General features: G+C 39.7%; 3 protein-coding genes across 3 annotated transcripts; all 3 read right to left on the reverse strand.

The window, feature by feature from the left end:
• Nucleotides 1-1,524: 1,524 nt before the first annotated feature.
• Nucleotides 1,525-2,283, reverse strand: LOC109179038 (uncharacterized mitochondrial protein AtMg00810-like). Its single transcript, XM_019328609.1, has one exon. The coding sequence runs from the start codon at nt 2,281-2,283 to the stop codon at nt 1,525-1,527; it is 759 nt and encodes a 252-aa protein (XP_019184154.1).
• A 29,266-nt stretch (nt 2,284-31,549) lies between these two features.
• Nucleotides 31,550-36,846, reverse strand: LOC109179110 (VHS domain-containing protein At3g16270). The gene is made up of 5 exons (XM_019328676.1): nt 36,478-36,846; nt 34,322-35,071; nt 33,967-34,122; nt 32,759-33,724; nt 31,550-31,929 (listed from the first exon to the last, which is right to left on the reverse strand). The coding sequence occupies exons 1-5, from the start codon at nt 36,682-36,684 to the stop codon at nt 31,888-31,890; spliced, it is 2,121 nt and encodes a 706-aa protein (XP_019184221.1). The 5' UTR covers nt 36,685-36,846; the 3' UTR covers nt 31,550-31,887.
• An 18,795-nt stretch (nt 36,847-55,641) lies between these two features.
• Nucleotides 55,642-58,282, reverse strand: LOC109179039 (protein FAR1-RELATED SEQUENCE 5-like). Its single transcript, XM_019328610.1, has 2 exons — nt 57,489-58,282; nt 55,642-57,019 (listed from the first exon to the last, which is right to left on the reverse strand). Exons 1-2 carry the CDS (start codon nt 58,280-58,282, stop codon nt 55,642-55,644), a joined length of 2,172 nt encoding a protein of 723 aa, XP_019184155.1.
• Nucleotides 58,283-72,089: the final 13,807 nt, after the last annotated feature.

A 72,089-nucleotide genomic window follows, 5' to 3' on the forward strand; every position in this document is an offset into this window, starting at 1 on the left:
TCCCAAAAAATTTAACATTTAACAATTTTAATAATTGTGGACTGATTATTAAGTATGTTGAGACTATACCATGCATATATATTAAATTAAAAATGTAGTGATTATTGTTGCGGATGCATGGATTTTGGTATTTTATAATCTACCATACTAATAATAAGAAGAGTCAATAAAATAAAATTAAGTCCGTGACACTAAAAAAAAATATTATATCATTTACTTTTTATAACGAAATATTCTATTAACTATTTATTATTCACATAAGGAAGGTCTTAGGTTCAAAGACACCCCCAATCAAAATATACATTGGCTGGGCATCGGACTATTCTATTTTTGCAATGAGCGTGTGATAATTAGTATAATAATAACATATTTGAATCTGAAAAAGATTTCCACAGCCAAAATTTAATGTGCCTTAGAAATCTTTAAAAATAAAAATAAAAATAAAAAAACAAAGAATTTTTTTCCTTTGCCTTTTTCTTTTTAAAAATATGAAGGGTCGTCCTACAAGTATTGAATTGAAGTTAGTATAGTTGCAGAACGATGAAACCCAAAGAGGAAAAAAAAAAAGATGAAAAAAGCGTCATCCCTTGACGTGCAAAAGAATATAATGTGTTGTACCTCGATCAGTCGGTGTGCCTCCTCCGTCCGACGCAGCAGAGCCATTTCCTGCCGGTACGAGACTTCCCCAGGTAGAGGAAGTGGGCAGCGGGAGTGTTTGACGATGGGGAGGAGTTGTTGTTGGGACGGTCCTTCCTTGTGGGGGAGTCGAGCTGGTCACGGCGGGTGGTGGTGGTGCGAGATGGTGGCCGGGCGCCATCCCTCTTGGCGTGGCGTGCCTTGTCAAAGATGACGGAGAAATCATTGGAGGCAGCCGGATTCTTTTCGTCCCAGTCTCCGAATTTAGGCAGCGGAGCGTTTTTTTCAGCCATTTCTTCGATCTTTTTGGATTCCGATCCGATCCGATCAAATGGGAAGAGCCGAGAGAAAAGGGAAGTGTGATTCTCTCTCTCCTCCTCCCGTTCCTCTTCTCCCTTTCAAACACTCCCCCAGCCCCCTTTTTTTAGTTTGTGTTGATCTCATAAAATGTGGGTTCCTATCTGATTGAGGAGGGGAGCTGAGAATGCGGGAAGCAATCTTGGGCGGTTCCTATCTTGGTGGTCTTTTTGTTTCGGGCAAACCTGGTTCTTATAAATGTATGCATGTTATGAGATGATAGCCGCTATTTGCGCTCACCGCTCGCTTCCTGTAGGATCCTGGATCCTGGATCCACCAATATTGTATTCACCACTCCACCCTCCATCTAATATATACACCCCCATTATTATTATATATATGCATGTGATGTGCTTCATCTTATGCCACGCATATTATAGTGCATGTGATGAATGTAGAAACGTGATAATTGTATTCAGTAAGACAGTAACAAACAACGATAAAGACATTACAAATTAAATATACAACAAATAGACATATAGATGAAATATAACTCTAAGATAAAATAAGTCCTAATAAGCCCCCACAAACTCATGGTGGCAAGGACACAACATTGAGTTTGTCATGTAAAAAGTAAAACCGAGAAGAGCCGAGGGCCTTCGTCGTAAAGATATCCGCTAACTGATCCTTAGTAGAAATGAACTGTACCGCCAAATCCCTGGAAGCCACCTTATTCCTCACGAAATGGTAGTCAATCTCCACATGTTTTGTCCTAGCATGGAACACCAGGTTCACGCATAGATAAGTGGCGCCCAAATTATCACACCACAACCGAGGAGGGGAGGGTAGCCAAACACCCATCTCGGCCAGCAAAGAAACCAGCCAAGTCGCATCAGCCGAAGCATCCACAAGGCCCTTGTACTCAGCCTCGGTGGACAACCGCGCTAATGTCTTCTGCTTGCGACAAACCCAAGAAATCATATTGTTACCAAGATAAACGGCAAAGCCACTCGTAGACTTTCGATCAACCAGGCAACCACCCCAATCCGAGTCCAAAAAAGCATGAACAACAAGAGAGTCTGACTTAGAGATATGAAGGCCAAACTGTAAAGTACCCTTCACAAAGCGCAACACACGCTTCAAATCAGTCCAATGAGTAGTCGTGGAAGCATGCATCGACTGACACAACATGTTAACTGCATACGACAAGTCGGGACGAGTAATAGTAAGATACTTAAGAGCGCCCGAAAGTTTGCGAAATGAAATAAGATCCGGCAACGGGTCAGGCTCACTAGGAGACCCCGACTTCGAAGTAGAAACAAGAGTAAGGATGGGCTTACAGTCCTCCATGCACGACGCAGTATATCAGTCATATAACGACGTTGAGACAACACCAACGCACTATCAACGTCCACAATCTCAATACCCAAGAAAAACCGTGGAGTACCCAAGTCCCGAATTTTAAAAGCATCAGCGAGACGGTTAAACAATACAGACACAAGCATAGAATCACTATCCATGATAAGAATGTAGTCCACATGGATAAGCAAGTACACACGACAATCAGACTTAGCATAAATAAACAGGGAGGCATCGGTCTTGGACGACTGAAAACCAATCAGGTGGTTGTTTTTTCCCGAGTGGCGGGCTACTATGGACCAAACGCCAAGTTTCATTATGCAAAAGGACATTGAACTCTAGGTCCATAGCAGCTCCACAGTCGGTTTGTCCCCGACCGGGTACCACTCAGGAACTCAATCGAGCGACCAGGCTCCGCAGTCGGAGTGTCCTCGCCCGTGTGCCATGGCCCCTCAGGACACCGCCTTGGCAATCGGACGTCCCCGGTTGGGTGCGCATCCAGAGGCGGTTACTGGCAGATTTCACGGAGACTTCCTTATTTAATTTAAGTAACTTCATTTGTTAGCTTAGACAGTTATGGTACGAAGTAGGCCGGATTCCATATCCGAATTGGCTCTACGTCAGGCCTACTTCCCATATAGAGTTTGTTAGGAATAAAGTGTAATGGTTTTGATATGCCAAATATGTATTTGTAGATCCCCCAAGTTTTATTTCTTAGGTCTAGTAGAGTCTTAGACCATGATCAGGAAATTATTTAAGTTGGAAAAGAGAAAAACAGAGGAAGATGCATGAAAATAGAAGAAGAAGATATAAAGCCTAAAATCAAGAATTTGTCTGGAGAAAATGACAAATTGAAGAAGAAGATGAATGATACAATATTCACGTCGCTACTACTTAAAGAAATATCCCAGAAGAATTTTTGTGAAAGAAAATTAAGTTTGGAAGAATGCATGAAATTGACTTGGAGATCAAGCATCTATGGAAAGAAAGAAGTACATCAAAGAAGATTGGAGATTTAATCAATAGTCGTACGAACGAAGTGGATGATGTTTGATATGTTATGTGAAATGGCTCAAGTTTGAAACTCATTATCAACAATTTTACAAGGTAAAATTTGAGAAGCCAAAATTAATTAAATCTGATGAAGTTCACTTGGGTGGCAATTAAGATGCAATTGCACTTGGGAGCCAATTCAAAGGAATTGGGGGCCGATTTCATATCAATTGAAATTGGGAGCTAGTTTCAGAGAAATTGAAATCAATTGAAATTGTGAGCCAATGTAGAATTGAAATTGGGAGCCAATTGAAGTTGTATGGGATGCAAATTCAAGTTGGGGACCGATTCAAAAAAGACATGGAGATCAAATTGAATTGATGGGAGCCAATTTCGAAGTCAAAGTCAACAATTGTCAAAGTCAATTCAAATTGGGAAGCAATTGAAAGCACCAGGAGAAGTTTGGGAGCCAATTGCAAGTCAAAGTCAATTGGGAGCCAATTACAATGGAGAAATTCAAATTGGGTGCCAATTACAAGCCAATTGTAATTGGGTGTCAATTGCAAAAGAGAAATTCAAATTGGGTGGAAGTTCAAAACCAATTTGAAGTCTGAGAACACCCAGACGTGAGAATGAAGAAGAAGAAGAAGAACTTACAGTAAGAATATTCTCACAAGAAAAAATACTAGTCTAACTAGTATGGGATTAAATTAATGAATATTTTTAAATCCCAAAGATACAAGGACCACTTCAGAGCTAATCAGAGAAGCCGTTCTACACCCAGATATTCCCACTCAACGTTAAACCAGAGGAATATCAAATGAAGTTTGAAAGCTCATTTACATGGAGATGAAGATCCATCAAACGGCTAGCTTATCCTTTCTGACATTTTTGCAAAAGATAAGATAAGATCTCTGACAAAAAGATACAAGATTTCAAAAATGAGAGCGTCTCTTTCCAACGGACAGATTCTCATTACCAGCTATAAAATGATGAAGATATGAAGACTTGAAGAAAACGAACTTGAAAAGAGCAGTAGAGCAGATCACGAACAAGAGAGCAGAAAATTCGTACTCATCAAGGAGATCGAATAAAGCAATTAAGCTTAAAAGAGCATAGAGCAAAAATCTCATTTTGGTACAGAGCATATCAAAAATCTTTAAGTGAGAAGTGAGAAAAGAAAAAGAACTCAGAGAGCTTCAAAAGAGAAATATTCTGAGAGTTCTTAAACACAGCAAAACAGAGCAAAAATATCAAGTGCTTTACTTGATATATTCAAAGAGTGAAAACACTCAGAGCTATCAAGAGAAATCATTCCAGAGTGTTTATCTTCATCGAAGAGACCTGCGCATCATTGAAGATCATCTACAGAGTCTCAGAAGTTGGAAGCAAGACAACACTTGTTTTGGACCAAAACAAGATAAGGGAGGAAAGTAGCACGGAGCTGTGAAATCCTGGATTGTCACACGGAGCTGTGAGATCCGAAGCAACAGTGTCGGAGGCACTAGGCGTGATTAGTGCCGGCTTTGTGATCAAAGCACTAGATCACGGGATACGTTTCTACCGGAGTGTGGAAGACGGGGGGAAAGTAACGCGGAGTCGTGAAATCCTGGGATAGTAGCGCGGCGACGTGAAACCCGAAGCAGCAGTGTGGTGTCACTGGGCGTGATTAGTGCGGGCTTTGTGATCAAAGCACTAGATCACGGAAATTCATTGTATCTTGGAACCAAGGAGTGGTAGATATAGTGAATTGCTCTTGGAGATAAGAGCAAGTGGAGTAGGAGGATTACACCACCTCGCGAACCACTATAATTGTCTTATGTTCTTTACTGCTTTCTTTACTTACCGCTCTTTACATATTCGCTCTACACGAGATATACTGCTCACACAATCTCACACACACTTTATGTTTATTTAATTCCGTTGTGCACCATACTCTAACAATCTAGTTAAGAGTTTTGGTTTATCTCTGGCTTAGCAACTGTTGTGCTGTGCGAAAAAGTTAGAAAGTCTATTCACCCCCCCCCCCCTCTCTAGACTTTCTCCTTACCTCTTTTGGGACCAACAATTGGTATCAGAGCAGACTGTCTATTTAGGCCGATTTGCTATCTAAGCACGTGCCTAACTGGGTCAACCGTTTCTGACTGCTAGACAGATCCATTCTACAAAGTGTGTGAATTGGATTAATCTTTCATATCTCTCGTGATGATGATGAAGAAAGATTTAGCTCAAAATCTATTATTCTCTCTTGATAAATTTGATGATTGGAAAGTTCGTATGCAGGTACACTTATCGGCTTTACACGATGAAATGTGGGAAGTTATTTCCACTGGCCCTATAGAAATATTAAAAGTCAGTACGGCGTTTGTTATATCCCCGGATGCTCCACAGTACGTACAAAAGCCAAAATCGGAATGGACATTGGACGATAGAACGCGGAATAATCTTGACAATATTGCCAAGGATATTCTATTCAAAGCCGTTGATGATACAATATTTTGGAAGATCCGAAAGTGTGCCACTGCCAAAGAAATATGGGAAACTCTCATCAAGATTGGCGAAGGAGATGAACAAGAAAAAGACAATAAGCTCACAATCGCCATGAAGAAGTTTGAAGATTTCATAATGCTCTCAAATGAAAGTATTGCAGACATGGAAGCTTGAATGATTAAAGTTCTTGGAGAGATTAGTGATCTTGGCAAAAATATTAGCCAAAAAGAAATTAATCTCAAAATCCTACGAGGCTTGCCATCTGCATGGGATATGAAGGTTACGGCTATGCGCGATCACCGAGATCTAAGAATGTTGTCAACAGACAAATTATTTAGTGATCTAAAAGCATATGAGTTCGAAATGAAGGCCAAAGATGATGATGTTCATGAAGCTTGAAATTCTGCTCTAATGGCCGAACAACCGTCAACCTCCAGGTCAGTAGAAAATAATGTTGATTATATGACTGACGAACAGTTTGCTCTTTTTGTGAAAAGATTTAAAAGGTTTATGCGAAAAGGAGACAACAAAAATTCTGCTCGTGGAAAATTCATCTCTCGCATAACGCAAGAAGAAAAAGTCGAAGAAAATAAGGATTTATGCTACAATTGCCGCAAACCCGGATATTTTAAAATAAATTGTCCACATCCGATCGTTAGCAAGTATCAAGGCAAGAATGTTGAATCTACACCGAATAAATCCGAAAGCAAAAGGTTCAAGCGCGACAAAAGGAAAGCTCTCGTTAGCAACGAACCGAATGAAAATGGTGATTCGGAGGAATCATCATCAAGCGATGAAAGTTCAAGTTCGGATGATGATACGGTGCTGATATGCAAGCTAATTGAGTTGAGTACAATTGAAGATTGTCTTATGGCTCTTGAAGCAGATGAAGAAGAGGTAACATCTAATTCTTTCAATTCTGTTAATTCTTCTTTTTCTCGTGAATCTATTGACAATCTAATGCGAGAATGTCAAGAGATTATGCTCACTCATCCTCAACTCAAGGAGCACAATAATATTCTAATTCTTGAAAAAAAAAGAAATGAATAAAAAATTGCAAGATGCTTTACTTGAAGTGAGTAAATTGAATGATGAAAATATTCATCTTCAAGAAGAGTGTAAAGCAAGAGAGGTTAGAGAACATAATCTTAGAGCTACTATTGCTACGTTCACTAATTCGTCTAAAATAATAGATAAAATGGTGAGCATGCAAAAGCCATCAGGAGATAGAACCGGAATGACTCCACATGTTCTCAAACCCCTCAAAATCTGACTAATTCTACTAGTACTTTAAATAATAAAGTTCAAGTGGTAAAATTTGTTAAAAGTCAGAATAGCACAATGAGACAAGGACTTGGCTATCAAACAAATGCAAAGATGAATGTTGAAAGGCCGAAACAAGTTTATACTACGGCAAAGCAACAAAAATTCTACAAGCAAAGATATGCCAAAGAGTCAAGTGCAAAAAGATTTCATAGAAAAGATGGAAGCTTTTCTAGAAATAAAGTTGGGAGATTTTATCCCACTCAAAAGGATTGGTTGTGCAATAGATGTAATGCTTTTTATAGACCAAAGCAACCATTCTCTTCCCAGGTGCCAAAATATAAAAATAATTTTCAAAACCCGGCGCCAAAAATGTTTTCTAAAGTGAGTTATGATTATCGTGTCTCTAATGGTTACAAATCGCCTCATCTTAATTCAATAAGATCTAGGTGGGTTTGGTTACCAAAGTTCACTAACAGTAAAGGACCCAAGCAAGTATGGGTACCTAAATTTAATTAATCTTTTTTGCAGGATGTTTGGTACATCGATAGTGGTTGCTCACGCCACATGACTAGAAATAAATCATATCTAGTGAATTTCAAAGAAATCGATGGACCAAAAGTTATATTCGGTGGAAATCAAAATTATGGAATTACAAAAGGAGTTGGCACGATCAAGAAAAATGGATTGAAGATTGAAGATGTTTCTTTCGTTGAAGGATTAAAATTTAATTTGTTGAGCACTAGTCAATTTTGTGATAAAGGCTTTTGTAGAATTTTCTAAAGATAATGTCTAATAAAAAATGAGCTCACAAATGAGATTGTTCTATCTGGAAAAAGGAGAAAGAACATGTATGTTGTTGATTGGAGTACAAGCAAAGATTCAGTGTGCTTAATGGCCAGAAATTCGAATGAAGCTAATTGGGAATGACACAGAAAGCTCAACCACTTAAACTTCAACACTATCAATCAGCTTGCAAAGAAGAATCTAGTAGAAGGATTGCCAGATATTATCTTCAAGAAGGACCAAGTGTGTGATGCATGTCAACGCGAAAAACAAATCAAATCATCATTCAAATCAAAGACACACGAGTCAACATCAATACCGCTAAGCTTACTATTACATATGGACTTATTTGGACCGGTTGATCCAATAAGTGTAAGTGGTAAGAAATATACTCTCGTTGTTGTTGATGATTTTTCCAGGTATACTTGGACCGTGTTTCTCAAGAAGAAAAATGAAGTTGAGCAAGTTCTACCGAAGCTGTTGAAGCAACTACAAAATGAGAAAGAATTGCAAATATAAAAAATACGAACGGATCGCGGAACCGAGTTCGTGAATGGAGTTATACAAGCCTTTTGCAATTCACATGAAATTTCTCATCAATTATTTGCCGCAAGAACACCGCAACAAAACGGTGTTGCCGAAAGAAAAAACCGGACGCTCAAAGAAGCCGCACGAGTGATGATTAGTGCTGCCGGTCTCTCGAAACGCTATTGGGCGGAAGCTATCAACACTGCTTGTTACACGCAAAATCGTAGCATGATCCATAAGCAGTACAAGAAGACGCCATACGAGCTATATAAAGGGAGAAAACCAAATATTGGTTAGTTTCATATTTTTGGATGCAAATGTTTTATTCATATTAATCATAAATTGCATCTAAAAGCTTTTGATGAGCGTGCAGATGAAGGAATTTTTCTAGGATATTCGACTACCAGCAAGGCGTACAGAGTTTTGAATAAAAGATCAATGGTGGTTGAAGAATCCATACACGTGGTATTTGATGAAAAATCACAGATCAAAAATGATGCACTGGACGAAGAAATTGCACAAAATGGTAACAAGTGTCATATTGATTTTTGTGATACTAATGATACGTGTGAAGATGATGTTTTGCAGGGAATGGATGAGTTGGAAATTAATTCTCTAGAAAATCCCATCCCTCATCTAGAAGAAGTTGGAAATTCTTTTAATAATAATTTTGGTGGTGATGCCTCAAGTGGGAATGAGGATGCAGTACGGGTTCCAGTTTGTGATCAAGTTGCATGTGAAGTTGGTAATCAATTTCAAGAAGAATTAAATAATGAAATTCGAACCAACATTGGCAGTTCACAACAAATGGATTCACCCAGTACCATGCACCCATTTGAACCAGATTTAAGATGGCTCAAAAATCACCCTCCAGAATTAATTATTGGGAATATTCATGAAGGCGTGAAAACGAGATCATCTACCATGGAAGCATTATTCACGTGTTATCTATCTCAGATTGAACCAAAAGAAGTTGACGAAGCTCTTAGTGATCCGGATTGGATAAATGCTATGTAAGAGGAGCTCGATCAATTCAAAAGAAATGATGTTTGGGAACTTGTTCCAAGACCGGCGAACCACAATGTTGTAGGAACCAAATGGGTCTTCCGGAACAAAGCAAACGAAGAAGGCGTGATTGTTAGGAATAAAGCAAGGCTCGTTGCAAAAGGATACTCTCAAGAAGAAGGAATAGATTTTGATGAAACTTTTGCACCGGTGGCCCGACTTGAAGCAATCAGAATTTTCCTAGCCTACGCCGCACACAAAGATTTCACTGTTTATCAAATGGACGTGAAAAGCGCATTCTTGAATGGTCTACTCGAAGTAGAAGTTTATGTCGAACAACCCCTAGGTTTTGAGGTAAAAGGCGAAGGTGATAAAGTCTACAAACTTAAAAAGGCATTGTATGGGTTGAAACAAGCACCTAGAGCTTGGTATGATACTTTGTCAATGTTCTTGATAAGCTGTGGATTCACCAAAGGCCTTGTTGACAAAACTCTATTTAGAATTCAAGATGGTGATCATATTTTATTAGTGCAAATATATGTTGATGATATTATTTTTGGAAGCACTAACAATTCTTTGTGTGAGAAATTTTCGAAGCTTATGTAGAATAAATTCGAAATGAGCATGATGGGTGAATTGAATTACTTCTTGGGCTTACAAGTCAAACAACTGAAAGAAGGAGTATTCATCAATCGAGCAAAGTACACCCGCGACTTGATAAAGAAGTTTGGCCTTGATGGAAAATCATCGATCAAAATTCCAATGAGCACATCAATAAGGCTAGACAAAGATGAAGATGGAAAGGATGTCGATCAAACAAAATATAGAGGAATGATTGGTTCTCTTCTATATCTTACTGCAAGCAGGCCGGACATCTCTTATGCTGTGGGAGTGTGTGCAAGATTCCAAGCAAATCCAAAAGAAAGCCACCTCACCGCAACAAAGAAGATCATACGATATTTGAAAGGCACAATCAATGTTGGATTATGGTATCCAAAAGGTACAGATTTTACACTAACGGGTTTTTCAGATGCGGATTTTGCAGGTTGCAAAATAGACAGAAAAAGCACTTCCGGGACATGCCAGTTCTTGGGGGGAAGGCTTGTTTCTTGGTTCAGCAAAAAGCAAAATTCCATCGCAACTAGTACTGCCGAGGCCGAATATATTGCTGCAGGAAGTTGTTGTGCGCAAATTTTGTGGATGAAGCAACAATTGAAGGATTACGAAGTTAATTGTGATGACGTTAGTATTTATTGTGATAATACTAGTGCAATCGCTATAACTCACAATCCGGTGCTTCACTCAAGAACCAAACATATCGACATTCGACATCACCTCATAAGGGATCACGTTGAAAAGAAAAATCTGAAGATCGAATATATCCCTACGGAAAACCAAGTTGCTGATATTCTTACAAAGCCTTTATGCGAAACGAGATTTTCTACCTTAAGGCACGAGTTGGGAATGATCGAAATGAGCTAAGTATCACTGAACTTAATCTCTCTATTTAAATTGATACTTGTGCTCAAAATAAATTGTTTTATGTGAATAAATTGTTTTACGTATTTGCATGTATGTTTTTATTCGAAATTTTTATGTGATAAAATTGCAGTATGTGTTAGGAAGTTATTTGTGTATTTGCATGTGTTATTTAACGTGAGATCATATGCCATGCATATTAATTTGATGAAATGTGCAATTCGTGATTTATTTGATAAGTTGTTTAAAATTGCATGTTTTAATGTGCTAATCAGTTTTTGAGTATGTGTTCATGTTTCTGTAAACTAACTAACTTGTTTGCATGAACAATTTGCTCTAAAAAGTGATTTACCGTAGTGTTTGTTTAATAATATATATGTGTTATGTGCAAAATGTGATTTAAAGTGTTAATTGTATATGTGTTTCGTATATATGCAGTATATGTGATATAATTTACAATACAATGTTTTAGAAATCTAGAAGTTAATATTTTTGTTAGTTTCTAAAATATTTTGGAATCTGATTTGTGTGCTAATTATAAAGATGTTTCTAAATGTTAATTTGGAATATGAATGTTAATTTTGTTAGTTTCCAAAATGTGTTTAATTTTTGATTGGAAATTACCGTGTATGAGTTTAATATAATTGGTATGTGTGATTAATCATTTGTGGAGTAATTTTTTTTGCTACTAACGAGATGTTTGAGTGTTATTATGTTTGTGGTACACGAATTTGAGAAGGAAATCAGGAGATAAATGAGGAAAATCAGAGTTTAATTGGGCATCAAACCTCCACCCATAAACTCCTACCCTTTCTAAACCTCCACCAAACCTAAACCTCCCCCCATAATCCTCTCCTAAATCAAATCTTTCCAAACAGATTTACCCTCTCTCTTAATCGACACCCCCACAATCAATGAGAATTTGGAGTGCAATGAACAACTCGTGGGATCCAATGAAGCCGAAGTGTCAGTACGAGAAGAAGAAAGAGAACAAATGTCAGAAGAAAGAAGAAGAGATATACCAGTGGAAGTTGCAGTAGAAGTTGCTACTGAGAGTAGACTGCAAATCACAGAGGATTTATCCAGTGTATTGCCAGTACACCATACCGAGTCTACCATGCCTACCATGGACCCTGTTCTAGAAAATGAAGAATTATTTGCAGACAACTACACAAGAACAGAAGTCCTAGAAGAATAAATTGGTGATCTCAATCAAGAAACCGAATCACCTGAAGAAGAAGGGATGCAACTTATTGATACAGTTGTTCTCACAGATCCGAATAGAAGTTCATTCGGATCCCCTCAAAACTTTGTGCAGATGAATGATCAAGATGATGGCATATTTTCATCTCTATTTGCAAAAGTGGCCGAATCCAGTGATGTTGTTTGTCAAACAATTGTAGAAAAATTGGTTGAACAAAACCAAAAGCTAGAGCAACAACACACGGATACACGAGTCAATCTGAAAGAATTAATGGAGCATCAAAATATTTTGAAGACCCAGATTGACAAAGCAGAAAGAATCTTGAAAGGAGAATTGACAAAAGGCTTACCTGAAGTGATTCAGCTCATGAAGAAAGAACGAGAAGCAGCTGAAAAGATTAACAATGAACGCCACTTGCGACAAGTCAAGGCAATTCAAGATCAAGAAAGCCTGATACTGCTAATTCTACGTAAGCAATATAAAATAAAGCCGAGACCAATTAAAGCAAGTAAAAATCTTTATTGATCACGGTAAAGGCCCTAAGTACAATCTACTTGGTTGCTCTGAGTGCCGACTGACTGCGGTCGGGATTCTCTAGTAACAACCTATCGATCGTCCAAAAGTCCTCTACACTGTAGCTACTGTGGGTATTTATAGCCGCTGTGCCGGGGACAAGAATCCGGTCGTTCGGCATGTTCTCCACGTAGCCACCACGTGTCATCCTCCCGGGTTCCCTGTCTGTCGTCGTAAAGAGTTGTCATGTGTCCTTTGTCAGCTCTCTCGCCAAAGGGCTACCGCTCGGTGGTCGACACTACTGCTCGGGTTCTTCACATGAAGCCCAACCTGTTACCTGCAAAAACAAAGAGAAAAAAAACAAAGGCAAGTTGGTCGGGGTAAAGCTTATGTCGGTCGGGATATTCCCTACCAAAAGCCCCCCAGCCCGGGCCTTTTTGACCGTCCGGGAAAAAACGGGACGGGATGAAGAAGCCCAAACGTCGGCCATCAAACCGACCGGCCAGCTGTCATTCCTTCCCTCGCCACGTGTCGGCCACTGCCGGCCTCTGCGACTGCAACGGTCGCCTCGGAATCAGCGCTGGTCGTGTCACGCAAGTGGATTGGTTTCCCGCCCAAATGCTCTCCTATAAATAGGCCCTCGAGGCCTTCAAAAGAACTTTCCTCAATCTTCTGATCCAATCGGCACCCTCTAAGAGTCCCGAGCGAGCTACTCAGCAGATCAACCGAGCAACTTATCTACCAACTTCAGCCAAGTTTATCCAATCGGTAAACTCTCTATTCTTTAGCTTTTACTTTGCTTTTAGCTTTGCGTAGGAGTAGGATAGAACTAACTTCGAACAAACTTCCCGAACCCTGTACTAACCCCGACCGACCTTTAGGTAGAAAACATGTCGGATTCGGATAGCCAGAACGCCTCGATCGCAGACTACGACAACACGATCGAGCACAGCAGCGAGGAGGTGGACATCATGTCCTATTCTCCAGAGGTCGAGCAACGACCACAACACATACCCGACCGAGCCCCCGAGCAAAAAGGGTCATCGAGTTCGTCGGGGACATCGGGGTCGAGCTCCAGCAGGTCGGGGAGCGACGAAACGTCCGCGAGCGGACGAAACTCCCCGGATGAAGGCGTTAAGGAAACGCCGACGAGGGTAATAGGGGATTACCCTCAGGTCGAGCCCGAGGAAGGACATCGGGCAAACGAAACCGAAGTGGACGAGGAAGACCCGGCCAGGCCGGCATCGCCGAGCGGGGACGGGTTTGAGTTCCTCAATAGCGAGAGCGTCGAAGGCCAGACGAGCTTGCTGACAAAAGGAGAAGCAAGCAGAATCGCGGCAACTCTCGCTGGTCGGGTCGAGTTCGACACCAGCAGGCAGCTCGGGAATATCATCGAGCGGCATCAGGGGAAGTGGATCGGGATGCATTACGATTCGTTAATGGACCCGATCACGTTCCCCTTCTCCAGCCTCCTCACCGCATTCCTGGGCTACTACCAGGTTATGCCCGGGCAGATTTGCCCGAACGCGCACCGTATGATCGCGTGTTTCCCCCAGATCTGCAGTCGGCACAACTTAGCCTGCACCATGGAGCTCTTCAACTTCGTCTACCAAGTGAAGGTGCTGGCGGCCGCGTACGGGGGTGGATTTTTGATGACCTAGTCCCGAGCGGATAAATGCTCGATTGAGGGGCTGCCCGGGAACAACCGGGGGTGGAAGAACCAGATCTTTTCTGTAAAGTACAATCCGTGGATCCTCCCGGTCGAGAGGGTCTGGAGTCAACGCTTTCGAAAGCAAGTCATCCCAATCGAGACCCAGGCCCTCATAGATGCTGTGACCAAGATCTCGAGCGAGATTTATGAATATCGCATCTTCAAATCGCCCGAGTGCTACGAAGCGGCCCGGCTGCCCGAGCCGGTCTACGATCTGACCGAGAAATACAAACCCGAGCCGGCGGGTGTAACAATTGCACGGATGCCCGCTCGGGGCAAAAGGAAGGGTAAGGGTTTGAGGCCAACCCTATTCCGGACCCTTAACATCCCGATCACTCTTAACTCGACCTAACCCACTTTGTTTTTGTTTGCAAAGATGGCCGGTTTCGGAGACGAGGACGTTCCTCTACGCCCGGTGACCAAGATTTCCCTTGGCAAGAAGAAGGCCCAGGCCAAGCCGGCCGGGGAAAAAGAGATTCCTGTTGCCCAACCCATAGGGGCATCGACCGTCACCACGACTGAAGGCTACGTGGTGGACGCCTCGGAGGTCCTGGTCGCCCGAGTGGCGGTCGGGAAGGGAAAAGAGAAGATGACGGAGAAGACCGCCTCGGAGACCGGGGCCCTAAAACGGCGCCGTGAGCAGCACAGCCCGACGCCCTCAGGCGGCAGCAGCAAAGGTGGTTCTTTGATCCTCACCCGGATCGGGAATGCCGGGTCGGCTAAGGAGGACATCTCTAAGCTGACCCCGAGCCAGGTAGCCGAGAAAATCGGTCAAGACTTGGCTGAGGTAAGCATATTTTCTTCTTTCAAGTTTTCTCTTAAGTAAGTTCACTCGGCTAACTTGATCGTTTGTGCACTGTAGATCTCCCGAGCGGCCCAGTTTCTTCAACAGCGGGCGTTACAGGCCAACGAAGCTGAGGCCTTGAAGAAAGTCGCCAACCGGCGATTACAGGAGATCCTGGACCTGGAGGCTGAGCTCAAAAAAGCTAAGGCCGAGCGAGATCTCTCAGAGCAGGTCGCCCAGCAGGCGATCGGGGAAGCAGCCGAGTTAAAGGCTCGTCAGAATGACCCGGACAAGCTCGCCCAACATCTTTTCCAGGACACCGAATCGGGCGCTCGTTTTCTCCAGTCCGTTCGGGGTACAGAGGTCGGGGAGAAACTGGTGTGGACGTTTGGCCGGTGGGCGTACAAAGCCGGTCAACGAAAAATGCGCGACCAGACAAAGAAGATTATGGAGCAAGCCCTTGAAGGGGATGATCTCCAGTTGGTCTTAACTACACTCCCCGACGACGCAGCCGACCCGGGGCCAGCACCTTTTGATCGGAAGGATCGGACCAAGGCGAGCGGAGCTGGGGCCGCCCCGAGCGGAGAGGCACTGCCGAAGAAGGGTGATGCTGAGACCACGAAGAAGTAGGATAGGTTTAAATTCTGCTTCCTTGTGTAAGTGATGCTAATTGGGAGCCCGGTCCCGAGTTGTACCGGGCACGTTTTTTGATTAATAAATCTCTTTTGTGTTCAACTTGTGCTGTTCGTTTTTTACTTTACATCTTTGTTTTCAACGTGCGTACACCGATCGTAGATGCTCGACCTTATGGCCTTTTAGCCCGGTCGTGCACTACTCGATATCCGACCTTGTGGCCTTATGGCCCAGTCGTGCATCCAAGATTTCGACGTCTCATTGGCCTACCAGACCGAATTTACCCGATCCTCAGGCCTTGTCGAAATTTTGAGAATAGGTAGGCCTCCACGTTCGGGATATCCCTGAACGACGGACCTATGTCGACGTCATACTGGCCAACCTGATCAGGTTTACCCGATCTGCTGGCCTTGACGAAAATTTGAAAACAGTTAAGCCCTCACGGTCGGGTTTTTCCCGAACGACGGGCCTACAGACACTTCCTTATCCCAGCCCCCACACTATTGTGCTCTCGAGGCACGAGTGAGTGCGATAGTGGAAAGAAGTTGAATGGATCGGGGAATTATGCTGAGCGCTCCTGGCTTCCCCGATCAATGGCGTGACCCGAATGTCCGCCGAAGAGGAGCGTATTTGACCGATCGATAAACTCGCTCGGTCGATGTAACTTGATCTGTATGTATTAAAAGTATAGAAAATAACCGACCGGGCCACCGCATGCAAGCGGTCGAGCAATCACCGATCGTATGTACATTAAACCTTCCCGCTCGCAGGCGGTTAACAAATATTTACAATAATAAATCTAATTACAAATAACGAGCGGGACTAACTCGCAGGTTGAGCCCCCACTTCGTCCAAAATTACAATAAAATAGGCTAATGCCTAAACATAACGAGGTGCTCGGAATTCCAAGTCCCCTCGATTACCCGACCGGTTGTCGTCTCCAGTCGGTATGTCCCCGTCCGTATGATAGCACTGATGATGTACGGCCCTTCCCAATTTTGAGCTAGCTTTCCGCCCTCCAAAGGTTGACTGGCCTCCCTTCGTCGTAGAACGTAATCTCCCACCTGGAAATAACAAAGATTGACCCGGACGTCCTTTGAACTCTTGACTCGTTTCTGATACTCGGCCATACGCCGAGCGGCTAGCTCTCTTTTTTCCTCGATCCCATCTAGATCCACGACTATCGCATGTTCGTTCTCTTCAGCATTGTAGGTTCTCTCTCGATCGGTCGGGATCCAAGCCTCGATCGGGAGTCGGGCTTCTGCTCCATAAACCAGGGCGAAAGGGGTCTCCAAAGTAGCTTCCCTCGGGGTCGTCCGATAAGTCCACAACACATATGGCAACTCATCGGCCCAACTACGACCAGCCGAGTGTAGCTTCTTTTTTAGACCTTCCAAAATCGTCCGGTTAGCGTTCTCCACTTGTTCGTTTCCCTGTGGGTAAGCCACCGACGACCAGACGTGGGTCGTCCCGATTGTGGCCAAGAAGTTCTGGAAATACTGGCTTACGAATTGGCGGCCGTTGTCGCTGATGAGATGCACGGGCACACCAAAGCGGGAAATCACATTGCGCCAAAGGAACCGAGCACACTGCTGAGATGTGATCGTGGCTAAGGGCTCGGCTTCTATCCACTTGGAAAAGTAATCGATGGCGACAATCACGAACTTTCTCCGACCGGAGAGCTGAGGGAAAGGGCCCAAGATGTCTACCCCCCACCTAGCGAAGGGAATTGCAGTCGTGACCGGCTGATAGAAGGTTGCCGGTCGTCCAGGCATCCGGGCAAACAGTTGGCACGTCTCACATTCCCGAGCTAACTTTTCACAGTCTAGCTGGAGGGACGGCCAATAGTACCCGATCAGCATGATACGACGGGCTAACAATCGGCCTCCTTGATGTGAAGAACAAATTCCCGAATGCAATTCCTTCATGACCAGATCGGCCTCAAATGCGGTCAAGCAACGCATAAGAGGTCCTCCGTACGATTGCCTGTAGAGACGACCGTCCAAGACTTGGAACCTTGGGGCTCTAAGCTTGGCCTTCCGAGCACGCTGGGGGTCGTCTGGGAGTCGACCGTGCTCGAGGAACTCCTTTAGATCGGTGATCCAATTGTCTTCTACCGGTTGGATGGGATTGACCAGTAGGCGATGGATGCTATGTCTCGGGATCACCAAAATTCGTTCTATCTTCGACATATGTTCCGGGGTGTCTTGAGCCAACTTTGACAAGATGTCCGCGTCGGCATTATCCAATCGGGGTATGTGTCGGACGGTATACCCCCGGAACTGAGCAAGCTTCTCCATGGCTAGGTCTCGGTATAACTGCAGACGCTCTCCATTGACTTCATAATCTCCGAGAACCTGCCCGACCACGAGCGCGGAATCTGTTTGAGCTCGAATGTAGTCAGCCCCCAAGTCTCGAGCGCACTGTAAGCCGTTAACAAAGGCTTCGTACTCGGCTTCATTATTGGTCGGATGGAACTGATACATGAGAGCAAAATAGACTTTGAATCCTTCTGGGCTCGTGACTACCACTCCTCCTCCTGCTCCTTTCTTGCTACTCGACCCGTCAGTAGCTAACGACCACCACTCAGCCTCGGGATCCGCGACCTCGGGGGTCGGGTATCCCGGGCGGTGCACTCGACCAAGAAATCAGCGAGGGCCTGACCTTTGATAGCTGGTCTCGGTCGGTATTCGATCGCGTACTGGGTCAACATCAACGCCCACTTGACTAGGCGACCAGACGATGAAGCAGTTCGAAGGACTGGCCCGATCGGCTGATCGGTCAACACGCGAATTGCTCGACCCTGGAAGTAGGGAGCCAACTTCTTCGCGGCAATGTATAAGGCGTAGACGACCTTCTCTAACCGGGAGTACCGGAGCTCGGGACCATGTAGCGCGTGGCTTACATAGTACACCGGCCGCTGGACCCCTTCCGGATCGGTTCGGCACAATACTGCGCTTACTGCACGATCGGAGACGGCGAGGTACACGTCTAGCTCTTCTCCGAGCTCGGGCTTTGAGAGCACGATTGGTGACATGAGATATTCCTTCAGCTCATCAAAAGCCGCTCGGCACTCCTCGTCCCAGACGAATCCATTAACTTTCCGCAATACCTTGAAGAAAGGTAAAGCGCGCCCGGCTAACTTGGAGAGGAATCGGCTCAGGGCTGCCAACCGACCGGTCAATTGCTGGACTTCCCGAACGGTAGAAGGTGGTTGCATGTCCAGAATCGCTTTCACTTTGGCCGGGTTGGGCTCGATTCCTCTCTTGGTCATCATGTAGCCAAGGAACTTGCCGGTCTGAACCGCAAATGTACACTTGGTCGGGCTCAGCCGTAACTGGTACTTCCTCATGATCTGGAAGCACTCCCGGAGATCCTGAGTGTGGTCGGATCGGTCCCGACTCTTGACCAGCATATCATCAATGTAAGCTTCCATCGTTCGGCCCAACAGATCGGCAAAGAGCATATTGACCATTCTCTGGTAGGTCGCTCCTGCGTTACGGAGGCCGAACGACATCACTCGGTAACAATACAGCCCATCCGGGGCCACGAAGGCTGTCTTGCTCTCATCTTCATGGTGCATCATGATTTGATGATAACCCTTGAATGCATCCATGAAGCTCATCAATTCGGCCCCGGCCGTCTCGTCGACCATCTGGTGGATACTCGGTAAAGGATATGGGTCGAGCGGACAGGCCTTATTGAGGTCGGTGAAGTCTATGCACATCCTCCAAGCTGGGGGCTTTGGAACAAGAACAATATTAGCCACCCACTTGGGATAGATTACCGGTCGGATGTGCTCGATCGCCGCCATCTTTTTAACTTCTTCCCTAACGAACTCGTGACGATCGGAAGAAAGATGCCGGGTCTTCTGCACGACCGGCTTCGCTGCGGGATCGACGGCTAACTTGTGACAAATAACCGATCGATCGATCCTGGGCATGTCTTCGGGCCCCCACGCAAAGATATCAGCATATTCCCGGAGTATGGCTAAGATATCCGCTCGGAGCTCGGGGGTGAGGGCCCGGCCAATCTTAATCTTCCTATCCGGTCGGTCCTCGGATAGGGGAACTTCTTCTATCTCCTCGGAAGGCTCAGGCTGTTCCTTCCGATCTTTAGCCTCCTCTTTGGCTATGGTGTTCACCCGGGAAGACGAACCGGAGTCACGTCTGTTGACCGCTCGGGTGTAACACTTCCGGGCGGATTGGACGTCGCCACGGACTACACCGACCCCATTGGGGGTGGGGAATTTCATGCACAAGTGGGGCATGGAAATTATCCCACTGATCTTCATAATGGCGGGTCGGCCCAAGATAATGTTGTGGACGCAATGGAGGTTGACCACAACAAATTCCAGCTCCGTCTTGATCGACTTTGGAGATGTGCCGATCTCAACTGGGAGCATTATTTTTCCCTCGGGGTAAATAAGAGCCCCGGTAAAGCCAGACAGTGGTACACCGACCGGAGTCAGCTCCTTCCTGTCTAGTCCAAGCTTTTCAAAAACGTCCAAATAAAGGACATTTACACTGCTGCCCGTGTCTACCATAACCCTCTGGACATCCGTCCCTTTGACATCAATTATAACCACAAGCGCCTCCATGCCATGGTCACCGCTATCGGGTTGATCTTCGAGGGTGAAGGTTATGGGCTCCATCTTTTGCCTCTTCCCGGTCTCCCGGGAATCCACTACGGCGACCGGGCAATTACCCCTCGGTCGGGAAGCGTCATCCAATCCACCAAATATAACGTGGATGGTCGGCTTTCCAGCTGGTCGGTTGCTAGACGGAGGGTCAGGGTCCCGTCAGTCATCACGACGATCATCTCTTCGATCGTCTCTTCGGTCCTGACCTGACCGATCGGAGCGTCCCTCCCGATCAGAACGATCGGAACGGTGATGGGAGCGCCGGTGATCTCTCCGATCGGTATTCCTCTTGGGGTCTTCTCTTCTCCCCACACACTTGTCCAACTTCCCAAGATTGAGCAAATCCTCCAACAGTTGGCGCAAGTGGGTACACTCTTCAGTGTCATGCCCAGCACATCGATGGTAAGCGCAATGCTTACTCTTGTCAGGACCATCTCGATCGGGATGGGGGAGCTTGATGAGATTGCAAGACTGGGCATACTGCATGGCCTCCGCTGCGGATCGGTTCAAGGCCGTAAACTCACCAGGCCTGGTGCGGGATCGGGGATGGTCATCACCCGATCGGTGTTCTGCCCGGCCGGCCGGTTTACGGGACAAAGACCCGACCTCCTGCGAGCGTTTTACGGCGTTCGCCTCGCCGGCGTTGGCATAATCTGCGACCCTTCGAAGGGCCTCCTCATAAGTGGCCGGGGGTTGTAAAATGAAATCTTGATATAAATACCCCGCCCGGAGAGAGATGTGTAGCATGTGGGTGGCGGTCGCATCATCCATGGGCTCGACCTCCCCGACCACTGCCTTCCATTTGATGAGGAAGTCGGTCAAGCTCTCGCCTTCAAGTTGCTTGGCCTTCTCCAGATACATATAGGGCTTCCTCACCACTTTGGAAGTAATGAACTTCCTCATGAACTTGATCGCCAAGGTATCAAATTTATCAATCGAGCCCGGCTGCAAAGTTCGGAACCATTCCGCCGCCCGACCGGTAGGCGTGGAATAAAAAGTCCTGCACATTACGGCGTCTGACACGCCCTTCAGCATCATATTGCTGTAGAAATCGTTAACGTGGGCTTCGGGGTCTGTTCGACCATCATAACTTTTCTCTCCAGAGACCTTTAAATCAAGCGGGTAAGGCTGAGCCATCACCGCCGCTGTGAAAGGCGTCTGGTGCAAGGTCGATTGATCGACCGGGGGTGTTGCAGGGTGCGCGTTTCTAAATTGCGCAAACTCCGCCTGGAGGTTATAAAGCAATCCTCGGGTCTCGTTGAGCTCAGCGGCTTGGGCAGCTTGGCCTGTATCCCGAGCTCGTCGCCGTCGGTGAGATCTCGACCCGCTATACCCGGATGAAGCCTCCTGGCTGGCTTCCTGCATCTGCACGTCTTCCGGCTGACGGTTCGGGTCTTGGGGTCCCAAACGCTGCCGCATCTCCGGTCGAAGACGATCAAAAGCTGCCGCTCGGGCAACTTCTTCGGGGTCCTCCGCTTGGACGGGAACCTCGGTCGCTTGCTGGGCCTGCCATGGTGCCTCCATCGCATCAGCACCCCCCGACCCCAACCGCGAACGAGCCGAGCGTCGAGCCCGGGAAGCGGACTGACGCTGCGGCTCTACCTGTGCGGTCGGGTAAACTGGAGGGGCGGCGGCTGGAGCCGTGTAAGCAGGCGTATATGGTGGATACCCAACCGAGGGAGTGTAGTACATCGGTTGGCCAGGCCAATACCCGTACGGCGGAGGTGGGACCGGGTATGGATATTGGCCGGGATACATCACCGGCTGTTGCTGATACGGCTGACCGGGTGTTGGGTATCCCGGTTGAATGTAGTTCACCGGCTGTTGGGCGGCCGGGTATGTGTTAGACGGATGCGGTGGTGAGAGATTAAGATTCAGATCCACCGTCTGACCTTGCTGTTGGGTAGCATGGTGCTCAGATGAGCTCGCTGCATCCGCCTGGTCGTCGGCGAAGTTGTTGTAAGCCCACGGATACATGACTGCAAAGAGACCGGGTGCTCGTCAAGACGTTGCTTTCTCGCACGGGTCCCCACAGACGGTGCCAAAATGATACTGCTAATTCTACGTAAGCAATATAAAATAAACCCGAGACCAATTAAAGCAAGTAAAAATCTTTATTGATCACGGTAAAGGCCCTAAGTACAATCTACTTGGTTGCTCTGAGTGCCGACTGACTGCGGTCGGGATTCTCTAGTAACAACCTATCGATCGTCCAAAAGTCCTCTACACTGTAGCTACTGTGGGTATTTATAGCCGCTGTGCCGGGGACAAGAATCCGGTCGTTCGGCATGTTCTCCACGTAGCCACCACGTGTCATCCTCCCGGGTGCCCTGTCTGTCGTCGTAAAGAGCTGCCACGTGTCCTTTGTCAGCTCTCTCGCCAAAGGGCTACCGCTCGGTGGTCGACACTACTGCTCGGGTTCTTCACATGAAGCCCGACCTGTCACCTGCAAAAACAAAGAGAGAAAAAAAAAAGGCAAGTTGGTCGGGGTAAAGCTTATGTCGGTCGGGATATTCCCTACCAAAGCCGAATCAACAAACTTGAAGTTGAACTCGCAGTTACAACAAACAAGCTGGACAACGTACAAACCGTTTCCATTGAAACGCACAATAGTGTTGAAACTGTGAAGGCAAACCAAGACCGAGATTGTAAGACCCTTGCATTTTTGGTTGATAACGCCAAAAGGGGGGAAGAAATTCTCAGTCACTTGGCTTTGCAACAACAAGAATTTATTCTTGGAAGCCAACAACAGCCAGTAATGTCTACTCAAGGTAGAGGCCGAAGCCGCGGACAATCCTCACAAGGACCATCTCAGATTGGTTTTGCTCAGTTCGCGAATCCTAGTCTTGGTACGAGTACATCGAAGGTTGCTGAACAGCGTGGCTGGTTTGAATGCTCTAAGGGTACCGCCACTCAGACAACAATATGGACTAAGGAAAATCTACCAAGCATGATCAAGAAATGGCCTGCAGCCGATCAAGCCCAATGGATCTCGGAGAAGAATAAAGAAGAAGAAGGCAAAAGGAAAAGAACCGAGATGTGGTATGAATTAAGAGATTTCACTGGAAATATGGGCATGAATCTTGGAGAAGAAAGAAGCTTCGAAGAATGTGTCTTATGGTGGGAAAACGGAGTTCTTCCGGGCAACAATATCAAAGAAGCTTTTGGACATTACATGACCGGACAGCTTACAAAGAAATTTCAGAATGCAAAGTTCAAAGATGATTTCTTCAAGCTCAGAGAACATGTCAAGGAAATTTTGAAGAAAGACTCTGGTGTGAAGAAACCCAGAAGGTAATCTGAAAATTCTCTTAAGCTGATATTTTCTATTTTCGAACCTCTGTTGCGTTTTTCTCAATATTTTCGAAATATATCAATAATAATTTCCCATGGTCTATTTTGAGTCTTTAATTTTGTTTGTTTAATATAATTAGACTTTCGTGAATTAAAAGACAAGGAATATGTCAAACGCACGACAAAATTAAAAATTGATGATGATTAAAATAAAAATAATTCAAGATGCGTTTAGGAGCTTGTCTGAAAATTTAATTCACAAGTTTCTTTTGATTGTGTCTAGAAAACCTTTGTTAAACTCATCTTGGCTTTGTCAAATAAAATTGAGCAAAAAGATTGTTTTTCAAAGATTTAAAGCCAATGACTGAGTATAGGTTTTGGCATTATCAAAAGGGGGGAAATTGTTAGGAATAAAGAGTAATGGTTTTGATATGCCAAATATGTATTTGTAGATCCCCCAAGTTTTATTTCTTAGGTCTAGTAGAGTCTTAGACCATGATCAGGAAATTATTTAAGTTGGAAAAGAGAAAAACTGAGGAAGATGCATGAAAATAGAAGAAGAAGATATAAAGCCTAAAATCAAGAATTTGTCTGGAGAAAATGACAAATTGAAGAAGAAGATGAATGATACAATATTCACGTCGCTACTACTTAAAGAAATATCCCAGAAGAATTTTCGTGAAAGAAAATTAAGTTTGGAAGAATGCATGAAATTGACTTGGAGATCAAGCATCTATGGAAAGAAAGAAGTACATCAAAGAAGATTGGAGATTTAATTAATAGTCGTACGGACGAAGTGGATGATGCTTGATATGTTATGCAAAATGGCTCAAGTTTGAAACTCACCATCAACAATTTTACAAGGTAAAATTTGAGAAGCCAAAATTAATTAAAACTGATGAAGTTCACTTGGGTGGCAATTGAGATGCAATTGCACTTGGGAGCCAATTCAAAGGAATTGGGGGCCGATTTCATAGCAATTGAAGATGGGAGTCAATGTAGAATTAAAATTGGGAGCCAATTGAAGTTGTAGTATGGGATGCAAATTCAAGTTGGGGACCGATTGTAGTATGGGATGCAAATTCAAGTTGGGGACCGATTGTAGTATGGGATGCAAACCGATTGGGGACCGATTGTAGTATGGGATGCAAATTCAAGTTGGGGACCGATTGGGATGCAAAGTCTGGGAGCCAATGATTTCTCCTGAAATGGAGAAGTCTGGGAGCCAATTTTCAATACCAGGAGAAGTCTGGGAGCCAATTTTCAATACCAGGAGAAGTCTGGGAGCCAATTTCGAAGTCAAAGTCAACAATTTGGGAGCCAATTGCAAGTCAAAGTCAATTGGGAGCCAATTACAATGGAGAAATTCAAATTGGGTGCCAATTACAAGCTAATTGAAATTGGGTGTCAATTGCAAAAGAGAAATTCAAATTGGGTGGATGTTCAAAACCAATTTGAAGTCTGAGAACACCCAGACGTGAGAATGAAGAAGAAGAAGAAGAACTTACAGTAAGAATATTCACACAAGAAAAAATACTAGTCTAACTAGTATGGGATTAAATTAATGAATATTTTTAAATCCCAAAGATACAAGGACCACTTCAGAGCAAATCAGAGAAGCCGTTCTACACCCAGATATTCCCACTCAACGTTAAACCAGAGGAATATCAGATGAAGTTTGGAAGCTCATTTACATGGAGATGAAGATCCATCAAACGGCTAGCTGATCCTTTCTGACATTTTTGCAGAAGATAAGATAAGATCTCTGACAAAAAGATACAAGATTTCAAAAATGAGAGCGTCTCTTTCCAACGGACAGATTCTCATTACCAGCTATAAAATGATGAAGATATGAAGACTTGAAGAAAACGAACTTGAAAAGAGCAGTAGAGCAGATCATGAACAAGAGAGCAGAAAATTCAAACTCATCAAGGAGATCGAATAGAGCAATTAAGCTTAAAAGAGCATAGAGCAAAAATCTCATTTTGGTACAGAGCATACCAAAAATCTTCAAGTGAGAAGTGAGAAAAGAAAAAGAACTCAGAGAGCTTCAAAAGAGAAATATTCTGAGAGTTCTTAAACAGAGCAAAACAGAGCAAAAATATCAAGTGTTTTACTTGATATATTCAAAGAGAGAAAACACTAAGAGCTATCAAGAGAAATTATTCCAGAGTGTTTATCTTCATCGAAGAGACCTGCGCATCATTGAAGATCATCTACAGAGTCTCAGAAGTTGGAAGCAAGACAACACTTGTTTTGGAGCAAAACAAGAGAAGGGAGGAAAGTAGCACGGAGCTGTGAAATCCTGGATTGTCACACGGAGCTGTGAGATCCGAAGCAGCAGTGTCGGAGGCACTTGGCGTGATTAGTGCGGGCTTTGTGATCAAAGCACTAGATCACGGGATACGTTTCTATCGGAGTGTGGAAGACGGGGGGAAAGTAACGCGGAGTCGTGAAATCCTGGGATAGTAGCGCGGCGACGTGAAACCCGAAGCAGCAGTGTGGTGTCACTGGGCGTGATTAGTGCGGGCTTTGTGATCAAAGCACTAGATCACGGAAATTCATTATATCTTGGAGCCAAGGAGTGGTAGATATAGTGAATTGCTCTTGGAGATAAGAGCAAGTGGAGTAGGAGGATTACACCACCTCGCGAACCACTATAATTGTCTTGTGTTCTTTACTGCTTTCTTTACTTACCGCTCTTTACATATTCGCTCTACACGAGATATACTGCTCACACAATCTCACACACACTTTATGTTTATTTAATTCCGCTGTGCACCATACACTAACAATCTAGTTAAGAGTTTTGGTTTATCTCTGGCTTAGCAATTGTTGTGCTGTGCGAAAAAGTTAGAAAGTCTATTCACCCCCCCCCCCTCTAGACTTTCTCCTTACCTCTTTTGGGACCAACAGAGTTGGCTCTACGTCAGCCCTACTTTCCTTGCAGGAATCTTGTACTCTAGTATAAATATAACCCCCGGGATCACCTTGTAAAGGGATGGCAATTCTGGCACCCTAAGCGGCCGAAACTCTAAAGAAATAACACCACGTTATTCTCTCTATTACTTCCCTCTTTTATTGTTACAAATCCCTTTTGTAAGTATTTTAGGGTAGTTTGGCCCGCCGAGCGGCATCCAAAAGCCGTAAAACCAACATTGGCGCAACCCTTTCTATTGGGGGTGAGGAGGATGAGGGCATGGTGTTTGCGGCAGATGAAGTGGCTCATGTGCCTGATCATTAGTTTATGGTAATGGGGTGGCTCATAACCGATTGGTCGGTGAAATTATGTGAAATTCTATTTCTTCAAGGATACTATGACATCAGTTTGGCATCTTGAGAGGGGTTGACTATTACTACTCTTAAGGATAATCGTTTTATGTTTTGTTTTTATCACAAGATTGATGTGGTGAGGGTGGTGGAGGAGGGTCCATGGTCGATCTTATGAGCAACATCTTCTAGTTTTACATCGGTTACGAGATGGTGAATCTCCATAAGTAGTACCCTTGATGTCAATCTGTTGAATTTGGGTGTAAGTGTTGTTGGTCCCGAAGAGTTCACTGTTACAAAATGGAACAAAGAAATATGACTTTAGGATACCCTTATTCAAACAAAGGTAGTGTATTAAATAAATGAATAAGAAACTGTAACCTTTTTTAAACAAAAAAGTCACGGTTTCTAATTAAAAAACAAGTATTACTTTTCGCGACCCTTCTCCAAGAAAGGGTCGGAAAAAGTTTATTAATACAAAATTAACATACATTCTGCGACCCTTTCTGGGAGAAAAGGTCGCAGAAAGTCTTCACCAGATCTAGATCTGGTACAAATCGCGAAAATTGTTTTTCACCTATCCTCTCCACCGACTCCACCACCACTTAGCCACCGACTCCACCACACTAGTGATGCCTCCATTATCGACGCCTGCAACCACATCGACGCCACTGCCACTGTGTTGGTCAGCCACCACAGACTCTATTATCACCGCCACTCTCAGCTTCTGCGATCACCACCGTAGCTAGCTTAATTCTACCACTGCCGCCACTAATTCCATTATTAGCGGTAAGGTTTATTTTTTTAAAAAAAAATATTTGCTCTAATTATTATTGTGTTAAATATCATATTTGTTGATTTTTAAAGAAATAACTTTATTTCGAATTTTTAGTAATTTGTGGTTATTTTTGTTGTTATACCCTAATATGTGTAAATGCATGAATTCTGGTTTATATATATATATATATATATATATATATATATATATATATATATATGTATGTATGTATCAACCAGCCTACGTCTACACTTCTCCACAAACTCCTAAGACGATTGCACTAAAACTCCTAGTACAATGAAGAAAACTAGAGCCTTGAACACAAAGCCGGTCTCTAGCTTCCAAGTTTTTCACAAGCCTCAATTTGTTACTTCGCCTCATTCTACTTCACAAGTAGAGATACAAAGATGGTAAACAAATTAAATTAGTGTTGATCCTCCAACTTCTTGTAAACTTACCGCTTGATGGTTGACTGCTTGTTGCCAAACCCTCAACTAAATCTTTAACTTGAAGCTCTTGTCTCTTCTCTCACTGGTCACTATTTTCTTAGCAATTAGATCACTTGAACACTTGATAATTTTTACTTGATTGACCAACACTTTCTTTAGTCTTGATTGAAGGTATTTATAGGGTTGTTTGAAATAAATCCTTTGGAGGGAGATAAATGTGACACCCCCATTTTCACATTTATGAGCCTAGCTTAAAACATTCATTTAAGAATAGAGATAAGGATAAAGTACTAGATTAAGATAGATGAACCCATAAATCAAACATCAAAGGAAGTGTTACCGTCGTAGTCACCCACACACTCGGATAACTACACACAGCTAACATTCTAGAGTCAAAAGCTCAACATTCATCAAAATGAGTTTACAAACCTAGGTGTCTACGCACCAACAAAACTCAACGGTAGTCTAAGGCTAGATCATACTATCAACACAAGTTTCAAAATACTAGTCATCATAGGACAAGACATAATGATAAATGCTAAGTACTAGCAATCAACAAAATAGATCTAGAGCTACACCACTACATCCTTGATCGAGTGCGCTCTCAAAAAGCATTGGGACAGCCTGAAAAGGGTTATAAAGAATACATGGAGAAGTAATCTGTTAGCATATAATGCTAAGTATAAACCACTCAACCCTGTAAAATAGATATAGATATAGATTTGAAAAATAGTTTGTTTGATATCAATATTTAACACATAGGATCATAGAGGGGTAAATCAAGTCATCAATAGAATACACACACACATATATATAGACACAACTCACATTCATGCTTATACCAAACATTACGTACCTACTAAGTAAATGTATATGCAAAGATACCACTAAATGAGAGTGAATGAAAATAGGTAATTCATAGTGAATGTCGTGAGTAAAGGAATAAGTATAATGCAAATCTGTACCCTCAAGATAAGTAACCCGAATGATAAAACAGTCACCGCATTCCATTTGTATTCATATGAAAATGTAAGCATTATAGTATAAGGTTTCTCAAATAGATATGTAAGTCATTTATATAAATACTCTCATCCTCAAGAAAATAGGATACAATACTAGTAGTACTGGAGGATCTCATATCAATCTCATTTGTCTCATCTGTATCATGAATCTGGGTCATAGGAGGTAAGCACTCCGCCGCGGCGAAGCCCTAGCTAGTGAACAGTGCTTCCCACACAACCGCCACATCTGTAACTACGGAACCTCAATCACATATGTCTCATTATATCATACTGTGGGGAGGTAGGAACTTCACAAATCATGAGATGAACCTAATTCGGGCTCGGGTAATATCAACCGGCCTAATCTCAGCTCACCCACAAATCTCATGTCATTTGGAAGCATGTATCGTACGTTCAGTGTGCACACCCCGTGACTGGGATTCCAAGCCTAGTGGGTAGTATCCAACCTTGCTAGTAGCCCAGTATTTTTCTACCAAGCTACTTCAATCATATCTGTCCAGGATTTTTATACCGGACTCTCTCATCATCAAAACATTTCATCATTTCTATCGAAAGAACATAGTCCAAACGGGGACCTCCAAAAATATAGATTTTTCCTCACATCAAAAGATAGCGGTGACACAGCATTGGAAAACTTCCCTTTATAATATGGGAATCATTATATCATGCATATTTTTCAAAAAGAGTGTGAATAGACATAGGTTTATATATATAGGTTTTGAAAGAGTTTAAGGCATTAGTATAGTCCTTTCATAAATAGATATATAACTTTAGTATATAAAACATAAGTTTAGGTATAAGGGATTGAGAAATAGTAATTCATGCATTAATGTTCATGTAATCATGCCAACTCACTCTTCAATGCAACTACTCACTATAAGCTGATCACTTAAGAGGGCGGTTGTTTATAAGCACATATGACACCACAATCGTGGCGACCATCTTGCAACTTGCTAATTCTTCACCACGATGCTCTACCCTATCGTGGCAATGTCACTGTGTAGATTTCTCAAACTATACTCCAAAATACTTCTTATTTGAGCCTAAAATCCTGCAAAACATCAAAATGCATCCTCCAACTATCCAAATACCTCAATCATAGCAATTTATACTCATTAGACTCTCAATCAAGCATAAAACAATCCCAAAATGACCCCTCAATAGATACCACTCATCATAGGTATACAGTTTGAAGTGGTTATTGGCGTTTACTAGGGGAAAGGGTGGTGGGTGGCTAGTTTTGGTGGACTGGAGTATGGGATTTTCTTCTTCCTCCTAAATTTAAAGTATTCTGGTGGCAGTTGTGCACTTTACGATTACCGACGTTAGATAGTCTTCGTAAGAAGCCGGTGGTGGTGGATGGATACTGTGTCCTATGTCGTAAGGAGGAGGAAATGGCTCAACACTTATTCATGCATTGTGACGTTGCGACTCAGTGTTGGGATATCATCGGCATGAGAGGGCTTTTTGCATTGGTCGATGCTGCCGTTGACATTGGTCGGAATTGCATGGGTTTTGGGTGGGTGATACGGGATGAGAATGGGGTACGGTGTTTGTAGCGGCTAAAAGGTGTCAATAGGGGGGGGGGGGGGGGGGTTGTTGCTTGGGAGGCTAAAGCGGTTGGGCGGGGAAAGCTTTGAGTTGGCTGAAGGAGCTGGGTCTAGATGATATAGAGATGGAGATGGATGCTCCACAAGTGGTTTGTGCGGTTCAGGGGTTGGCTCAATTTTTGAGGATGTTAGATTGCTTATGGAGTCTTTCGAAACTTAACAATTTAGTTTGTCCATCGTTCTAGGTTGGCAGGGTTGGCTCAATTATTGAGGATGTGGCTCATTTGGCTTAATTATTGAGGATGTTAGATCGGACTATTCATGTCTTAAGTAGGGTGATTCGGTCTATGTCAGGTGTTTTGGTCTGGTATGGCGCTCCCTTTCTTTTCTCTGATTTGTCTTTGGATATTATTGCATGAAGTTGTGGTTCTTGGTGTTCCAAAAAAAAAAACTATAACAAATGCTACCATAATAATAATAATAATAATAATAATAATAATAACAATAATAACAATAATAACAATAACAACAATAAAAACAATAACAATAATAATAATAATAATAATAATAATAATAATAATAGTAATAAATAATCCAATTGCCGTAGCTGTATAACTCTACCGCAGGTGGATTGCTGGTACAAGAGAATGAACCCATGTTTAGCATCTAAGAAAAAATTGAGACAAGCTTTTTCTAAGATGTTAGCATTCCAGGGCGCTTTATCTATTGAAACACAACCATTGAGAAAGAGATCGAACCATTGAATACAGTAGAGTATCACAAATAATTTTTTTAATTTAAAATTTTGATTCTACATATGGCAATCTGATGAGTGGCAGAAAAAGGAAAGAAATGCAAGCGTCTGATTCCAATCACCTACACCACTTTAAAAGAATATAAATCTGCACATACTTCATTCTTCTGTCATTACATCAAATCAACAAGCATCACCGACCAAATCTTTCTTTTTCTTGTACTAGGGATTCATTACACTTATGTGACGCGCCAAAACAAAAGTTCTCAACAAATCAACCTATATCTCCTAAGAAATATCAAAAGGAAGCATTATTATTATTATGAAACAACTAATATTTTCAGGTTGAGATCCCTTGGTCTAATTGCCAGATTCCACTTTGAAGTTGAGATCCTTAAATTCAAAGGAGCTAAGCGCCATATTGTGATTGCATATGAGCTTCAAAACTTAAATTACTCTTTTTGGGTCACGAGCCGCAGCCAGATGATCCTGAAATCATGGGGTAAAAAACATCATATAACGTTGATTGCATCTTACAAGTTATCTTTAGTTCATCACTGTTACTACTGTAAGAAATAATTAGCATCAATCCTCATGCAATTGCTAACACAAATCCAACATTCAGATGGAATGCTGCTTCAACAGTTGTTAAATACAATCAAATTCCCTGCCAATACCACATGCTTCAGGTGGGTGGGGGGCAACAGAAAGACAATAACGTACAAAGCTAGACACTTTTGAAACAAGAATATTATCTAGTGATAAAATAAACAACTCATTTTTGTTTTAAAATGTTATGAAGTCCCTTAGATGCTTAAGACCAAAGCAGTTAAATGCGCACCAGAATGATTGTGATTCACGAAAAATGTATAACCATTTCCAAGGAGTACAAAATCATGAGACACTAATTTGGTCAGTAACAGCAGACTCTGAAACTATCATGCAAAATGTCAAGTGTGAAAGCAGATGACACCATTTGAAAAGTAGACCAAACAAAACAGTGACAAGCATAAAAATATGAGGAAAAGTAATCTACAGCAATGAAACTAAAAAAAGTCACAGGGAACTCTAAACTCCCTAAAGTTGATAACATAAAATGGAATAAAACCAATTAAAAACAATTGATGAGTGGTCTAGTAATTCCTTTAACCGGATTTATCAATCAACTAAGTCAGTTAGTCAACAATAAAGAAAATACTTCAATTGCAATGGAATGTCTTCAAATTCACAGGCATCATCATCATAATGCTTTTCTAAATTAGAGAAACATGCATTAGAAAATAAAATGATAAAAGCAATTATCAGACACTAAACTTACTGAGATAAAATCAAATGCTCTAGTATCCTCTTTCTTTTGACTGTTCATCAATGATGTTGGAGTTTGGTTAGGAATGTTGGCATTGAAAATATCAGGAAGTGCAGAATTGTAACCTCCATTAGATCCAGAAGCAGGATTAACACTAGCAGTTTGCTGCAAGCTGCCCATTTGCTGGAAAGTGGACATTGCAGCAAGGAATTGTTGTTGGGCAAAAAGATTGCCCATGGCACCTGTATTCAATGCCTGAGAAGCAAATGATGGATTTAACATAAAGCCAGGAGGCATATTATATGCCATTGCACCCAAAGGAAACATTGGAATTGTACTTGAACCAGAAATCTGAGAAGGTGGCATGCTGTTGAAGACATCATTGGAAACATTATGGCCAGGATTAGGATTAGAATTCGGTAAGATATTCTCAAGCGTTGTTCCTCCTGAGCTACCATTTGGTCTTGTAGATGATTCATATTGATTTAGGGATAAACCAGACATTAAGTCATGAACATCTTTTTGAGGAACACTTTCCTCTTTGGTTATATCAGAGCTGGAACCAAAAATATCAAATGGTTCAGGTCCATTTCCACTAGGTACTGGACGAACTTCAGCAGACCCTGGTTTGTCAAATGTCATCCCAGAGAAGAGATCAGATTCATGCTCTTTGTCATTACTGCTATGGAAAGAGACATCTGCAAAAGGATCATCATCATTTTTCTGTTCACTTGTGTTCAAATCAGTGCCAATTCCAAATAAATCATCAATCAGAGGAGCAGTAGGGGAAGAGGTATTTGCAACATTCTCATTATTCTGCATTTGTACTGAACCATCAGTATCGAAAAGATCATCACTGTCACCAGTGTCTATTAAGTCAGGCATCTGAACAGTCTCAGTGTTTGCTAGTTTGTCCGAATGAGCTACACTTTCTACAGTCTGACTAGTGCCCTGTCCCAAGTCCAGAAGGCTCAAGACCTGTCCAAACATATTACTTAAATAATCAAGGTACATAGAAACCAAATGAAAATGTCAACATTTCAACAATACATGTCCATTTCATTTTAAACAAACAGAAAGGCATTAAAATTCATCTATCTTATTTGAGACGAAATGTTGATCATGCAGATTGAAAATATAGTGAAACTTAACATCTAATTACTTTCCTTGTACAATGGAATTTGGAATCATGTTCAGTAATCAGAGAGTAAAAGATTTACCTTGTTTGCCTTTTCTCTTAAAGATGCTTGGGGGGATTCAGAACATTTAACCACCACATCATTGTTCTCACTGAAATATGATGCTATAATACAAAAATGTTCATCATCTTTTTTCCTCAAAATTGCCTCAAGGACACAAATGGTTTTTACTCGGACCTGGCAGAACAATAAAAAATTAAGGATTGGTAAGCTTCAGCACAGTATTTCTTTTGTCAGTTTTAATAGGGGGAAGGGGTAGAAGTAAAAAAGCGAAGGAAAGTGCAGCAAGGAGCATTTAAATGTTAAGTTCCTCTTGGCATCTACATAAAATCACTCCACGGATCTCAATATCTGGAGAATGAAAAAGGAGACAGACCTGCCATGATGGAGAATGGAGCTTTGATTCAATGGCGTGAATTATGGCTAAAGCATCCAACTTTGAAGCTTCTGCCAGGAATGCTTGAAGGGCATCCCTGGTTGGCTGTAACCGAACACCACCAGATGTTGCAATTGTTTCCAATAACCTCTCCTCACGAGTCTTCTCACCAGAACTCATACCCAAGTCCCTATTGGTTGTTTCGGTATCAGATGTCTTAAGATCCTGACCCCAACTTTGAGAACCTGCATTTCTTGAAAACCCAGAACTATTCTGAGATTCATTATATGAAGTTATTCCTTCATATCGATCTGAGTAATCCGTTTCCCTTGTCAATGATCGCTGAAGATTTGGACCCCTGTAACTTCCAGTATCATTCTTTTTAAGTGATGGAGATTGTGTCAAACTACTAAGTCCATGCTTTATTGTAGCACTACCAATTCCAACAACCTCACTGATAAATGACTTCTTATCTTCTGATGGCATTTCAAAGTTAGTATTACCAAAGCCTTGGATTCGACCACCGAGATTTTCTTTTGGAGCAGGTTTGATGTCATCTGAGGAAGAAAATAGAGCTGATAATGCTTCCTGTGCTGTTTCACGCACTGCCTTGTTAAGTGCATCACCCTTCAGAGGATCTGGCTGGCCCTTGTAGTGAATTAACTGGCGTATGGACACAGAATTCCTTTGCATCTCTCTTCTGAACTCCGCACCAGACTTTCCTATTGCATACTTGATTACTCTTAGAGCCTAAACAAAAGGGTGAAATGATCTCAATAAATTGGAATTCAGTAATCAGTAGAAAATTTCCCTAAAATAAGCAAATTGCAAATGCGAATATGAAGTTCTAGTTCACTATTTGTGAGAGAGAGAGAATACACAGACTTTAGAGTAAAATGGAAAAAAAAGATGTTTTTGTTTGACATCATGTATCATAGTTAGTAGTAAAGCCAGTGGGTCAAACTAAGGATTGGAATTGACTTGCCTTCTGCTAATAACTGAATACTAGCATCAAGCCTCCATAAAGTGAACATTTTTGTTTAATATATTGAGTTACATGACTTACATCAATTGAACCTATTCAGCTAGCTTAAGCATAAGATAACTATTGCTATTCAGTGTAATAAACATCAATGCTCACCTAATTATACTTCCAAATAGTTTCAATTAACAGTATCTGCATATAACTGAATACTACAATCAAGCCTCTATTGAGTAAACCTTTTTATTTTAACATACTGAGCTAAATCAATTGCACCTATTTGGCAAAGCTCAAATATGTCCAGGATAACTCCAAAACACACACATGAATACACAAATATAAAATCTACCAGCTAGTGAATTACTGATAGTAACAAATTAAACAATCATTACATTTGTACACAAATAACTAACTATTTTCCTGTTTAAATTACATATTTATTACTTGGAGGAGCCTCCAAACCTAATAAAATCATTTTAAATGTTTCTCCATTAGTTCCCTACTTTATTTATTGTTACCTTTTGCCACACTTCAAGGTGAAATGTAACAATTTCTTCAGCTTTCCAATCAAGTTTTATAGAAGCAAATACAACTTACATACTTAAAAGAAAGACCTCTTACCCTTTTATCCATTTCAATTCATTAGTCATGAAAGTTACCAAACATCTAGTATTAGTATTCTAGTATCTCAGTTAACTGGTTGAAGTTGATATAAAGATGAAAATTCTGTACAATTGTAATCTGCAGAGCTTTCATCATCAGTGCACATCTCAATTAACAAATGAAGTTTATGGAAAGGCAAAAAATGTCAGCCAAATTCTAATCGCATCCCCGTTATCATTACTAAATACCATCTCAAGTGAAATGAGAATAGCACTGAAGCTAAGCTTCTCACTGGTTAAATGTTGCCTTAGACTGTAACTAAACAAGGCTCATCTAGCGGGAGAGTAACAAGAAAAACTCATATCTCCGTTTTTCAAATCGTTGTTCTCAATTCATTTTTTTTTTCCATTAGTTTCAGTAACCAACCTTATCATTTAAATCACGCAAGCTCCTAAATTCTAAATTTTGGTATAATTCAGTTAAAAATTAAACATCTGAGATCAAAGAAACTATGATCAAACTAGGAGAAAAGCCAATTTAGCAGCAAATCAAAGAAGGATAAATGGGCGACCTTTTGTTTGACAATAGGGGATTTGTGTTGAAGGCGTTTGAGGATGAACTCCGAGACCTCCTTGACGATGCCTGCATGAGACGACCGGAGAAGCTCACAGATCTCCTCCAACTTGTAAACCGGAGTGACCTTGTCCTCATCAGAAGTCGCGCCATCGACCATCCGTGACCTCCAATACGACTCCACCGCCCGCCTGCTTTGCTCCATCGCTCCGATCAAATTCTTCGATTGACCGCCTTTCCTCAATCAATCCGACGAACAGTCCGATCGATCTCCGCTCCAGAAACAGGAATAGGGCAATTTGGGAGGAGAAGAAGATCGCTGTCGTTGAGCTTTGAGAAGTGAAACGTGAGAAATCTCGAGAAGTTATTAAAATTAAAATTATTATTAAACGATAATTGTAATACGAATAGAACTATAGAAGGTATAATTTCAGACTTGCACCTAAACTTTTTTGTATTAACATTCTTACCCCCATTGTTTTAAGACTTACACTGAATGCCTCAAAAAATATTACTCCTTATATTTCTACTAGTCTTTGCTATGCGCGATGTGCAAAAATATATACCCAATATTTATATTTTTAAAACTAACTAACAAATTCATAATAATCAAAATATATATGAAATCAAATTTATTTATTATAACAATCCAATATATAATGTCTACAAATATTATTAGCATTAAAGAATATAAAAATATATATAGTGGGTGCATGTGCATGATAACAATAGTAGAAAAGATAACGGAAGTTACAACGGTAGGGGTATTTTTTTTCAAAAAATTATATAGTACAACTCTAAAAGCACAATTTACAAAATGATTAGTATTAAAAACATGGACATAAATGAGGGATATAACTTTGATTGAGACTTATTATGTTTTTAGATTAGTATTTTATATGCGCGATGCGCAAAAACATATGCCCAATATTAATACTAAATATTAAAATTTTAGTTATATTAAAAAAAATAATAGTGTGTGTGTGTGTGTATATATATATATATATATATATATATATATATATATATATTTATTTATTTATTTATTTATTTATTTATTTATAATTGTAGAATTCATATCTATATTATTGAAGTAAGAATGATAGAAATGATAAAGAGTTAAATCCATTTTTAATTCTAGATTTATAAGTGACAGTCCACTTTTAATCCCCTTTTTTCAAAACATCTACTTTTGACCCTAGTATTATTGTGGCATGACCATTTTAGATCCTCCATCAACAAAATAGCTTAAATTTCGTCAAATACAATATCATTTCAGTCTTCAATTCTGATCTTTTTCAAAAAAAAAAAAAAAAAAAAAAAAAAAACATAAAAAATATAGCCGGTCAACCTACTTTGTATAAAAAGATCGAAATGTCCTTGTATTTGACAGCATTTCAATAATTTTCTTGACGAATGACCAAAAATAGTCATGCCACAATAATACTAGGACCAATTGAGGATGTTCTGATAAAAAAAATGACTAAAAGTGACTATCATCTATAAATCTAGTACCAAAAATGGAATTAACTCAGTGATAAATTACTAAATATAACTATGATAACATTTAATTAAAATCTAAATAAAATCAAACTTACAATTGAAGAATGTAGGAAAAAATATTGTGTATACATGTGCATAGTATTAATAATGTGAAAAGATAACAGAAGTTATAATGGTAGGGATATTTTTGTCTAAAAAATTATGTAGTACAACTTTTAAAGCATAATGTACAAAAAAAGAACAAAAAAAACGGACATAAACCAGGGGTATAACCTGAATTGAAACTTATTATGCTTTTTAGACTAGTATTTTATATGGGCAATGCGCAAAAATATATGTCCAATATTAATACTCAATATTAATTTTTTAAAAATAATTGTGTGTCTTTGACTCATTGGACTACAATATATAGAGAAAGTATATTGAACAGATACTACATTGTAATAGAGTCAATAGTACTCTGTAAACACTTATTTGTAACATACATGGTTATAATTCAACGGTGTACGTGTTATAAAGAGAATACATTTTTAGCGAGCTAAGTTATACCTTAACTGCTCCTTTATATAATAATCGATGGGGCGCTTCTAACACCTAGCTCTGGATCCATATTGACATATAATATGAGTAATTGTAAAAGCATTTGTGTTTTCGACAAGTATAATATTTTTCATTAATTTATCCCATTTTATAAAAGTTCTCTACCACCTTAGATGAGACTGAGACCTCTTCCTTGGCCCTTTCTAAAGTTGCTCAACTGGGCAGGGTTATATGTTTCAGGCACTGGTGCAAAACTAACCGGACATGAATTGTGATTCTTCATTAACAATTTGTTGTGCTTCTCAGCAATAAGGATTGCTGAAATTAGCTTAAAATGATGCACATAATTCTTTGCCATGTACTGCTGCTGGAGTACAAGATTACTCGCATTAAAAGTAGAGAAAGTTTTCTTAATCAAATATCTCTGAAACTTGCTATTTATAGAGTTTAAGTTGCTAGACTATTTTCTGTAGTGCTAAATGTTGGAAAAGTAGCATTAAAATAACATTTTAAGTAGCTATTTTGTGGTACAATTATTAGTGGGATCCATTTTCGGTTTGGGTCGGGTCAAAGTGGATTCACGTTCTTCGTAGTGAGACGAAGAGATTGATATATTGTACGCTCAAAACAGATAATGGGTAAATGAGATATTGATTCTCAAAGTAAACCCATTTGAGTTGAAAAATGAAGGGAAAACGTGTAGCTTTTGTCCCACATTGGTTTGGAAGTAGACTTGCACCACTATTTATACAAGAGCTCTTTTAAGGCTTATTGAATTGTATAACATAGAGGCTCTCTCGCGCGCGCAGGGGGTGCAAATCAAATACCAAACTGAGATTCAAGCCTGAACTCGTGTACGTTGGCACCTGCGGGTACAAATGTCGTAGAAACGGTGAACCTCGTCTGGAAATTGGCAGGCGGTCCGGAACGGTGAACCTTCACTGTGGGTACAAATGTCGTAGAAACGGTGAACCTCGTCTGGAAATTGGCAGGCGGTCCGGAACGGTGAACCTTCACGCAGTAAATGTCATCTAGATCGGAACGGTCCAAGCGCAGTTCACGTCTATCGGAACAGTATGGTCAGTTTTGAAGGTTATAATATGATTTTAAATTGGATTTAATGTCGTTGTTGAATGCTATTTACACCTTAATCTCCTATATAAGTTTGTTGTTGGGGCATCAGATTTACAAGCGAAAAAAAGACACAACACACACAACAAGAAGTTAGCTTTTCTTCTCTCAAAACTATGTTCCTACTCCGTTCTTGCCGACTGTGTTCTGTCCATACTCTAGTTCGTCGGGTTCATTCGTTTGGGAGCTCAAACGTTGAATCGTATTACGTTTTACCCTGGGAAGCATAGGCTCCAACGTTTCTAGCACTTTTGGGAGGTGGCAAATAAAGTTTTAAGGGAAAGAGTGGTCGCTCGACTCGTGCTAAAAACGCTACACCAAACAAAGATGACATTAACGTCGCTGCCTTTGGATGAAGGTATTTGCTATGAATATAACTTTTCATGATTTTTTCCATCTAAATCTAAGATTCATAATTTAATTAAAATCTACTTATTAAAAGTGCAACTGAAATATGTTTTCTTTAATTACTGCGAAATCTGTCACATGAAACTATTGTATCTATAAAAATAGATAAAATTTTAATTTGTTAGAAAACAAATGTTAAATTAAAGGTAAAATGCGAAAAAATGACATTGGTGCTGCTTGAGGGGGTCTGTGTGCGTATTATTTTTAACTAAAGAGGACTGATGTAGTATTATAAATTTCAAGGGTCCAAGTGAAATTACACGGAATAGAAAATTGAAGAGAACACGTCAGAGGTCGGCGGTGGCTTATTATGATTGGACGGTGAGGAGAGGGGATGCCTAAGTCATAAGGTGGCAGCTAGAGACGAAGGATGATGTTAAAAATTGAGTTGTGGCTGTACTACATTATTAGTTTTTTTTTTTTTTTTTTTTTAATAATAAATAATAAAATTTAAAATGTAATTTCATTTTAAATAATAAAAGGAACACAATATGTACAAATAGTTTAATAATTAGAAGAATAACTGAATAAGGTCAAGACAGTTCATTCTTATGTTGTTGTCTCTTTTGGAATTGTTCGAAAGTAAAAGCAACCGCAGGAAATCAAAACTACCATAGTAAATAAATTAACAACAGTACTGTTTTAGGTGTTTAGATAATATATTTACATTTAAAATTAAGAATCCATTTGGAAACTTAGAAAATGACTTCCGAAAGTTATTTTTAAATTTTCTAATGTTTAGGTACTCAAGAAAAAAGATGTCAAGGGAAAAGATTCAATCTGGTCAAGGAAAAAAATGTTTAATTTGACAGAAAATATCTTCTTAATTTTTTAGTTGGAAGACATTTTTTAGATTCTTTATTTTCCAATTTCTATCTTTTTTTTTTTTTTTTTTTTTTTTTTTTTTTTTTTTTTTAAGCTAGTATAGTTTTCAGATTATTATTATTACAACCATCACAACTACGGCAATTTATATCGTGCACCAGGGTGCACATTGCATTGTGCGCCCTGATGCAAAACGACATCGTTTTGCTTTTTTTTTTTTTTTTGTTGAAAATTCCGCTTTTTCGTGTTTGCTGTTAACTTGTTAAAAGAAAATTTTATGTTTTGAAAATGTACATAATTGTATACTAAAATGTACATAATTGTATAATAGAAAACACATAAACTTTTAACTGTTAAAAAAATCGCGTGTTCGAATGTACATAATTGTATAAAAAATGTACATAATTGTATAAAATAATGTACATAATTTTATACCAGAATGTACATAATTGTATAACATAATGTACATAATTATATAACATAATACACATACACTATGTCGTGTCGACTCCCCACACAACTTAACAAAACAACGTCGTTTTGAGAAGCGCGGCGAGCACAATGCTATATGCACCGTGGTGCAGGGTATAACGATTGCACAACCACCTAACCACCAGAATCACCACCACACCACAACGTAATCACACCATCACCACCATCACCTTATGATAAGTGCCAAAGATACATCATATCTAGGGGTCAAATTTGGGTTATTTTGTGCATAGTTAGTTGATGTCTTTTGTGCTTTGTCGATGTGTTAATTGGTTCTAAATTGCGTAGTTGCAACACATAGACTTATAGAGAGTGCATTTTGTGTTTGTAGGATTTTGGGGCTTGAATTGCAAACAGTTGGACAAGATTTGAAGCTTAATTGAAAGATTTTCCACATGAGGAAGTTGCACGACCACATGCACGAGCATGCAAGCTAAGTGGGCGAGATTTGGCAGAAAATTGCACGTTGGCTTACACAGGCGTGAGAGCAAAATCTGTGAGACTTTTAGAAAGTTGCACAAGGGGATTCACGTGCGTGCAAGTGATCGTTGATAAGATGCACGAGGACTCTCATGAGCGTGCAAGGCACCGAGGTTTTTCCAAGAAGGATGAACAAGCACTGTCACGAGTCTACAAACGTTTGTGCAGGCGAATGACGGAGTATTTAATGGAGTTTAAAGAGTTTATTTTGTAACTTTAGACTTAGATTTCACTTTTCACTTCTAGCTACAACTCTGCATTGTACTTCAACTCTAGAGAGAGAAAGGTTCTAGGGTTTTCAAACAAGTTGACAACTTAACTTGGATCTTGGAGCTCAACTATTGATTGATTGAAGAAACTTGATTGCTGATTTCAATTTGTAATTGAGCTAAGTTTTCTCCTGCACTTTCTCATTCTTTTACTCCATAATTCCATCTCTTACTTGCTCAATTGAAGTTGTGATTAGCTAAGATCATGTGTGGCTAGAATCATTTATGGAATTGGACTAGAACTTGCTTGATATGGTGCTTGTTATGTGTGTGTGTGTGTGTGTGTGTGTGTGTGTGTTGATTAATTTGGATTCTTGATGGAAGTGGATTTTTCTATGGACTCCTATGTGGTTAGGGTTCCTAACCATGTAGGAGGACTAGGAGTAGTATAGTTGCCAAGGAATTGAAACTATACTAGAGCCTCTATCCACTTCCATTTTCACCTTTGCTCCGGAAGGAAGAAGCTTAGAAAAAGATGTAAGCAAGGTGTTTGATAAATTGTCTCAAGCTGGTAACATTATCACTCAAGTGAAATTCTACTACTTGATAGGCAATCAAGGAGATCGGTATAAGCATTGGCATCGACCAACATCTTCCTTGAATCCCTATTAGCACATATTGTGCTTCTTACCTAGGACACTATATGGCACTGCCCTGTGCAAGGAAAGACTAACCCAAGTCCATTTCCATCTTATTGATTTCTTTAGTTGATTGCTTGCTACTCCTTGGTCTCTAGTTTGCTTGACATTTGCTCTCTTTTACTCTCTTGTTACTTGTGATACACAATGACTTTTGCACACAATTGTACCTAGCATATTGTAGACTCAACCGCACATTGTCTACTCTAAGTTGTCATCCTTGAGATACAACATCTTGGAGAATCTTCATGCCTTACTTGCTTCCCATCCACCGCTCTTCTACGACTTGTCACCATACCACAACACAACCACACAATCACCACCATCATGACACCATCACTACCACACCACCACACAACCACCACCACTACACCACCTGTAACACCCCGTTTTACGCCCTTTAATCCCAGATTAATTATTTAATTAATTCCGTTAAAGAATAGTTAAAAAGGATTTAATCTGGCCAGGATCCCTTAATTAATTAATGTGGTCCACGAAGGACCGTGGACCCTTGTTTATAATAAGGAATTTAAGTCTATTAGGAATAAAGAAAGTGGGCTTTTATTACTCAGATTCTAATTAGGAATCCTAGACCTATATACATGTTAGGAATAGAAGGTAGGTCTTTACTATTCAGACTCTGATTAGGATTCCTAACTCTATAAATAGGGGATTAGAAAGCAATTAGAACCCTTACCACCGATAGTTATATTACACGAAATTATTACCAAGAGATTCCCCACCACCAAGCCTAGGGAGATCAATCGGATGGAAATCTTAGAGAAGAACCTTAATAGCCAAGGGAGGATTAATTAAGTCTAAGAGGTAACACATGTCTTACAAAACATATTTTCCTTGTTATATCTTATTTATTGGCTCCTTTGATAATTGTATGTGTGATTCTGTGATTGAGTCTTGATAGAGCCTTGCCTAGGGTTTATATTGTGTCTATTTGATAATCTTGATGATCTTGATGTTGTGATTGATTATATGTGTAATCTTGTATTTAATTATGTCTAGAGCTTGTCCTTAGGGTTTATATCATGAATCTCGTTGTTGTGATGTTCTTGGTATATTTGGGTGGGTTTATGCATGATCGGGTGTTGAGTCTAGCCTAGAACTTGTCTTTAGGGCTTTGCATATAGATTTCTTGATTTCTTGAGGTTCCGGATGCGCCTGAACCGTTATGTGGTTGATGTCGAGTCTTGGCATGTTTAGGAATCGTGTTTGAACGTAATTGGAATGATTCTTGGTTTAGTCTTCGTTAATTCAATCTATGATATTGTTGTTACGTGTTGGAACGTGTTTGGACATGGTTTTGGGTTCCACGAACGAACCCCGAGCCGAATTTCTACCATAGTACCAGTGGGGGATAGGTGGGGGGACGAATCCCCACCACCTACCCGCTACTCGAGACTGCCCAATTCCGGCGGGCAAGCGACTGCCCGCCGGGAACCCGCTGGAAGTTGAGACCGCCGCCGCCCACCCGCTAGAAATTGTTAGTAGGTCGTGATGTTTTTCCCCGTTTGATGTTTCCCCGTGTCCCATTGTGTCCCTTTGTACCCCGTTTGTCGTGTATGAGTCTCGTTTGATGTTTTGAATACCGTTTTAGGAATTTATGTGTAGTACGTGTCGTTGTCGTTATGTCTTGATTGTTATTGATTGATTATGTGTTGATTGAATGGTGATGAGTATTGTGGTCATTGCGCAATGGCCGGTGTGACTGATGATGATGATGATGAGATTGTGATTGGTGGAAATGAATTGTTGGCGGTTGGCATTACGAGTGCCCGGTCATTGTACTAAAGGTACAGGCTTAGCGGTTACTGTGCTAAAGGCACAAACCCACATTCGACTAGCTTGCCGTTGAGCATGGGTCAGGTTATTAGTGTTGCGGTGTCATGTCAGGGTTATATGCGCTGACCCCTTGATATTGGTACTAGAGGTACGGATCATGCGAATGACATTGCGGCACTATCTTGATATGTTGGTGGTTGAAAGGTGGTTTGGCGGTGCGGGCATGTAGTTGCCCGGAGAAATAAGGGAGGCGATATAATGGTGGCCTAGAGGTGTAGGTTGGAACTGATATAAGGACGGAGGGGAGCTACAAGGTTGGAACTTGGTATAAGGTTGGAAGATGGATTGTGTGACTTGATGATTAATTGCTAATTAACTGTCTGGAATCCCTTTGTTGTCTTTATTTGCTATTCATAAGCTTATCTGTCTATTATGTGTTGTATCGTATTCTTAGGACGCATGCTAGTCTTTACGATTGTTTTATAGTGTCAAGTCTGTTATTGTGTCTTGTGTCTTAATCTTGGATTTAAATTAGAGTCTCGTAAGTTATATATATATTCCGGTTTCAAAATGATTTTCTTATATCTACCTATATTGTACTTAATGCGTGGGAGTGGGTTACCGGCATTATTCGCTGACGGTTGTTACACCGTATGTTTTTCAGGTACAGATCAGTAGCTTCAGAGTGTGCTAGATGGACACGAGGACCTAGCTTAGATAGTTTAGTATTGGTTAGATGGCCAGTGAACCTTGGATTGTATCATGGATAATGATTATAGTCTATGCTTGTTTAGTTAGTGTAGCCTGTGCATCTAGGTTCTCAAACCTAGATGTGGCATAGCACCCCGATACTTATGTTGTTAGTTACGCTTTGTTTGGATGAATAATGATAGATTTGCCTTTATTTCATAGGCTTTAAATATTTTAAAATTTAGGGGTGTTACACCACCACTACAACCACACCACACCACACCACCACCACCACCACCAACACCACCAATACCACCACCACCACCAACACCATAACTATGATGACCACCACCACCACTAACCAACACCACCACCACCATCACCACCACCACTACCGCACCACCACCACCACCATTACCACCACCACCACCATTACCACCACCACTACTACCGCCACACCTCCACCACCACCATCGCCACCACCACCACTATCACACCACTACCACCACCACTGCCACACCACCACCACCATCCACCACCATTACCACCAACACTAACACCACCACAACTACCACCATCTCCACTGTTAGGAACTTATTGTTTTAGATTTTGATGACACCAAATGATAGGAATTTTAGACCCCAATTATTTTATTTTCTAGACTTCGGTTATTTCTGCTCAAGCATTCAAACTAACCGAATGGTACCTCGAGAAGTAACATTTGAAGCCCATTAAGCTATCCGAATGTTAACTCGAGAGGTTAGTCTCAACCAACGATTCGAAGAATAACCCGAGTGGTTAACTCTCGAATGGTCCAAGATGAAGATCAGAAGATTGAAAATTTGAAGAGTAGAAGACATCAAGACCAAAAGGTTGCAAAGGCTGAGAAATGGAAGGGCCTACCTTTCAAAGTGTTACAAAGACGAATGGTAAGGTTAACCATTCGTAACCGAAAAGTTGCAAAGGTCAAGAAAAGGAATGACCTACCTTTCGAGGAGTATAAGGGATGAGTAGTAAAGTCAACCATTCGTATTCGAGAGGTCTTAAGGTTCGAAGTGTTAACCTAGTTAACCATTCGAAAGGACTGCTTGTGATATTCACTAAGCAAACCGTCCGAAACCTTAAAATGTTGAGCAAATGTGTCTAAGGCAAAGTGAGTCCTAGGAACACATCCCGAGTGACTAGTAAAGAGAGACAAAGCGAAAAAGATTACATCAAGAATTTTAGAGACTTGTGCTGCTCAACTGTGAATATCAAGATTCATCAAAGCCAAGTTTTCTAGTTGGAGAAAGAAGAAACCCATTTATTCAACCTTTGTAATCTCTACTCGGTGAAGTAGAAAGAGGCGGGGTAAAATTGTGTGGAGTTGAAAAACCTAGGCTTTGTGTTCAAGGTTTGAGTGGTCTTCCTTATACTTGTGGATAGTGCAAACCTCCCAATATTTGTGGAGAAAAGTGGAGTAGACTAGTTATAGTCGAACCACTATAAAACTATCTATGTCTCTCTACCTTTATTTATTGCTTATCTTTTACATACTGCTCACGCTAAAACTAAAACTTTAGCAAGTCAAAACATGCAAAGAAAGTTAAAATAGGGTTTACAAATTTCCATTGTGCATAACTCTCGAATCGTTAAAGTGATCTCTCAGTAGCTTTAACGTTTTGTAAAAGATTTTCAAATTTCCAACAAGTCTATTCACCCCCCCCCCCTCTCTATAGACTTGTTCCATAACCCTATTGGACCAACATCCACCACCACCACCACATAATAATAATAATAATAATAATAATAATAATAATAATAATAATAATAATATTATTATTATTATTATTATTATTATTATTATTATTATTATTATTATTATTATTATTATTATTATAACAAATAATATGTTCATTTTCAGGAAAATGAACCAAACAGAAAAAAAAAACAATTTCTTATCTCTCAACGAAACATAAAAAAAGATAGTTTTCTGACATTTTGCCAAACACTAGAAAATTATTATTTTTTTTCTCAAGAAAATGTGTCATTCCTGAAAATTATTTTTCAGAAAACATTTTTCAAGTTTCCAAATAGACCCTAAAGTTTTCATCTCTATATATAAACCAAAATGTAATTTATTATAGTTAAATTCTATTTTTAATCCTAGATTTATAGATGACATTTCACTTTGCCTTTCTTATTTTTTTATTTTATTTTTCAGAACATCAGCTTGTTGGTCCTAGTATTATTGAGACATGACCACTTTTATCATTTGTTAACAAACTTGTTTAAATGACGTTAAATCCTGTAACTATTCTTGTAAGGGATTTATTATTTCTAGTAGTCTAAATTCTTCAAATGAATAATTCCTAGTCTATATGTATTTATTTAAGAGCCCAATTTCCTTCACAGTAAATAAATCCCTAGCTTATTCTTTGTAGTTATATTTAATTGGGTTTTTTGGCCCAATTTCCATAAAATAAAGTCTTATATTCTTATATAATATAATAGCACATGAACCATATATTATAACACATCTACATATCTTCCTAACCTAATACATACAATTCATATATCTTACATCTTATTTTATCTATTCCTACATAAAATACCTAGAGTTGTCTTCCTCTCCACTCTCACTCTCTATTCACGCCATTTCTCATTCTTCATCCCTAGAAATATTGCCTTCATCTTCTTCAAGAGATAACTCATCAAGAATCATCTTTTCTTCATCTATACCACAAGAATAGGTAAAATACTCCATGTATTCTCATCTTGATTCATCCTTTCATCATCTTTAAGCACGCATTTACTCTTCCATTTTTGGGGTTTTGGGTATCTAGAAGGGCAAGGTGTTGAAGAGTTGCTAGGGTGATAAAGCTTGAGGATTTGAGGTTGGATTTGCTAGCTTGAAAAGGTAAATACCATGTCCATCAAAACCTATTTCCAACTTATATAAATGTTCTTGATCTTCTTGAATCCATTGTGCAAGTTCTTATTGTTGTTCTTGAGCTATTTCTTGATTTTGGAGTATTCTTGTGTTGTCTTTGTATCATAGGTCTTGTTCTTGAATTCCTTGTTGATATTGATAATATTCTAGCTTTGTTCTTGAGTATTCTTGATGGTTTTGCCTTTGGTTTGGTCATTGTTCATTGCTGAAATTATTGGGAAGTTTACTGTTGAATATTGAAGAACACCTCTGCTTCATGTACACTGTTTCTGCTTTCAGTTTGACCTTGCGGGTGGAACTCGCGGGTTGTTGGTGCCCGCGAGCCCAACCCGCAGGGAGGGGACGGGAGGTTGTGGCGGGTGGTTGGTGCCCGTCACAAACCCTCGTGTGTGTATCTCAGATGGGAGACGAGCACTTGCCACCCGTCACCCCCACCCGTGAGTTGTTGAGAGTTGCCTTCCAGAATGCTATTTTCCCTTTGTGCATTGCTGGTCTTCTTTTGGTGCATTGTTGAGTACTCTTTGGTTCATTGTGAGTCTTTCCTGGTATTTGGTGAACCGTTTGGTCTCCGTTTGAATTGTGAATCCTTGTTTCTTGATACCAAATGATTTGTGAGTTAAATGATAGTATATATATACATCTCATTAGCTATATCGTATTATTATTGTATTATTGAGCTTCAGCTATTTGCATTGGTGGAATATGTATTGCATTGGTGGAATATAAATTGCATTGGTGGAATATAAATTGCATGGGTGGAAGAGAGCTTTGGCTCCGCTTTGGTGGATAAGGTTGGACTGGTGTACATGTTGGACTCTTGGCGTAAAGGTTGGGTTGGATATTGATATTGATATTGAATGCTTGATTATTGTTATATATATGATTCTTTGACTATGTATATATACCATTATGCTTTGATTGATGAGAGAACTCTTGGAATTCTATCTTGTTCATGTTGTGGTATTGATATCTTGAATCTAAGTTGAGTTGAGTTGATTCCCCGTTGACTTTCTTGAATTGAATTCATTCGAGTATTCTATTGATTGTGCCTAGTACCCTAGAATTGAAGCTTGATTGTGTATCTATCTTTGGAATCCTTGAGCTGAGTTCGTTGGTATGATATATATATATATATATATATATATATATATATATATATATATAGTGTCGTTCAGGAATGGATTGTATTTAAAATGTGAATGTGTGGACTGATAGCAGCCGTTCATCTTGTTATGATCAACGCACACAAACGCGGGTGCACGGTGTACTGTGTGCATCTATATCACTGGATTGTTGCCCGTATATGTGTGGTTTTGTGTTTTAGTCCTTCTCCGACTCTTTCACTCATCCCGCGTCGGACGGTCAAGCTCGATTCGAACACACCGCAACAGCGACTTTCTAATAGAGTGCATTGCGGAGCGAGGATCGGCTTTAAAAAAAAAGGCTCGGGGGAGTACATCGCTACCGTTTTTGTCGAGGAACACACCCAACCATACCGCAAACTCAGTCCGAACAGATTGCAGTAATGGCGAGGTCTAATGTGGGTGATCGCCGCTCGACGCGTGGAAGGCCCGGCCGTCAATTGCCGCCTCTGGCTTCTCCGTCCGCCGGGTCATTCAAACGTCGTTCGCGTCGGCGGACTACTAGCTCCCATTCCAACGGCGGACGCCGCGTGGGGGTCGACTGGTCTGCGTCGGGGGTAGCATCCAGGGTTTCGGCACGGAGGAGGGTAGCGCATCGATTGGGGCAGAGAGGTGAGTTCCGTGTATTTTTCTCATTTGGTAACGTCTGGTGCAGTAAGGGGGTTTTGCCCAAATCAATTTCAATTTTGTTCACATCAAAACCTGGGGTGTAGTGGTGGCAGTCAGCGGGGTAATTACGGATTGCAGCTGGGGGTTGGGGGGTTGGTGAGGGGGAATGAATAAATAATATTGAAAAAATTTATTATTAGCATAAATTTGGACTGTTGAGGTATTGATTTGCTTCCGGAGCATGGTGCATGGTTTGTAAAAAATTTATTATTAGCATCCCAAACATAGATAGGCAGAAACATAAGTTCAAAGTGGAAACTAGCATCAGTCCTTGAATTAGTGGTGATTGAATTGTACTTAGGTACTTTCTACTAAATTAAAATCCCATTAAGAAACAATGACTCAATAAAATTATTATCTAGCAATGAATAATCTGTGAAACACATACAAGGATATTGGAAACAGAAATATAGCATGCACACTCGAATAACAGAAATAGGCGTTACCCATCCAGTAACTAATTTTACCACCAATAACAGAACTTTGTTAAAGCAACACAACTTTCAGCCATCCCCCTTAACACAAAGCTGAAAGGTTGTAAGCATTATTTTTTAGTACACCATATAAGACAAGTACTACAAAGTTATTTTGTGTGAACCTCTAGGGCCATTGGTCTTTCTACGTCTGCCGCTATTTGTTTTGATTTAGGTATAGACAATCTAATTATATTCACTATTCTCAGCTAATCCCCATTGGTTCATCTACCCCAGGTAATACCGTTGTGAGGTGCTTTCACTTTGAAAGAGTATACTAGGTAAAATAGCAGCTTATGCACTCAGTCTCGACCCTATATGAATAGTCAGATTTTGCAGCTTATGTACTCAAATTCTAAATACTAGGAGTCTGATTTTGCAAATTACCCCACTATCATACCCATCGACTAGCTTAATTATCTACCAACAACATAGCTTTGTTAATGCAACACAGATTTGAGACAACCCCCCGGTCCAAATGTGGCAGTAATTAGTACTATTAATAGTCTTTACTACATTTTAGCTTCCTGAAGTGCACCGGTGGCTTATGATATACTGCCTGCTATATAAAAAATATTAAATACTATACTGTTATTGTACGATGGTATTGCTGTGCTATTGTTGTGGATTATAGTTTACATATAGTATGTTGTGGTTCTCATGCCCTCTCGTTTGCTGTGCATAGGTTCTGATGACTGTCGCGTAGTTCTGCTAAGTGACGGTGAAAGTGGGGAGGAGGATGTTTTCCAGACTCCGCCGCTGGTGTTGGACGAGGATGTGGAGATGGAAGCACCCCGTGTGCAGCGTTCAACGAGAGGCCAGTTCAACACACGTGGGACGCCGAAGGACCTTGCAAACTTCATGGGAACCTTGACTGAAAGTCAGAGGGAGGATGTTCTGGCGATTGGCCTTGGTGCGCTGTTGGGGTTTAAGATTACTGACGTACCGCTGCGTATGGGTCATTGGTTGGTCACCTGTTTTGACCCGGTTAAGAAGAGGATCAACCTGGGGGACGGTCGGTACATTCCTGTCACCAAGGAGGATGTTGCCGCCATCTTTGGCTTGCCGTGTGGACCAATACCGATTGCTAAACGGGATAACCAGGGGGTTAGCCCGGAGTTGCGGGACTGGAGGGACGCGGTGAAACAACGTAGAGGAAGGATTACAGCTAGGGGGTTATGTGCGCTGTTGGAGGAGTTGAGTGATGGTGGCCGGTGGTTCAAAATCCATTTCAGTGTTGTAGTGATGACCACCCTGGTTGCGAGCACACCTAACGGCTATGCAAACCAGAAAACCGTCCACATGTTAAGTAGTGTGGACATGATAAAGGACCTTGACTGGTGTGAGTATTTGATTCGCTCGTTGGTTACTACCCATCGAAGTTGGACCGAGGGTTCGAATCGCAAATTCACTGGCCCACTTCTGTTCCTAACTGTAAGTGGCTTTGGTTTTGGTTCTGTAGGGGGTTTGTTATTTTATCTTGGCTAACAGTGGTGTGTTTGTGTGTGTTCAGCTTTTGTATTTGGATAGGGTCGTGGTGGGTGTGCGAGAGGTCCCTAGGACGATCCCGCTCATGGTGGGTTGGACCACGGATCTCATTAAAACACGTGAGCTGATTGAGCTTGATTCTGGGGGATTCGGTAGGGGTGTGGTGGATGGTCCTCCTTGTGCGTCAAATCCTGGTACACCTCAACTTGGGGCGGGGGTGGGACCACGCCATGGACAGGCTTGTGCCGAGAACATGGTATGTTTTTTGATGTAGCCGTTTTTTTTCTTCCAATCATTATATCATTTGCATGTTAACATCCGTTGTGTGTGTGGTGGTGGGGGTGGGGGGTTGCAGGGGTTTGGCCAAGAGTTTGCAGGAATCACCGCTGAGTTGCAATCGCTCACCACACGGGTTGTTGACTTGGTTTCCAACCACCCCAACAAAGTGCAAGAAGATTGTAATTTCCAAACGGTGGTGGATTCAATCAAACAGTGGGAGGTTATTGTAAAGACAGCAGCCAAGGCAATTGAGGCAGCTCCTAAACTGCCCGCCCTGTCGCCGGTTCACGATGAAGGGCCTCTGTTGTATGATGCGGACTTTTTAAGGGAGCTTGACCGGGTTGAGATGGTTGCTACTGGGGTTTATGGCGTGTCTGATGTGCCAAGTTTCAGCTTAGGGTTGACGCAAGAGTTTGCAGCGCATAACCGGACAAAGAACATGGTTCAAGAGCTGGTCTCCGCTGCACCACCTCCTCAGGTATGCTAATGCATAGTATTCTCCTAGTGTCATTTTCAGATGTTTATTTGGGCCAACATTTGCAGGAACTAGGCAGCGCACGTGTTGCATCACATCCCGCTGCACAGGGTGACGGCCCAAAGGGCAAAGAGAACGCTGCATTGTGCACAGCTCTAGTTGACGTGTCAAAGGGCAAAGAGAACGCTGCACCATGCACAATTCCAGCTGATGGGCCAAAGGGCAAAGAGAAGGAACCAGTTATTCATCATGCCCAGGCGCGGGGGATTTACTTCAGCCCCATGCTTGGTTACCCGACTACTCCACTACCGCACGTGTATGTCGTGTGGAGGTGGGTTTTTAGTTGCCCCCAGGGAGAACGGTAAGTGGCTTTTAATGCGACTGAGCTCGGGTGTTCGGGGTGCATTCTAATTATTATTGGAAAATGTGGTTGGGGTCTATTCTGAAAATGTTTGGTTTATCGTTGTTAACCTGTAGCAATGAGGTGTTATTCCAGTATGCTGAGCGGACGGTAAAGTGGGCACAAATCCAAACACTGAGGGAGGGGTCGAATGTGGCCAAGCCTGTTGTTGATGCCTGGTGCTATGTCCTTAATGCCCGGGAGGAGCTGAGCACAGATGGTGGCGTGACGCGGTTGTTTCTTTCCACTAGCACAATGGTATGCTTTTGTGTGCACTCTAGCAGAATACTCTATATACCATGTTTTCTGGTGCAAACCCCTTCTAATTATTAACTGGTATATGCAGATCGACATGGTTGTTGGGACATCTGGCAGCGAGGACGCGAGGATCAGTTGGTTCGCGAATCGCATGGATTCTGAGTTGCAGAGAATAGGCCGTGGTGGTACTGCCGACATAGATATGGTGATGTACCCTTAACTATTATGACATTGCACTAACACATACCCTCCATAGTCTAATACTCCTTTTTTTTTTTTGGATACCAATGCAGTTTACTTTCCCAATTTTCACCAAGGGTACTTATTACATGATGGCTATCAGCTGCAAGCCACCCCGTTTTGACATCATTGATAGTTCGTCTGTGAAGAAGACAAACAAAGAAATGTATGGTGGGGCTCCAGAGGAGCTGGTATGTGTCCTTAGCTCCATACTCTGTTTATTAATTATTACATATGCATCTTCCCTTTAATCCTTTATATTATTCCATTTGCTTGTGTCAAACTTACCAGTTGCCACTCACGTTCACTTTAGTCAAACCAACTAGCTGTTACAGCTAAGGCTTACGATTATACTAGCAGAAAAAAATGGAGCACAATGCTCGCAAACTGCAAAATGGAATAATTTTTACTGTAAAATGTAAATTGGCTTGGGATGGTATGTTCGTCTATGTGTCTGGTATTCCATATATATGTATATCTTAACTATTCTTCCTCTGTACAGTGATGAACTAGTGATAGACTTGAGGTGAAGCATAGTACTCGCTTTCATTAAACATGGGCCTTAGGTCTTCTCTGGACATAAAATCCAGTGGGGAAGAATAATTGACTACTTATGTAACATATCTTATGCAGCATATGTTATTAATAGTCATGCGTTTTAGGCGTGTGCCCTTCTTATCCTAAGTTGGTCACAGCAGTTTTAATAATGATTTCTGTGCAGATGATGTGCCTGAGTGCTTACTTGGACTCCAAGGGGCAAGGGCTTCGTGCTGCACGCATACAAATGTTGAAACCGAAGAGGATGCAAATGGCGTGGAGGGATACCACCTCAACGTTGGATTCTGGGGTGTTCACGATGCGCCATATGGAGGCATACGTGGGACAGGGGTGTGCGAGTTGGGATACTGGTCTGCAGTGGGGGGATGCCATGCAGATGCTCAACCTACGCAAGCGCTACATGCACAATATTCTACTTAGTGTGGTAAACACCCATACAACCAGTATTGCTGAGCGCGTGTCAGCTTTTGAAAGTAAAAGATTGCCACAGATGCATCGGTGAGTAGGATGGGGTGCCAGTGTGGAAGAAGATTTGATAATGATTACACCTCCAATCCGGGGTTTTGTTTTTTGGTCTCAGCAGTTATGGTCTAGCTCAAGTGCTATGGGTTAATTTTTGGTGTATATTATCTTAGGTGGTGATGGTCAGTTATTAGTTAGACTTTTTTTAAATGCTTGGGCAGTGCAACACGGTTTTAAATTTTGTTAGTCGGTTTGATCTATTTTCGTTGTTAATAAATTATATTTGGGGGATCCCTGTATTCTATTTGCATACAGTTGCAGAGGCAGTTATGGGGTAGCTCAAGTGCTGTGGTTTAATTCTTGGTGTATCTTACCTAAGGTGGTGATTTTTAGTTATTAGTTAGACTTTTTAAAATGCTTGGGGCAGTGCAACACGATTTGTAAACCAAAAAAAAAAAAAAAAAAAAGAGGTGGACAAAAATCGTAGCAACATAAACCAAAATAAACCAAATATTTGCAATCGTAAATCATTTTCTTATGCCATAATAAACCACATCAACCAAAATTGGTGAATCAAGGTAGGAGACATTATGCATGCCTGTGTATATACAAACGCGCACTGTGCAGTGGGGGGGGGGGGTATGTTTTATATTAAAAAGTCAATTTTAATCAAAAGTGCTACCACATGTGTTATGCTTGGCTGTCCATTACATGTCCATTTTGGTTATTAAATAGTGGGTTTGATATGCATTGGAAAATTCCAGAAAAAAAAAAACAAGGCAAAAGGGATAAAATTAGGTAGCACTGTATGCATGGGCACTCCAGCGTATGTGTATAAGCAGTGCAAAAAATGCTACTAACAGTAATAGGTGATTAAAAAACTGATGGTATTGGAATGCACTAAATGAATTACGAACTGACTATATAATCCTGGGTACAAGCCAACGAATCGTACTGAATAACAAAGGGAGTAAAACAAACCAAATTAAATATGCTACAGAATTCTTAGCAAGTTACTTTGACGGGCAACTACGGGCGTTATGGTGAGCATATTTACCACAGATCCCGCACTTTCGTCCGATTTTGGCATTTTTCTCGATGGCTATCTCCCTTTGGCTTTTTATACGCTTTCCAGTGCCTTTGTTCTTCGCTTGGGCGGGGGGCTTGATTATTATTGATTCTGGCGGCTCAACACCGCATAATGCTTGTATCGCAGCACGGTTACCCTTAACAGGGTTCGTAGATAGTCCGTCACTACTGAATTCTGCGGTAAGGTCCTTCAGTATCGAGACCATCCGCGTTTGGGGCTCTAGGCTGTTGCCTACCAGTCCAACGCACGTGTTAATCTCAGTCCACAGTTGTGTTGCTACAGGGGTTGGCTTATCACCATTTGACGGTACTCCTTTGCATGCGCCGCAAGTAAGATGTTTGCACCATCGGCTCACAATGTATTCAGCCGGTAACTGTTCCATCTGTGCACCCCAGAAAACCACAAACATATGCCGACAGACCAAGCCCATTCTTCGGAACAAGTTGCAGCTGCATGATGCTCCAAGACCACCAACCTTGTAGTACACGGTCGCAATAATGTTCCCCTCATTTGCAATGTCGTAATGGGTGCTATCCCCGTCTTGGCGTACACCGATCACAGAACAATAAAAACAAGCTGCTTCTATTTCTTTCTGTAGCTCATAAAAAATAGTGATCGTGAATTCTCGTGCAATAGTACGCTCGAGTGCTAATGGCGTTTTAAACTTAGGCAGGTAACCCTCGTACTCTGCGTTTAATTTATCTTGTCGATAGCGCTGCGTTCCCAACGCGCTCTCGAATTGCATGTAGAACTCTACCAAACTGGAATGGGGACGTGTGAATTTACCGTATACGCCGTTTTCTGCTTCTGACCGCGATGTGGTTCTTAGCAGCCCACTCATAGGCAAATCAGAAAAGTAAGCCGGGATCCAATTCTCCCTTTCACCAAATATTTTGCAAAACCACCGATGGTTTGTTAGCTTGTACTCATCTATTAATAGGTGCCATTGCGCCTCAAACTCATCAATGCAGATTCTTTCGTTCCAGACGATAGCGTTTAGTTTTTTGCGAAACTCATTGTCCTTAGCTAACTCATTGCCTAGCTTTTCATTAACCTTTGTCATAATGTGCCACATACAGTAGCGATGGCGGCAATTTCGCAATACTTGTTGGATAGCAATTCGCATTGCTGGGTCTTGGTCCGTCACAACACATAATGGGCTCTTGCCCATTGCAGCTATAAATTTCTCCAACAGCCAGCTGTATGAGTCAACGTCTTCCTTAGTGAGCAAACCGCCCCCAAAAGTGATGCATCGTTTGTGATTGTCCACACCCATAAATGGCACAAACACCATACTGTACCTGTGAAATAAGAAGGAATGCATTAGTTCCAAAATTACTCGCCTAAAACGTTCAATACAAAATAATTAGGCATCAAAGGGCTATTTAGTATGAAGGTAGTGGAGGGCCTACCAGAACATCAAAATCAAAATAGAAGCAATAACATAATAGTTAAGGTGAAAAATAAATATTATTTGGTTGTGCATGCATCATAGTCATTAACAATATAAAAATTCTCCAAAAAAAAAAAAAAAAAAAATACACACACATGTTCGATACAGTAACTTAGCAAAATTCAAAGCATAATTAATAGGATTATATCATTTGAATGAGATTTTGCAAGTAATTCACACATGGAGTAATTCAGCAACAAAAATGTGATGCTCAAAGGGTATTTGGGTGGGCGTGACATGCACACACAACTACTAGTACACACATTGTGCAGGGGTTCAATCTAAACATCCACAGTAATCAAAGTGCAGTCCCATACCTGTTTGTTCCGTAGGTGGCATCGAAGGAAATATTATCGCCGTAGCAAGAAAATGTCCGCCTACTGAGGGGGTCAGCCCAGAATAGACGCGATAGCCGGTTTTCCTCATCCATATGGTATTCATAAAAAAATTCACTGCACATTTCTTGCTTGGCTTTGAAGGTGGCGATAATCATCTCCCCATCAGCTACATCAACGTACGTTTGGACATCTCGCTTAAAATTGTGGAATTCCACGTCCGTTGCGCCGACATTTGCATACGATCCAGTGGCCTCCTTGCAAAACCGCAGCCCCGTTGAAGAACCAATGTTGGCCTTAACGCAATTACCTAAAAAAGCCTGGTGGACCACATTGAGACGTCGGTTAATTCGCATAAAAACTTTAGACGAATCTGAGCACAATTTGTGGGTGTGTTCCTCGACAAAAACGGTAACGATGTACTCCCCAGAGCCTTTTTTTTTAAAGCCGATCCTCGCTCCGCAATTAACTCTGTTAGAAAGTCGGCGGCGGCGCTCCCGTTTATCTCCAACATTCACACCCCGATCATGGTCGCGGGGTATCCTACCACCGGCTCTGAACCCTTGCCGGCTGCACACCAAATATCGCGAGTACACTTCTCCGTCTCGGTCATGCTTCACGGAGCTACATCGAACGTCAAACCCGATGGTCCGCGCGTAGTTGGTGTAGCATTGGATACCCTCGTTTAGTGTTCTAAATACACGCCCCACTGCCGGCAGCTCTAAAGCGTCCATGGCGGGGTTCAAATTGTGGTCGTCGGGTGGTGGTAACTCCATTGCGCAGCCACCCTCGTCCGGTTCGCATGCCATCACCCTTCGTCGGTACGTCGCAGGTTCGTTACGGATCAAAGTCGACAAGCGTAAGCAAGCCAAGGAATACGTGTTGGAATCCTATTCAGTTAAGATGGGAGGGAAGTTACGTGGTTTGGATTCTATTCAAATAAGATGCATACTTGAATTCTATTCAAGTTACGTGGTTTGAATTCTATTCAAATAAGATGCATACTTGAAGTAATATACTGCTGGCAGGGATCCCATGGTGCATAGTGCATGCGTCTGTTGTGAGTGGCAAATATTTGGCCATCCGATCCAATACATCAACACACCTGATTGATCCGCAAGTTCACACATTAATAATGGTTTGCACCTGAAAAATAGCCTATATATATATATATATATATATATATATATATATATATATATATATATATATATATATATATATATATATATCCAGTGAAACCCCCCTAGCTAGGTGAGATCGTGAGACCACATCCTGTGCGTTTATTTTTATTTTTCAATGATTTAGATTGATTTCACTTGGATTACACAGGCTACTCATTTATTTCCATGTTTATAAAGATTTGTGGCGTTATTTTTTGCCTCAATCAATTTTCAATATTTATCTATCTCTTACTGTCACCAGCATAACGCACATACTGTCACTCGTGTGCGCACACGCCATATAGTTGTGAAATATAACCTACTTAGCAAATACCTACCTGCTCATTCCTACGCATCCACCTACTTCATTACGTGCACACACCAGCTTAATGCAGACGTCTTTATTACTGTTTTATTTTAAGATGCAATCTTACAGCAGTGTGTGCATTGTTCTGGTATGGTGTGTGCGTTAATTCTTGTTGGTTTTTTTGTTTTTTTTTTTTTTTTTTTTTGTATATAAACCATGATGTTTTTTTTTTGGCACACATCATACCACACAAATGCACACACCAGCGTAAAAAAAAAAAACATGATGTTAAATTCCTTTGCCAAAAATTTGCGAATGCAAAACCATACAAATTCACACACCACCCTAAAAAAAAAATTAAAAAAAAAATTTGACATTATGCAAAGTTCTATTGCCACAAATTTGCACACACCATATCACGAAAATGCATACTCCATCGTAAAAAAAAAAAAAAAAAGAAAAAGAAAAAGAAAAAAAAACGACATGATGTAAAGTTTCAGAAATTTGCACACGCCCTACCACACAAATGCACACACCACCGTAACACATACAAATCTCATATTTCTATTTCTTCTTGGCATGTTTCTTCTTCAAAATCTCAGAATACAAAAAAATATAATTATTACCATTGATAGGATCCCTTTTATTAGATAAAGATTCTATTTTAATTATAACCAAAATTAAACACGGTAATAGAATTACTCTTACATCCTTCTCATTTAAATCTATCCCTAAATAATTGATATTTGACTTTGAATCCTATCCATCCATTGAAAATTTATTAATGGATGAAATGGGATCTCATGATCTCACACACACACACACACACACACACACACACACACACACCACACACACACACACACACACACACACACACACACACACACACACACACACACACACATATATATCTATATATAGTCATACCGTTGCAAAACCTATTTTGAGTATAAAAGTATACTTATGTATCTTTACGTGTTGGAGTGGTTTTACTTAGCATTATCGCTAATTTTTCGAAAATGATTTCAGGTTGGCTTAGAGATGTCTCGGAGAGAGCGCTGTCTAGTATGGCTGGTTTAGTTGTTCGGATTAGAACCTTTTGTATTAGATAAGCTTTGTAATTAAATTTGAAGTAAAACCTTTGTAAGCATGTGCATTTGGGTTTAGAGTAACCTAAGTGTGGCATAACACCCCAATTGAGTTTGTATTTTGAATTCGCTTCCGCATTTTCTTTGGGTTTTCTGTATTTAGAATTTGTGGGGGGGGGGGTGTTATAGTGAACCAAAGAAACCAAGAAGAGTGCAAAAGTGGAGGAATTCTGCTAGCCCCAGTCACGATCGTGACCAGAGCACTGGACGCGATAAGTGACCCAGTCACGATCGTGGATCGCTCGTGACTAGGACCATGAGCGCAAGTTGGAGAGAAGCCCAGTGGGAAATGATTTAAATAGGCTAGATTTAGATATTTTAGGAGTTTGGATTCATTTTTAGATTTTAGATTTCATTTTACATCTCTCTAGCCTCTCAAGAACATTGTATTGAAGACATTCTAAGATTGAAGGAATCTTGACAACATTTCTTGATCCTTGAAGCAAGTTGTAGATTGAATCTCTTTTGAATTTAAGTTTGGTAATTCTCTCTCTTTCTAATCTCAATTTCTATTTTTTTTTTTTTATTTTGATTCAAAGATGATTCAATTAGCTACAATGAGTGGCTAGGTTTCTTTTAGGGATTGAATTGATCTATTACATGATACTAGTGTGAGATTAAATGCTTGATTAGATTTGTGAATTGCAATTTTTGTTTGATTTCTTGTTGGAATTGGATGTATGATTGGGCTCTTGTGAGTTAGGCCCAACTCTAGAGAGGATTTATGACCAATTGACCTAGGCCAGAGATTGCTAGGTTGATTGTAGCCTCCTTTCCACTTCCTCTTCCCGCCTTAAGTTCTGAGAGGACGAAGTCCGCAACGAGGTAAAGACAAGGTGTTTGATGAATTGACTCTCTTCAAGCACGAGGGTTTCTTGGTTACTCTCTTCTTTTCCTTTATCCACATATTCTCCGGTCATTGGCATTACATCAACTTCTTTATCCGGGAGTACATTGTTAACTCCATAACACCTTGCCAAGGCCCAAGTATCTTCACTCAATCCATACTTGCCTAAAGGCTTTTCATTGCCCCCTTGTTTGCTTCTATGATTCACATGGGGCTCATCCTCACACTCACAATAAAATCTCTCCCTTCTTTTCTTGACAATTGGTGTGTAGAGAGTGTGTTCCCTTGAGCTTGATCATAACCAATTTTCTAGGGGGTTTTTGTTTCCCTTGAATATTCCATGAGTTGCAAAGAATGACACATGGTTAACACACTTGTGTTGGATGATATGAGGGATTTCACCCCCCCCCCCCATTTTCTCCTCTTGATTGATTGAGATTTGATTAAAGTATCTTTTGCACTTATTGTTTTGAATTGATTGATAACTTTCTTGAGGACAAGCAAGAGCAAAGTGTGAGAATTTGTGATAAGTGCAAAAGACACTAATTTATTAGGGTCATGTTGGGGTTGTTTTGTGTTTAAATGTGATCCGTTGATTTGTGGTTAAATGCATTGAATTGTTCTAATCTGTTGCAAAGTCCTATCATATCTTGCACATTAGTGTTTTGAATTTAAAGGATGGCATATGGGAGTGAACAAAAGCAACCAAAAAGAGTGCAAAAGTGGAGGAATTCTGCTGGCCCCAGTCACGATCGTGACCCGCTCTTGGCAGGGAATCAGACCCTGTCATGAGCCGATTCACGCTCGTGACCAGAGCACTGGGGCGAGATAAGTGACCCAGTCACGATCGTGGATCGCTTGTGACTGGGACCTTGGGCGCAAATTGAAGAGAAGCCCGGGAGGAAATGATTTAAATAGACTAGATTTAGATATTTTAGGAGGTTGGATTCATTTTTAGATTTTAGATTTCATTTTATATCTCTTTATCCTCTCAAGAACATTGTATTGAAGACATTCTAGGATTGAAGGAATCTTGACAACATTTCTTGATCCTTGAAGCAATTTGTAGATTGAATCTCTTTTGAATTCAAGTTTGGTAATTCTCTCTCTTTCTAATCTCAATTTCTATTTTTGATTTTGATTCAAAGATGATTCAATTAGCTACAATGAGTGGCTAGGTTTCTTTTAGGAATTGAATTGTGAATCTATTCCATGATGCTAGTGTGAGATTAAATGCTTGATTATAGTAGATTTGTGAATTGCAATTGTTTTTTGATATCTTGTTAGATGTGAATGTATGATTTGACTCTTGTGAGTTAGAGCCGCCCAACTCTAGAGAGGATTTATGACCAATTGACCGGCCTAGGCAAGATATTGCTAGGTTGATTGTAGCCACTTGCTCTTTCCGCCTTAAGTTCTGAGAGGACGAAGTCCAGAACGAGGTGAAGACAAGGTGTTTAATGAATGGAATCTTAGCAATAGGTTGTCACTTGAAGTGCTTTCTAGACCTTTGATAGGCCGTGTAGACCGAAAGGTAAACGACATTAGTAAAGTCTCGCTTGAAATCACTCAATTGCAATCTCTCAATTTTACCTTAGACACTAGAAGAATCATGTAATGGATGATCAATTCTATTCCCTTCTTTTCTCATTTTGATTCATTAGTTGTGTTGTATCTTTGTACCTTTGTCTTGAACATATGTACACAAGCTCCTTGTGAGTCATGTATGTGACAAACCTAAACATCACTCTCTATCTCAACACAACTCCACACTTCCAAGTTGTCATCCCTAGAGAACGATAAACTCGGGGATCGTGATTCCTATCTTTGACACCACCACTACATAAACAAAAAAACATCTTTCACAAGTAACAAATTACCACAATCACAAGAATGAAAGCATATGCAGGATCCTAGGTTGGTTTACATCCTTATGACCTTTTGTCGTCGTCTCAATGTGAGATTTATTAGTACACACCCTCAGATTGTGATTACGGGTTTCCTTCGTCACCAAGATGTCATATCATTTAAAAAATTAAATTGGCATAGCAATAATATGTAATATAGCATTTGAATAATTAAGATAGGGGCATGCAATAATTCACCAACTAACAAAGCTATATATACATGCATCGATCCTTAAAAGTATCAAATAAGAAGTCATATATATATGAATTATGATATGATTTGTAGCGTGGGTGAATTTAGTGGGTAGGTCCATAATCCAAAGGCATAAGATAAGAAAGGGGCTCATTAGAGTGTTGAAATAAGGGTGGTTGTGGTTTGGAGTTGACTTGGGCCAAACTTGGGAACCAAATAGCATCTCGCACATGTTTCAAACTCTGTGAATGCACCAGCTTTTGTCCCATGCATGATATCTCAACCTGCACCATCCCACTTTCCATCTCAGTTCATCATCTCATGCATGCACACATATATACTTATAAACACTATATATATGCATGCAGTGGAGGAATTGAAAGAGGGTATATATGGTATAGAATTAAAAAGATCGAGACTTCATTCTGATTTAATGATCGAATTCAGATATTAGCTAGCTAGCTAGAAATGTACGTGATTTCATTATATTTTATTTTCAACCTGCAGATTCTGATCGATATATATATATATATATATGGTCATGCAAAGTTAGTTGATTGCAGACTAGAAAGCAAAGCTCGATGCATATCATCATTGCATGCTTAATTTGATGCTACATATTGTATGTTCAAGTGTGTGTTTGTGTAGAAAACCAAACTTATTACATACAGAAAATACTTGAGCTGAGGTTATGATTATTACAGAAAGGGCCAGGGTTATATATGATGATATTAGCTTAGGAGAAAGATATCAGAAGCTAGCATATTCAATTCATGCAGACAAAAAACTAGATTATTGGAAATTTTTGGTCCTAGATTTATAGGTGGCAATTCAGTTTTAGTCTCTTTTTTTTTTTTTCTTTTTTTTTTTTTAATCAAAATATCTATTTTTGGTCCTAGTATTATTGTGACATGACCAATTTTGATCCTCTATCAATAAAATCGTTGAAATTTATTAAATACAAAGACATTTCGATCTTTTTAATACAAAGTGCGTTGACCCGTTATGTTTTTTATGTTTATTATTTTGAAAAAAATCATAATTGAAGAACAAAATGTCTTTGTATTTAACGATATTTAAACTGTTTCGTTGATAAATATAATGACAAAAAATGGTCATGCCACAATAATACTAGAATCAAAGGAGGATGATTAAAAAAAAAAAAAATTAAAAGTGAACTGTCACCTATAAATCCAAAATCAAAAATGAAATTAACTCTTACTATAATGCATGCCAAATCATCTTAAATTAATATTTGGTTTAGAAATTAGAATCACTGATGTTAACTACTCTATGTCTCTATCTTTCCATAAACAACATATATAATTTATATAGGGAGTATAATTTATGATCACGTATGGTATGTGAATAATTATATATAAAATTATATATATATATATATATATATATATATATATATATATATATATATATATATATATATATATATATATATATATATATATATATATATATATATATGATCCTACTGTAGTATATATGTAGTTAGTATATTCACGAGAAATAATATATGAATGGGTGATTTGGAGTAAAATTAAAGTTGTAAAAAGGCCGGCCAAGAAATCTGATGATCTGCTACTATACGGTGATTAATTATTACTGGGAATCTCTTGCCCACTGTAAAGTGAGATTATATATATACGGAGTATATATATATATATATATATATATATATATATATATATATATATATATATATATATTAGCTAGCAGGGCTAAACTCGCTTTAAATCATTAAACCTACCTACAAACTAAATGAGCCGGCCTAGCTTCAACCTGTAAGGAGCTCATTTAACATGCTCAGATATGCAATTCAATATAAAGTAGTGTAGTGTTGAAATCAGACAACCTAAACTAATTATAGCTTTAAGCAAAAAATTATAGAACAGATTTAGTTAATTCTTAAAAGATAAAAAATACTGGGTACATGATCATGATTATGATTAGTTGGCTAGCTAGCTAGCTAGGCAGCGCTGCATGTAGTATCAAATCTAACGTTCAGAATTGCATCACTATATATATATATATATATGAGTTAATGTCACATGAAGTCCTCTGAGTATAGTAGTCTAATCATGTTTAGTCTTAAATTTTTAAATTGATCATTTGTGATCATTCGACTTTTAAATTTAATCTTTTGTGGTCCAAGTCAACCACCCATGGTCCTTCAACTTTTAAAATTTAACCAGTCACGGTCCTTTTGAAAGGACCATGGTTGGTTAAAATTTAATAGTTGAAGGACCATGGGTGGTTAACTTGAACCAAGAATGGTTAAATTTGAAAGTTGAAGGACTACATATAATCAATTTTAAAATTTAGAACTAAACATGATAAAACTATTATACTCGAAAGATCTTAGATGATATTAACTCATATAGATATAGATCAGATATATGTAGAGAGTGGTATAGAATGGGGGTGGATGGGGTCGGGTATTAGAGACTAGAGAGACATATATATATAATATATATATACCTGGTCCTGGTTGGAGAGGCCAAGCTTTGTGACCAGGTAGGTCTTAACCATGAAAACTGTCACGTTCTCATCCCTTTAATGCATAGATACGTAGACAAAAAAAGGGAGAAAAGACAACATACATCAGATGAGATAGATCAGCTTTAATTTTAGTTTATTTAATTTTTTTCTCCATCTCATGATTAATTTCACCCATTTATCATTTCATAGTTGAAAAATGCTTACTGAATCATTATTGAGTAACAATAATTTACATCTTTTTAAATGTTTTGTCCAGCCCGAGTGTGAGGAGCCATTGAGTTAGAGATTTAACATTTTTGAGAAAAAAATAGTTGAAAAATGCTTAATTACTACTACTACCTACGTGACAGCCATTTCATTCAATTCACAAGATCATCGATCATCTTGTTTCATTAATTATATTATTTATGCAAAAATAAATAAGGCAGGAATTAATAATGCATGTTACGTTATTGGATAAAATTAAATCTAGCTACTTACTTGACCCTGATATAGGACTTGGGGATTTGAGGCAACACCTCCCCTTCCCTGCCATAATCATATGTAGTATATATATATATATTATATTGAGTCAAGAAATTATATAAGAATGTATACATAAATTGAAGAGTAAACACTATCCAGATCCTTCCTTCAAGTATAGTAATTTTGTAACATTTAGTCATAAACTTTCAAATTGACTACCATGATCAAATTGTTACCCACTGTGGCCTTCAACTTTCAAGTTAATCATTCATTTTAACCCGTCGTGGTCCTTCCCAGAGAATCATGATTGATTAAATTTTTAAAGTTGAAAGCCCTGACTAATTAAAATTTGATAGTTGGAGGATCATAAATGGTTAATTTGAAAATTGAAAAATTATATGTGATTAATTTGAAAATTTAGAATTAAATGTGGCAAAACCACTATACTTGAATGATTCTATATGGCATTAAATCAAAAATTTAATTATGCATGAAAGAATTCGAGGGATCTATAAATTGTGAACCAAATTAATATGTGAGGAGATCAAATTAAAAGAGTATATTCAAAAAGTTAAAAGTGATTATTATTACCGATTAAGTGAAGAGCGAAGGGTGAACCATAAACCTGCAGGATGATGAGGCCTAAGAAGGCAATAATAATCATGGGGGGCTGACCATGATGATGGTGGTAGTGGTGGAAGGAGTAGTCTTGGCATATCTTGATCATAATGATGGCCATCGCGAATATTATTATGATGATACTTAAAAACATCATCATCAGTACTTCCTCCTCCTCCTCCTCCATGCCCATCACTCAAGCAAAAGCTCCCATAATTCTCAGACCCTAAACCTAACCCTAACCCTAACCCACTTTTCACTTGATGCCCACATGGTGATGAAGAAGAAGAAGATTCAGAGCTTGATCCAAACCCTAACCCTAAACCCAGATCAACAATTGCTAAGTGATCTCCCCCTTTGTAGGAGGATTCTTTCTCTTTTCCACTTTCTGTAAACACTGCAAAAGGATCAGGAGGAGGAGGAGGAGAAGCCATTCTAAATAAATGTGCCTGGCCTGGGCTATCTCTGCTCTTATTTATGAGAATATTTTAGCAGCTCCTTGATTATGGAAGCATGGAGAGCTAGAACAAGTGATTCAACTCTACTGTTACGTTTACTCACTCATACAGATCAGATCCATACAGCTAATATGTCATGTGTGTATATAAATGGAAAGCTATATGGTGCCGTGGAAAAAATATATAATATGCAAATTTGATTTCTGAATTTCTTTTGCTTAGATTATTGTTGGGATTACAAGCATATATCATGATCACTGAAACACAGATGGGACATACTGAATATTTTTTGCTCTTTTCCGAGGCATAATGGGTCTCTGCTCATCTATCTGCAATCTCATCTGTTGCTTCTTTCATGCTTTCTTGTTGCAATTGCATCTCTACAGTTGTTAAAAACAAAAACCAACATACCCTAGGGCTTCATCGTAATCCTTGTGTCCTTTGACATATGTAGTTTGTTCCTTTACATTATTTATTTATGGGGACACACGCAAACACTGTGAGCTCCTGTGCATGACACTGTGCTGAATGGCCGGCCTGGTAGCGGTGGAAGGCTATTAGCCATTAGGATTTAGGAACCCTCAATTCTTCCCTAGACTACCATAATACTTTAGTATCATGCTGGTTGACTAAATTTGATTTTGTTTCACTTCACATGATTTGATGTGCTAATAACTTTTTTTTTTTTTTTTTTTTTTTAAAGAATCAAACGCACTGAGTCCATCTATAAACTAAAAATTATTCTAAATAAAACTAAAAATTATTAGTTGTTATAAATATTATTGTGAGAAAAGTGTCAAATTAGCCCACTAAGTTGACCGGATAGTGCAATTGAATCCCCTAACTAAAAAAAGCTCCATTCAAATCCCCTAAACCTGTAAAATTGTTCAATTAAGTCCAAAATGACTTGTTTAACAGGTTAAGTCTTCACATGATTGATTTAAAATATTTTGTTTTTTTTTTTATTTTATTTTTATTATATATATATATATATATATATATATATATAATAATAATAATAATAATAATAATAATAATAATAATAATAATAATAATAAACACAGCCGACAGAGGAGGTCTTGTCGTGTAGGTGGCTGTTTTTTTTTTTTTTTTTTTTTTTTTATATATATAATATTTTTTTATAAATAATATATATTAATAAATAAAAATAAAAAATTTAAAAATAAATAAATAAATAAATATTTTAGAAAGACACGTGTCAACCATGTGAAGACTTAACCTGTTAAACAAGTCACTTTGGACTTAATTGAACAATTTTGCAGGTTTAATTTAGGGGACCTGAATGAAGCTTTTTTTTTAGTTAGGGGATCCAATTGCACTATCCGGTCGACTTAAGGGGCCAATTTGACACTTTTCCCTATTATTGTTATGATCATTATCACAAGACCTTTCATTTGCCTTATATTTATTTCATTGTTTATGTTATAGAAAATGAAGGATTATATATATATATATATATATATATATATATATATATATATATATATTCATGTTCAAGGCTTAATGAAATGGTGATGGTGTGTTCTTAAGCTCTCATCTTGAGTTCTTACATTTTCCCTACTTCTTTATATTTTATTATATTTTACATACAATCTACCAGCAATTACCGTACAACTATCATGCGGAAACTAAGTTAATTAGAAGGCCAAATTACAACACGTTATCAACACGAATCTCTATCGTAATTTCCGGTGAACGGTATGCTTGGTATATGTATCTTGTCATGTGTATTTTATTCTGGAATCTATGACTTTGTTTGTGCATAGTGATCATTGATATAGATGCCTTTGAGTATGAATTGGAACCTCCAATCCTTAGCTTGTTTCTGCGAAATGAGTATTCTCCCTTTTGATTTTATTTTATTATTTATATATGTGTGCTTATGATAATTAGAGTGCTAATACTTCATGTTCGCTAACTACTTGTGAGTATATGATCGTACCCCTCATCAAACCCTGGTTAAGATTTTGGGTAAATACATAATTTGTAAATGCAAATTCTCTTTATTTATCCTCCTAGTTCATATATATAAGTTAGGCTCTACATGAACCATGATGCATTGAAATGGTAAATACATATGGTTATATGTCAAATTGTATGTATATGCATTCATGTATGTTCTATGACTTTGGATATCGAATGCATAATCCATTCTTATTATGTTTGCATCGAATTGCTATGTTTGCATCAGAATGTTATGCATATTTATGTAAAAAGGTGTTTCTTCGTTCATTGTTTGAACATGTAGTCAAAATAGTGATTTTTCCAATGTTGTCACCAGGGGCGGATCTACCCCTTGGGGTGGGAGTGGGGGGCCTAACCCCCACCCTACCCCCATTTTAATATATATATATATATATATATATATATATATATATAAGTGTGAATGAAGGTTGGTACCCTTCATTTATGTCCATTTTTCTGTTATTTTTTTTCATACATTAAGCTATAAGAGGGGACGTTTGGTTCGGGTTATATAAGATAACCAAGGTTATATTTGTTTGGTAATATAAGATTCACATGTTTGGTTCAGGTTATGTAACTTTCCCAAGGAATGTCAGATAACCTCCGCATTAAGTTTTTAGCTATTGGAAGGGAATGTGAGATACCCTCTAATTTCTGCCCGTGACGTCGAACCGAGAACCGTCTCTACCGCCATCCAGACTTGCCAAGAAGAGAAATGGCCAATGGCAAGATAAAGAACTTCCTCTACCAGTGACGATATTAGCATGCTCAATATAGACTGATCCTGTTGGATCCATTGAGCATGGAGAGGGTTGGATATCGGAGTCGCGGCAGTGGTAGCGGCTAAGAATTCCGGCGGGCATGTCGTAGTGTCGTCGACATATCCATAAAGATTTTGCCCTCGTAGAAATAGCACCAGCTGCGCTCTCCAAAAAAGGCAATTTGTGGCTGTCAGCTTAATCGAAACGTAATGATGGGCTTGATGAAGCATGTTTTGGGACCGTGACTCAGGAACGGCTATAGGATCGGGAAGGACGTCTGATACCAGATGAGGGTACAGAATTGTGTTTTGTATATTGTATATTCAAAGAGTGAAGCCACCGAATATATATACAGAGGAGATGCTAAACAATAGGAAACTAATACTGAATAAGAGGAAACTAATACTGAATGATCTCTAACAGACTTGATAATACTAACGGCTCTCAATAATATCACATTTCCTTGTCTTTATTACTAATGTTGGGGTTTGGATGTTTTAATCAATCTATCTTATTACCATTGTCTTATTTACATATCTTAGTTTTAAACCAAACCCAGGAATCTAACATTCCCAGTAATCTAACATTCCCAGCAATCTAACATTCTCTAAGGTAATCTAACATTCTGTGAACCAAACGCCCCCTAAAAGTTGTACTATACATTTTTTTGGACAACAATACCTCTACCGTTATAACTTCCGTTATCTATTTCCATTACTATTACTATGCACTTGCAAGTACCATATATATATTTTCTCACATTCTTTGGAATAATATATATAGATATTATATTATATTAGAATATGTAATAAATAAATTTTAATATATTGTAATAAATATATTAAAATATATTCTAAATAAACATATTAAAATATATGAATTCTACGACTACAAATTTTATGATTTTTTAAAAAAATTATAAAATATTATTTTTAAAAAAATTATAATTATGATTTTAACATTGAATACTAATGTTGGCCATTTGTTTTTTGCGCATCATGCATAGAGAAAACTAGTATTATATAAATATGGATAAATTATAATTTTGGCCCCTCCTAGCTTTTTGTTTTTTTTTTTTTTTTAAATCTATTATGTATATACATCATGGTTCTAAAAATCGCGCCTAGGCGCCGATTAATCGGTGCCTAGGCGCTACGCGGCCGACCGCCTAGCCGGCTGAACCAACATTTATTTATTTATTTATTTATTTATTTTGCGTTGTAAAGTGTGAAAAGTTCGGGAAGGCATAACTTTTGACTCGTTTGTCTGTTTTAGAATTTTTTTTTTGAAATCACGTATTTTTCAAGATCTATCCACCGCACACAGCCGAAGGCAGTTTGACCCTCTAATTTATCCAAAAAATGCTTCTTTTGCTCTTAATTTTAATTTTTTTTTATGTATTTAGATGGTTTCAACAATATTTTGAACGATTTTACAACCACTTACGTAAGTAAATTGTAAAAAAAAATTAGAGGAACTTTATGTTTTATTAGTGAATTTTACAATTTTTAGTTAATTTTTTTTAAATAATAAATTAAAAAATCGGCGCCTAAGGAACGCCTAACTTTTTTTGCGACATCGATATACATTAAGTGAACTCAAAAAAAAAAAATAAAAAATTATATATATATATATATATATATATATATATATATATATATATATATATATATATATATATATATATATATATATATATATATATATATATATATATATATATAGAGGAGTGATCACATGTGGCCATGTTGTTAGGTGTGGTCATATGGTCAATTATAGACCATTAGATTAGATAGATCTAATGAATCATATTAATCAAATTTTTTCAAGTATTTTCGCGCACATTCTACTACCCAGCGAACTGTAAGGGTAAACTTGTCATAAAACACCAGAATAGGGAAAATCACATTGTTGTGTGTTTTATTACACTATTGGTGCATGTTGTCAACACTGTTGGTGTATTCTGGAACCCGACCGCTATAAATGGCCACTGTAATTACCATAACACGGGAATACACCATTGGTGTGTTTCATTGTGGTGTGTTTTATTACACTATTGGTGTATGTTGTCAACACTGTTGGTGTATTCTGGAACCCGCCCGCTATAAATAGTCACTGTAATTACCATAACACCCCCACATACTAAAACGCGCGAAAATTCTCAGAATTACCACTGCCTTTAGATTAAACTGATTCAACGACACAGATAC

This window comes from Ipomoea nil, unplaced genomic scaffold, assembly GCF_001879475.1.
Source record: "Ipomoea nil cultivar Tokyo-kokei standard unplaced genomic scaffold, Asagao_1.1 scaffold0876, whole genome shotgun sequence".
Lineage (NCBI taxonomy): Eukaryota > Viridiplantae > Streptophyta > Magnoliopsida > Solanales > Convolvulaceae > Ipomoea > Ipomoea nil.

Excerpts from the sequence above, each read along its gene's own strand:
- LOC109179038 (XM_019328609.1), bottom strand. The coding sequence starts at position 2,283 with ATGGAGGACTGTAAGCCCATCCTTACTCTTGTTTCTACTTCGAAGTCG.
- LOC109179110 (XM_019328676.1), bottom strand. The coding sequence starts at position 36,684 with ATGGAGCAAAGCAGGCGGGCGGTGGAGTCGTATTGGAGGTCACGGATG. Across the intron at positions 33,725-33,966 it reads TAAGAGAAAAGGCAAACAAG|GTCTTGAGCCTTCTGGACTT; the intron begins GTAAATCTTTTA and ends ATGTTTGGACAG. Across the intron at positions 31,930-32,758 it reads GAGCATTTGATTTTATCTCA|GATCATCTGGCTGCGGCTCG; the intron begins GTAAGTTTAGTG and ends CCATGATTTCAG.
- LOC109179039 (XM_019328610.1), bottom strand. The coding sequence starts at position 58,282 with ATGGAGTTACCACCACCCGACGACCACAATTTGAACCCCGCCATGGAC. Across the intron at positions 57,020-57,488 it reads GCCACCTACGGAACAAACAG|GTACAGTATGGTGTTTGTGC; the intron begins GTATGGGACTGC and ends CTTATTTCACAG.